The sequence below is a fragment of the Entelurus aequoreus genome, linkage group LG09 (genome assembly GCF_033978785.1).
Source record: "Entelurus aequoreus isolate RoL-2023_Sb linkage group LG09, RoL_Eaeq_v1.1, whole genome shotgun sequence".
NCBI lineage: Eukaryota > Metazoa > Chordata > Actinopteri > Syngnathiformes > Syngnathidae > Entelurus > Entelurus aequoreus.
In genome coordinates, this window is record NC_084739.1 from 57,869,966 (window position 1) to 57,938,829 (window position 68,864).

Below are 68,864 nucleotides of genomic sequence, written 5' to 3' on the forward strand. Positions count from 1 at the left end.
TTCTGAGCCAATGAGCAAACACATTGTACCATTAGAACACTGGAGTGATAGTTGCTGGAAATGGGCCTCTATACACCTATGTAGATATTGCACCAAAAACCCGACATTTGCAGCTAGAATAGTCATTTACCACATTAGCAATGTATAGAGTGTATTTCTTTAAAGTTAAGACTAGTTTAAAGTTATCTTCATTGAAAAGTACAGTGCTTTTCCTTCAAAAATAAGGACATTTCAATGTGACCCCAAACTTTTGAATGGTAGTGTATGTGATACCTAAAATAGTTTTTATTTATTATTTATTTTGTTCAATCCCAGATGGGCTGTGACTTCCATTATGTTTTGGCTAAACTAAGACCAAGTCTAAGTTCATTGTGTTCTTTGTGGTGTTTTTGCAACTGCTCCAATTTTTTTCCTCAGAGTTTTCAACTAACTTGAAGTGTTTTGTCAAGAGGGTTATTTATTTGTGATATGTACTTTTTCAGAGTGTGTTTGTTCCATTTTGGGCCAAAAGAAAACAATCTGGAGTTTTCACAGTGGTATTTTTAGGTTATTATGCCATGATTTTACCAAACCGGCCCACGCGGAAATAGATTTTCCACCATGCGACCCCTGAGCTAAAATGAGTTTGACACCTGTGCATTAGACCCTTATGGGCCAATCAGAGGACCTTCGTGTTCATTTGGGGTAACTTAACAGACTGTATGTGTGTACAGTGTATATTTATGTGTGTATGTGTGTACGAGTGTATGAATTAAGGGCAGACAGAAACTGGGAGGCCCCACACCAACAGAGTCCCGAGGAAAGAACTGAGCAAATATGAAATTAGAAACTTATGTTGACAGAATCTTCAGCTTTCACTGGATCGGTTCGCAGCTGAGTGTGAAGCGACTGGGATGAGAATCAGCACCTCCAAGTCCCAGTCCATGGTTCTCGCCCGGAAAAGGGTGGAGTGCCATCTCCGGGTTGCGGAGGAGACCCTGCCCCGAGTTCAAGTACCTCTCAGTCTTGTTCACGAGTGAGGGAAGAGTGGATCGTGAGATCGACAGGCGGATCGGTGCGGCGTCTTCAGTAATGCGGACGCTGTATCGATCCGTTGTGGTGAAGAAGGAGCTGAGCCGGAAGGCAAAGCTCTCAATTTACGGGTCGATCTACGTTCCCATCCTCACCTATGGTCATGAGCTTTGGGTTATGACCGAAAGGACAAGATCACGGGTACAAGCGGCCGAAATTAGTTTCCTCCGCCGGGTGGCGGAGCTCTCCCTTAGAGATAGGGTGAGAAGCTCTGTCATCCGGGAGGAGCTCAAAGTAAAGCCGCTGCTCCTCCACATCGAGAGGAGCCAGATGAGGTGGTTCGGGCATCTGGTCAGGATGCCACCCAAACGCCTCCCTAGGGAGGTGTTTAGTGCACGTCCGACCGGTAGGAGGCCACGGGGAAGACCCAGGACACGTTGGGAAGACTATGTCTCCCGGCTGGCCTGGGAACGCCTCGGGATCCCCCGGGAAGAGCTGGACGAAGTGGCTGGGGAGAGGAAAGTCTGGGCTTCCCTGCTTAGGCTGCTGCCCCCGCGACCCGACCTCAGATAAGTGGAAGAAGATAGATGGATAGATGGATGTTGAGGGTGCATTATTTTATTATTTGATGATACATTCGTTTTAGGGTGACGTTGTGATAAAGTAGAATAATTATATATATATATATATATATATATATATATATATATATATATATATATATATATATATATATATATATATATATATATATATATATATATATATATATATATATATTTTTTTTTTTTAATTGTATGTAAGGTTATACAATGTAACATGTCTACCCTCTTATCCTTGTATTTTTTTAATTTATTTTTTTACAAAAAATAAACACATTTTATTGATATTCTGATTGTCCTTGTTGTTATTAACACTGTTCAAACGAAGGAGCTGGTTACAAACTTGGGAAAGTCCAGACCAAGGAGAAAAAATATATTTTAAAAATTATTTTATGATATGATTAAAGTTGGTTGACAATTTCATTATTAAACGTTTTTTGCGTTGCACTGTTGATAATAACCCGCCAGGTAAACTCTGATACAATACAGATGAAGAGACACAAATTCAATAATTAGACTTAGACAAACTATACATGGTATTACAAGAGCATGAATCGAATATTAAGCTAAGTAACAGTCCTGTATACCAAAAGAGTGCTGATATTGGTAGTATATTTCTACTTTTAGATGTTTTCGATTAACGACATACGCAAAGTTGGAAACTGTTTTGTCACTGACGGCTTACCGTAGTGTCTCAAATGACGGCTAAAGCGCGCATGCGCACTATGTGTTGCCATGCGTTTTTATTTGGTTCCGGTGCCGATTTGATTGCTGCACAGACTGTAGTTATGGCGACTTTTAGGAAAAACGTGGAAGAAATTCGAAATCGAGTTGTTTTAAGTGAATTCGTCGTGAGAAATGTGAGTAACAATCATTTTGTATATTTTGCTGCATTCATAAAAACATACGCAAGGGACAAGTTGACACCTCGATGCCAAAAGATGTTGTTTCTTAGGAAGAACAGCCACACTACTCCTGTAGTTGACCAAATTCCACTCTTTTTTTTCTTTTAAACATGTGGATCTTATTATACTTGTAAACAAACCCACATTTTAATGACTTGTACTTACATAAAATAACACGGATAAAACATATGTACATATCAGCATTCATTGTAAGTTAAACGCACTTGGCCAATAACCATACAACATAGTCAAAGACAACAAATATTTGTTAAAGGGATTGGGTTGATAATAATACACAAATACAAACACATGAAAGAAAGAAAATAAATTTTTTTGGGTGTAATAATAGATGATAAAATTAAGTGGAAATCTCATATAAAAATATACATATTTAAAGTTAGTATTATTTGCGGACGATACAACTGCGTTTTGTTCAGGAGAGAACACACAGAAGATAATACAAATAATAACAGAAGAAATGAACAAATTAAAAAGATTAAAAAGACTATCTCTGAATATCAGTAAAACTAAAATAATGCTATTTGGTAACAGTAGAAGACAAAGTCAAACACAAATACAAATAGATGGAATAGAAATTGAAAGAGTAAATGAAACCAAATTTCTAGGTATAATGATTGATGATGAATTGAACTGGAAATCTCATGTAAAAAAATATACAACCTTTTTTTTTTTTTTAATGTCGTGTCCAGCTTCTCAGGCAAATCATATAGTAGATGTAGATGCCCATATCGGCTGTTCAGATTTACTTTACACAAGAGAAGTGTAGGATACTTCTCTTGTTGCCTTATTTGTATTTGACTTTATTAAATGTATTTATATTATCATTTGGTGCAGGAGGGGATAGAAAGGGAAAAAAAGGAAGACAGAGGGGGGAATTGTGGGGACAAGAGGGGGATTAGACAGTGAGACAAAAACAACAACAGCAAACTCAACAACAACAACAACAACAGAGCAACATCAGCAAATACGACATGTACAAATATGATGGTAAAAGTAATAGCAAATAAGCAGTTAGCGAAAATAAAAAATAATACAGAAATGACAATGAGCATTATTACACTAAAAATGGAGCAATATGAATACCAATAGAAATAGCGCTAATATAACAAATAAAAAAATATACAACCTAAAGTAGCAAGAAACACGTCAATAATGAATAAAGCAGAACATGTTCTAGACCAAAAATCACTTCATGTTCTCTACTGCTCACTAGTGTTACCATATCTGAGTTATTGTGTAGAAATATGGGGAAATAATTACAAAAGTACACTTCATTCATTAACGGTGTTACAAAAAAGATCAGTTAGAATAATACATAATGTTGGATATAGAGAACATACAAACCCTTTATTTATTGAATCAAAAATACTGAAATTCAACGACATAGTGAATTTGCAAACAGCTAAAATAATACACAAAGCAAACTATATCCTGCTACCCAAGAATATACAACAATTCTTCTCAAAAAAAGAGGAGAAATATAATCTTAGAGAAAAATGTAATTTAAAATATTTGTATGCACGTACAACACTTAAGACCTTCAGTATATCAGTATGTGGAATTAAATTATGGAATGGATTAAGCAAAGCAATCAAACAATGTACTAATATGTTCCACTTCAAGAAACTCTTCAAACTTAAAGTGTTTACAAAGTACAAAGAAGAAGAACCATGATAAACATTCTGAATTTATTTCATCCATCCATCCGTTCATTTTCAAAATAATCTTTCTCATCTCACCATATGAAATGTAACTTACTTCACCGAGTATTATTTATTTATTTTTATTGTGATTACTTTTGGAGTATATTGTGAATCAATTGCGAACAGGAAGTTAACAAATGTTTTAGCAACTGTTATGTAAAAGAAAAGGGGAAGAATTAAATAAACTCTGCTTCTTCCTACTCCTTTTCGAACATGTTGAAAAGAGAAACTGGAAATTGTGATGTATCATGTTGTATGCATGCATGTTCGAAATAAACTCAAACTCAACTCAACAACATAAGGTGGCAAGAGATATTTCAATAATGAATAAAGCAAAATATGTTCTACTCCAAAATTCACTTCATATTTTCTACTGCTCGCAAGTGTTACCATATCTGAGTTATTGTGCAGAAATATGGGGAAAATAACTACAAATGTACACTTCATTCACTTAATTGTGTTCTCAGTGGCCTAGTGGTTAGAGTGTCCGCCCTGAGATCGGTAGGTTGGAGTTCAAATCCCAGCCGAGTCATACCAAAGACTACAAAAATGGGACCCATTACCTCCCTGCTTGGCACTCAGCATCAAGGGTTGGAATTGGGGGTTAAATCACCAAAATGATTCCCGGGCGCGGCGCCGCTGCTGCCCACTGCTCCCCAAGGGGATGGGTCAAATGCAGAGGACAAATTTCACCACACCTAGTGTGTGTGTGACAATCATTGGTACTTTAACTTTAACTTACAAAAAAGATAAATTAGAATAATACATAATGTTGGATATAGAGAACATACAAACCCTTTTATTTATTAAATCCAAAATATTGAAATTCAATGATTTGGTGCATTTGCAAACAGCTGAAAGGATGCACAAAGCAAAGTATAACTTAATTCTTCTCAAAAAAAGAGGAGAAATATAACCTTAGATAAAAATCTAATTTAAAACATCTGCATGCACATACAACAGTTAAAACCTTTAGCATATCAGTATGTGGAATAAAATTATGTAATGGATTACGTAAAAAAAACAAAAAACTAATATGATCCAGTTTAAGAAGCTGCTCACACTAAAAGTGTTTACAAAGTACAAAGAAGAAGAATTACGGTAAGTCGTGAATTTATTGAAAATGAAACATTATCTATCTAATCAAGCGAATTATACCGGTAACTGATTTAACTACTTATGAGAAGAACTGATGTATTTAGAACACATTGATATAAATTGAGTACAAATTGAAAACAGGATGTAATTGCTGTGAAGAATAAAAGGGAAGGATTACATAAGCCTTGCTTCTTCCTATTCCTTTTTAGTTTCAGTTTATTTTGAACATGCATACGATACAATGTAATGCATCACATATTTCCGGTTGTTTCATTACAGCACGTCTGAAAAAGGAGTAGGAAGAAGCAGAGTTTATTTAATCCTACCCCTTTTCATATCTTAGCTATTTTATTTCCTTGTTCTCTGTTTTTAACAGAACAGTGAATAGATAAATAATATACCATAAGTAAGTAAACTAATATTAAATACATAAATAATCATTATCTAAAAAAAAAAAAAGGTTGAATGTTCATTATAATTGTTCTTCTTTGTACTTTGTAACACTTGTCATTTGAACAGTCTCTTAAACTGAATCATATTGGTGTTTTGTTTGATATCTTTGCTTAATCCATTCCAAAATTTAATTCCACATTCAGATATGCTAAATGTTTTAAGTGATGTACGAGCATACTAAAGTTTTAAATGAGATTTTTGGACATATTGTCAATCAATCAATCAATCAATCAATCAATGTTTATTTATATAGCCCTAAATCACAAGTGTCTCAAAGGGCTGTACAAGCCACAACGACATCCTCGGTACAGAGCCCACATACGGGCAAGGAAAACTATATTGTAAAGAAAATATGTAAAATATGTGATGTATCATATTGATACTGTATACACTACCGTTCAAAAGTTTGGGGTCACCCAAACAATTTTGTGGAATAGCCTTCATTTCTAAGAACAAGAATAGACTGTCGAGTTTCAGATGAAAGTTCTCTTTTTCTGGCCATTTTGAGCATTTAATTGACCCCACAAATGTGATGCTCTAGAAACTCAATCTGCTCAAAGGAAGGTCAGTTTTGTAGCTTCTGTAACGAGCTAAACTGTTTTCAGATGTGTGAACATGATTGCACAAGGGTTTTCTAATCATAAATTAGCCTTCTGAGCCAATGAGCAAACACATTGTACCATTAGAACACTGGAGTGATAGTTGCTGGAAATGGGCCTCTATACACCTATGTAGATATTGCAGCAAAAACCAGACATTTGCAGCTAGAATAGTCATTTACCACATTAGCAATGTATAGTGTATTTCTTTAAAGTTAAGACTAGTTTAAAGTTATCTTCATTGAAAAGTACAGTGCTTTTCCTTCAAAAATAAGGACATTTCAATGTGACCCCAAACTTTTGAATGGTAGTGTACATGTTCGAAATACATTTCAACCAACATGCTTGTCTGTTACAGTTTCACAATTAGTTTCACAATTTTACCAACTTTAATAAGATAAATCAATAGATTCTAAAATAATAATCCACAAAATGTAACTAAAAATGTGTCATTAAATTAATGCAGTCGCTGATTAACTTTTTTTTCAGGCTCATACAACTGATTTCCCTGGAAACTATCCTGGCTATGATGATACTTGGAATATGCAGAAATTTCAAAAGGTATTTTTTTCAAGAATATGTGTAATGGCTAAAGGATTCCCAGTGGTTGAAACACAAAGTTTCCTGTTGAGTATGATGAGTAAGCCTTACGATGTTTTTATGAGGCGTTCCTCAGATGTTTTAAGCAAGGCTTACTTACGTCTTCCTTTGTCTGTTGTCAAACAGAAGTTTTACAAATACATGTGGATTGCATTACAATTATATTCTTTATATGATTTTCAGAGTTTCAAAATTGATGTTGTGCAGCTGAATGAGAACTTTATGGAGTTTGACATGGTGGGGATCGATGCAGCCATTGCCAATGCCTTCAGAAGGATCTTAATAGCGGAGGTTTGTGTTATGTCTGTCTGTGTTTTAATGTTGACGAAAATCTCATAATGGTGTACAGTTAAGGGAGAACTGCACTTTTTTCTATCATTTACAATCACTATGTGATTTTTCGTCTATTCAAAATTGCAAAAAAAGGTTTGCAAGATGTGGCTAACAATACTGCTAATAGGAGATATCCAATCTATTTCGCTTATAAGGCTCTCCTAAAAACATCCAAAAACCCTCACCAATACTCCATTTACATTCCGTGACTTTTTTTTTTTTTTCCCATTTATTTATTAATTTCAGGCAATGACATAAAGAAGTACAAGTTGACAACACATAATAATATAAATTAATATAGTGCATGATTGTCCAGTGATTATTCACATGAGTTTCACTCTTATTTTGTTCAAGGATTATGATACAGATGTTGTGTCATAGTGGCATTACCATAGGTAACAGTCATTATTACACTGTAACAATAATTTGTACCAACATTGTAGTAATAATGAATATACCAACAATGGTAATAGACAACATAGCAATAATGGTAAGGAAGCATTGAGCACATGTTAACACTTTGAGACAGAGTATAGCAGCAGGTCAAATTAAAGACTTGCATATTAACCAAGTAGTAGCGACATTATTATAGGTGCTAATGCTGAGGAACTGCTTTTAGTGACGCCGCACATTGATCACAGAGACATAACTTATGCAGCTATGCACAGTGAGCAAATGTAATGCTCGATCGTCCATTTTGTGGTCAAAAGACAAAACAAACTGAAACATATTTAAGCAAGATGTCTTTTAATGACACGCAAACGTGCCACGATGGAGTGACGTCAGACAGCAACCAGAGACTTTTCAGTCACAGTGGACGCTATCTTGCTTCTAAGCAACTTTATGGATTATTATGTTACCTAAATGTTAAATTTTTTTAAGTGGATTAATATTAGCCTGTGGATTAATGGATCGCTAGGAGGATGGTTGACAACAAAATAGTGCGTTCACTTTAAACTGACACAGAGTGCATGACTTTGAGGACGAAATACAATGGACTCCTTTTTGTAAGCAAACATTTAACCTATAAAGATATATTGAACATCTTGAAGTGCATTTTTTTCCCAGTTGGATTAATAAGGGTGGATGTTGTCTTTTCGTTTGTCATCACGTGATTACGCGGCATTTTCGCTTGTTCGTTCATGTTGATGGGCTCATATCGCCCATCCCATTTGAAGCTGAAATATTCCCACAACGGGACGTTTGGCACTGTAATCGCATTTTTTTCTTCCGAATTTGTGTTACTTTGCCGCACTTCTCACTGGCAAGTCGCGAAGCTCTCTGTACTGTGGGTGTGTTGGTGTCCGCTCATGGCTCTGCCGAGACAAAGATTGTGAATGACTGAAAAGAGGAGACACTTTGTTCAGTTATTTCCGCAGTTAAATCAACGTGCTCGGCTGCTGAGAACAATGCACAGAGTGAGACATTGTTCTCCCTGTTTGAAGGGAGAAACAAACGAGAGGCTCAACAATTCTGATTGTTGTAAATGTCTGTCACTCAAATGCCAGTGAATAAATAAATAATTTAGAGATGTCCGATAATGGCTTTTTTGCCGATATCCGATATTCCGATATTGTCCAACTCTTAATTACCGATACCGGTATATATACAGTTGTAGAATTAACACATTATTATGCCTAATTTTGTTGTGATGCCCAGCTGGATGCGTTAAACAATGTAACAAGGTTTTCCAAAATAAGAGAACAACTTCAACTCAAGTTATGGAAAAAAGTGCCGACATGGCACTGCCATATTTATTATTGAAGTCACAAAGTGCTTTTTTTTTTTTTTTAACATGCCTCAAAACAGCAGCTTGGAATTTGGGACATGCTCTCCCTGCACTGTAAAAAAAAAAAAAAAGTTGAGAAAACGCAAATTTTCAAGGCAACATGATGCAACAAGATTTTTGCGTTTTCTCAACTTTTGACTACTATTGTTGACTTAACTAAGATTTACAAGTTGAGATAAGAGTTATGTCAACTCGGATCTTCTTGTCAGTAATATCACATATGATCACAAGTTAACATCACATATGATCACAAGTTAATATTCCATGATTTGTGGATTTATTCTTTTGTAAAAGTCAATATCTAAATTCCATTTAAAGCAGCACAAGTTAATATCACATATGAGCACAAGTTAATACCACATACAAGTTAATATCACATATGATCACAAGTTAATATCACATCCAAGTTAATATTCCATATGATTTGTGGATTTATTCTTTTGTAAAGTCAAAATCTAAATTCCATTTAAAGCAGCACAAGTGAATATCACATATGATCACAAGTTAATATCACATATGATCACAAGTTAATAATATCACATATGATCACAAGTTAATATTCCATATGATTTGTGGCTTTATTCTTTTGTAAAACGGACCAAACTCGCCACAAAATTAACTACAACAAGATAGATTTTTCAAAAAAGATTTGAAAGATTGAAAGATCTGAGTTGACATAACTCTTATCTCAACTTGTAAATCTTAGTTAAGTCAACAATAGTAGTCAAAAGTTGAGAAAACGCAAAAATCTTGTTGCATCATGTTGCCTTGAAAAATTTTTTTTACAGTGTGGGAGAGCATTAGGAGGTTGAGGTGGGCGGGGGTAGGGGTTAGCGGGGGGTGTATATTGTAGCGTCCCGGAAGAGTTAGTGCTGCAAGGGGTTCTGGGTATTTGTTCTGTTGTGTTTATGTTGTGTTACGGTGCGGATGTTCTCCCGAAATGTGTTTGTCATTCTTGTTTGGTGTGGGTTCACAGTGTGGCGCATATTTGTAACAGTGTTAAAGTTGTTCATACGGCCACCCTCAGTGTGACCTGTATGGCTGTTGATCAAGATTCACTTGTGAGTGTGTTAAAAGCCATAGATATTATATGACTGGGCCGGCATGCAAAGGCAGTGCCTTCAAGGTTTATTGGCGCTCTGTACTTCTCCCTACGTCCGTGTACACAGCGGCGTTTTAAAAAGTCATACATTTTACTTTTTGAAACCGATACCGATAATTTTGAAACCGATACCGATAATTCCGATATTACATTTTAAAGCATTTATCGGCCGAAAATATCGGCAGTCCGATATTATCTGACATCCCTAAAATAATTATTTAGTTATTTACTGCACTAATAAATCCTTGGTGTCGATTTGATTAAACGTACAGCCCTAGTGATGATAAACCAAGAAGTTGGTCAACTTTGGCATTCAACTTTCACCCAGAATGCATCACGAAGAAGATGAGACAATATCATAATCAATCAATCAAAATGTATTTATATAGCCCTTAATCACAATTACCCTCTGGATGACCGGTCTAATGGATGCTGAGTGGGTACGGTTCATAATGTGAGAGTCCAGTCCATAGAGAGGCCACCAGGTGGATCCTCTTGCATGTAAACAAGTCGGCAGCACAGAGACTCCACCAACTGATGCATAGAGGGGTGGTCCGCCTCGGTTTCTGACTTGAAACTGGAAACTGATCCGTGGCCACCTTATAACCTCTCCATTAATGAGAGGGGGGCAAAGCAGAAAAGAGAAGAGGCAGATCAACTGTTCTAAAAAGGGGTCTATTTTAAGGGTAGGGTGTAAAAATGAGTTTTAAGATGCTTCTACTGAGGTAGCATCTTTAATTGTTACTGGTAGGGCATTCCAGAGTACTGCAGCCTGAATAGAAAACGCTCCAAAGGCCGAAGACTCTGGGAATCACTAATAAGCCGAAGTTCTTAAAACGCAAATTTCAGCCGGAGACAGCAAGATAGGATGGAGCTAGACCGTTTAGTATTTTATATGAAGTAATAAAACCTTAAAACCTTAGGGCGGCGTGGCTCGGTTGGTAGAGCGGCCTTGCCATCAACTTGATGGTTCCAGGTCGATACCCGCTTTTGCCATCCTCGTCACTGCCGTTGTGTTCTTGGGCAAGACACTTTATCCACCTGCTCCCACACTGATTTAAGTGCAGCTTAAAAGGTGTAGATAATGGGTTTTACTATGTAAAGCGCTATATAAATATAATTGACTTCACTTAAAGTTGCATCTTAAGTGCACAGGAAGCCAGTGCAGGTGAGCCAGTATAGGTGTAATATGATCAAACTTTCTTGTTCTTGTCAAAAGTCTAGCAGCCGCATTTTGTACCAACTGTAATCTTTTAATGCTAGACATAGGAAGACTCGAACATAATCCGTTACAGTATTTGAGACGAGACCTAAAGAACGCATGAATAATGATCTCAGCGTTGCTAGTGGATAAAATGGGATGGATTTTAGCGATATTTCGGAGATTTAAAAAAAGCTGTTTTGGTAATATTCTTAATGTGCGACTCAAATGAGAGAGTCGGGTCGAAAATAATGGCGAGATTTTTCACCGAGTTGCTTTATATCAGCATTTCTCAAAGTGTGGGGCGCGCCCCACTTGTGGGGAATAGAGACATGACAGGTGGGCCGCGAGGAACGGGAAAAAATGTCACTTTAAAATTTAAAAAAAAAAATTATATTCTTAGATTTTTTTTTTTACTATGCTTTCATTTTCTATACACACTGTAAATCACTTTGTGATTATGTCTGTGAAATCCGCTATATAAATAAATGTAAATTACTTATTTTTCCTGTAGGCTTTAAATTTCTAGGTAGGAGCGAAAGTTGGACAGACAATAGCAACAGTAACTAATGGGGGAGGGGCGAAGCGGAAGCTTTGTGAATGGCGAGTCACTGTGCGAGGATTTGCTGTTTTGCAAATACATAAAAAATAGAGCCTCTGCTGATGAGCTGTTCAAGATAATGGACAGTTTCCTCAAAGAACACGACCTTAAATGGGAAAACTGTGTGGGCTTTTGCTCTGATGGCGCACAGACCATGGCAGGGTCAAGAAACGGGCTGCAGGCTCTAATAAAGAGGTTGCGCCAAATGCGCATTGGACACTGTGTCATTCACCGGGAAGCACTCGCGTCAAGGCAGCTCAGCCCCAAACTCAATGAGGTTTTAACAGTGGCAGTGTCAAGCCTGCAACCCCGATTTGAAAAGCTGTGCAGTGCAAAACAGGCTCATTGCAGCTGTCACGCCAAATTTCTTCCCCCTACAAAAATCCCCCCCCCCCCCCCCCCCCCCCCATTTACTTCCGTGGTCATGTTTCCTATTACGTCATTGACAGCGATCGATAGCACTTCGGCTCTGACTGCCCGTCTCTGGAAGGATACTTCGTCTTTGACAGCTGCTGGAATCTGAAGAAATCGATTATTGTTTTTTTTTGTACAGGCGCGAAACAGGACAGTCGCGTGCCGGTTAAGGACCCCCGGCAACTTTGTGATTTTATTGGACGCAGCCCCGGAAGTAAATGGGGGCGGGGGGAGGTTTTTGTAGGGGGAAGAAATTTGGCGTGACAGCTCCTCCTTTTTTTTGCAAAGATTGCAAAGGGGCACTTTTATTTTTTATTTTTTTTAACTTGATGCAAGTTATTTGATTTATTATTGAACTTGATGCAAGTTATAACACTTTTATTTGATTTATTATTGAACTTGATGCAAGTTATAACACTTTTTTTGATTTATTATTGAACTTAATGCAAGTTATAACACTTTTTTTGATTTATTATTGAACTTGATGCAAGTTATAACACTTTTGTTTTATTTATTATTGAACTTGATGCAAGTTATTTTATTTATTATTGAACTTGATGCAAGTTATACCACAGCTGCACAGTTATTTCATTTATTATTGAACTTGATGTTATTTTATGTTATTGAGTTTGAATGTATACAACTTGATGTTACTTGATCCATCCATCCATCCATTTTCTACCGCTTAGTCCCTTCGGGGTGATGTTTCTTGATGTTCAATAAATTTGAAAATGTTAAGCTTGGCATTAGCGTTCTGTTGGGGCGATGGGGACAGGTGGGGCTTGAAAACTCCCCCTTGTCCAAAGTGGGGGATGACAAAAAAAGTTTGAGAACCATTGCTTTATATAATTGTTTTGTTGGCAAATTTTAGTGTGGTATCCTTAAATAAGTGCCTGTGTGTAGGAGGACCGATTATCAACATTTTCGTTTTTTAGCGTTAAAATGCAAAATTTAGACACACGTCCAGGTGACTACAATCTGGTGTGTTGGTCAGCTTTCGGGTCATTTAGAGTTGGGTGTCATCCGCATAACAGTGTAAGCTAACACCAAATTTGCTTACAATGTCCCCTCGCGGCGTCATGTAAGTACTGAGGAGAGCAGGGCCAAGAACCGAACCATGTGGAACTCCGCACGTTACCTTAATATACTCCAAGGTCACATTGTTATGGGAGACGCATTGCATCCTGTCAGTAAGATAGGAGTTAAACCAAGACAAGGCTAATAAGTCTGACATACCAATACATGTTTTGATACGTTCTATTCAGGGCTGGGCGATTATATGATTGTTGATTGCGATTCATTTTAGTTCGACCACGGTAATCAGCTGTCAGCATATTTCCTCGATCAAACATGGCGAAACTGTCTGTTAAAAGTTACCGCAGTAGTAAACCGTAGGGAAGCAACAATACTTGGTATAATCCTGCACGGAACAATCCACCTTTATTGACCGAGATACAATGTGTGTCTGTGAATGTGTGTTTGTGTACGTTTGCATGTGTTTTTTAAAAAAGTGTTTGTGTCCGTGTACCGGTATGTGCATGACCTCCCGTTTCACCGTGTGAAAATGAAGCTCGTCTCGACGTAATTAATGTTGAATCATTGTTGTGCCTCTTCCCCTTACACAGCTTGGAAGAGCAGCCCAGAATAACAAAATAAAGAAATACGACTAACACTAGCATAAAAATTGATACAACATTTAAAAGAGCAGCGGCTTTTGTGACAGGCTTTAGTTTCACTGTCTGCTGCAGCGCACCAGTAATCTTGCCCTGAATGCGGACTTGCAGGCACTCACAGGAATCTTTATTAGTCCCGACTGGGAGAATAAACACACCCACTAATTTAATCAGAAAATAAGATTTTTATATAAAAATATTTTTAATCAGGCTTTTATGTGTCTGCAAAGATTAAACTTATCTGATATAACATGTACTAAAAAACTCTGCATACAGACACTTTGTGTTAAAATAATTTTGGAGTTTGTGGATAAAAGAAACATTTTGTTCCTGAAATAATCGTTAAACTGGTTTTGTGTTGGTACACATTATTTTATCGTACCTCAAATTCAAACTGAACTTTAATGTACATTAATTCATGGAGACCCTGACACTCTCCTTTCGCTCTGTTAAAGACGGTTTGGTTGAAGAAATGTTATTTGCTCTTAGTAAGTTTGAACAGTGAATAATATAAGTTGTTCGTTATTGCTTTATATATAATTGTGCTTCTAGGTACCCACCATGGCTATTGAAAAGGTTTTTATTCATAACAACACGTCTATTGTCCAAGATGAAGTGCTGGCACAGAGACTAGGCCTCATCCCCATCAAAGCTGACCCCTGCCTGTTTGAATACAGAAGCACCGGTAAGCCCTTATACTGAAAATAAATATATACACAATGTTTTCTTTGATGTTTATTAATAACAACTAATATTTTTTTGGACTTCGTTATAAATGTTGCCAAGTGCACTGTGATATTTATGACATGACATGTTTATTATAACTAATTTTGGCCCCAAATTATTTTCTCCTATTAATCAAAGCAGAGGCTACGCTAAGAACATTTTAATAAAATGTATGTTTAAGTTTCAGAAACAGCTAATTTAATCTTAAGTACCGACACAAAAATTTAGGATGTGTAACTTCAATTTTAAAAAAAATTACGTAAATGTACCTGTAATTCTTACAATGTAAATAGGAAACAGCTGATGTAAGTGAAACATTATTCAAGGTTTATAAACTTCCAGTAGTTTGCAGTAAGCCAACAAAACATAATTTCTTTTATATTGAAAATCTATTGATATTTTGTAAATTGTTTAAACAAATATAGTTTACAATAGGATTAAATAATTTAGAGTGTAACTGTTGCTCCACCCACTTTTCCCCCGCAGGAATTTTTTGTATGTGTTAAGCACTACATGTTCCTGTTCGTTTGGTGGGAAAAAGGCTTTGAACTCAGTACTTGGTCTAGGATAGACTGTTTTTAAGGTTCTTTCAAATATACACATTAGTAATTAGGGCTGCAACTAACGATTATTTTGATAGTCGATTAGTCAGAGATTATCTTAACGATTAGTCGACTAATCTAATAATAAAGCGTACACATATTTAATGGCTCTAATTTTTCCATCAATTTCTAAATGCAGCTTAAGTTATTTTAGGCATTTGCTTACTAACTAGGGCTGCAACGATTAGTCGACATTGTCAACAAATGTCGACAATAAAAGTTGTTGTCGACAATTTTATTTGTCGACAATAGTCTTGACGTCATCGCTTGTTTTTTTCTGGCCGGAAGTGGGTCACTTGCAAAAATAACGCCAGTGATAACATGTCAAGTTTGAGGATATTTCCTCTTATTCTTGTGAAAAACATGAATACCTTGCTCAGTTTGCAAAGTGGACCTTGTTTTTATGGCAGTAGATCTGTGATACGCGAGCATTCACAGCGAAGGCATGATGTCGAACGTTTGGAGGGAGGATGCGGTCTCAACCTCGGTAAGAGTGTTAGCTTCTACCTTGCTAGCTAGCTAACAAGAATAAGATGAAGTTGTGTGAAAAAAAACCCTATAATTTAAGCCAAAGTCACACAAAATGCTTTTCTTATTAAGGACGTTAGATTTTGTATTTTATTTGTTTTCATTGCTGTTATTTTAACTGTTTAAAAAATAAATAAATACATAATGATAAATGATAAATGGGTTATACTTGTATAGCGCTTTTCTACCTTCAAGGTACTCAAAGCGCTTTGACAGTATTTCCACATTTACCCATTCACACACACATTCACACACTGATGGCGGGAGCTGCCATGCAAGGCGCTACCAGCAGCCATCAGAGGCAAAGGGTGAAGTGTCTTGCCCAAGGACACAACGGACGTGACTAGGAAGGTAGAAGGTGGGAATTGAACCCCAGTAACCAGCAACACTCCGATTGCTGGCACAGCCACTCTACCAACTTCGCCACGCCGTCCACAATGTTAATATTTTTTTAGCAATTTGCCTCTAATTTCTTTTAAATGGACATTTTATTAGTAATTCTATTTTTTGTAACAGCAGAGTTACAGTAAAAATCAATATTTATGAATTAATTAGTCATCTTTGTTGTTTTTAAGCACATGCCTAAAATAACTAAAGCTGCATTTATAAGTCGATGGAAAAATGAGAGCCATTATATATATATATGTGTATGCTTTATCTGATTAGTCGACTAATCGTTAAGATAATCGTTGACTAACCGACTATCAAAATAATCGTTAGTTGCAGCCCTACTACTAATAACAAAGATGAAAAATTCATTCATAAATATGTATTTTTACTGTAACTGCTGCTCATTGAGCTGTTACAAAAATTAAAATGACTATTAAAATGTTGTCAATTTAAAAGAAAGGAAAGGCGAAGTGCTAAAAAAAACAAAAAACCTTGTTTATGTAAAAAAAAAAAGAAAACTGTTAAAATAGCAGCAATGAAAACAAACCAAACACAAAATCTAACTTCCTCAAAAAGAAAATCATTTTGTGTTGATTAAAAACCTGCACACTGGTATATTGACTATTGATTAACTCTTGACCGTTTTAGCTCTGTAATAGACTCATTGTGTAGAATTCTATATTTGATTATTCTTAAAATGTTGGCTATGTAATAGATTGTATCTTTAATGTTATGATACCTCCGCATTGGTGCCTGCCTGTCTGCGCGCGGTTCATGTTTAAGTGCCTTTTTTTACGGCATTGCAAATTGACGCTGCTTTAAAACGCATTTGAATTGACAATATTTGGTTGGCTGACTTTGGCTAAAATTGTAGTAAATTTTCACACAACTTCGTCTCACTCTTGTTAACTAGCTAGCAAGGTAGAAGCTAACAGTAGTCTTACCGAGGCTGTGTCCGCATCCTCCTTCCAAATGTCCGAAGTCATGTCTCCGCTTTAAATGCTCGCGTATCACAGATGTACTGCCTTAAAGGCCTACTGAAACCCACTACTACCGACCACGCAGTCTGATAGTTTATATATCAATGATGAAATCTTAACATTGAAACACATGCCAATACAGCCGGGTTAACTTATAAAGTGCAATTTTAAAATTCCCGCCCCACTTCCGGTTGAAAAACTCCTTTGGATATGATTTATGCGCGTGACGTCACAAAATCCACGGAAGTGGTTGGACCCCATCGAACCCGATACAGAAACCTCTTGTTTTCTTCCACAAAATTCCACAGTATTCTGGACATCTGTGTTGGTGAATCTTTTGCAATTTGTTCAATGAACAATGGAGGCTGCAAAGAAGAACGTTGTAGGTGGGATCGATCGGTGTATTAGCGGCTAAGTACAATACTTACAGCAACACAACAAGGACTACTTACTACGCTTAGCCGATGCTTGCCGCCAAACCCACGGATGAAGTCCTTCGTCGCGCCGTTAATCGCTGGAACGCAGGTGAGCACGGCTGTTGATGGGAAAATGAGGGCTGGCTGGCGTAGGTGGAGCGCTAATGTTTTTATCATAGTTCTGTGAGGTCCGGTTGCTAAATTAGCCTTAGCGTCGTTAGCAACAGCATTGTTAAGCCTTACCAGGCTGAGAATTTTTAACCGTGTAGTTACATGTACATGGTTTAATAGTATTGTTGATCTTCTGTCTATCCTTCCAGTCAGGGGTTTATTTCTTTTGTTTCTATCTTTATTTGAGAATGATGCTATCACGTTAGCTCAGTAGCTAAGTGTGTCACCGATGTATTGTCGTGGAGATAAAAGTCACTTTAAATGTCCATTTCGCGTTCTCGACTCTCATTTTCAAGAGGATATAGTATCTGAGGTGGTTTAAAATACAAATCCGTGATCCACAACAGAAAAAGGAGAGAGTGTGGAATCCAATGAGCCAGCTTGGACCTAAGTTACGGTCAGAGCGAAAAAATATACGTCCATCACTGCCTCTTGAGTTCTTCACTCTAACGTTCCTCATCTACGAATCTTTCATCCTCGCTCAAATTAATGGGGTAATCGTCGCTTTGTCGCTCCGAATCTCTCGCTCCATTGTAAACAACGGGGAATTGTGAGGAATACTAGCTCCTGTGACGTCACGCTACTTCCGGTACAGGCAAGGCTTTTTTTATCAGCGAGCAAAAATTCCGAACTTTATCGTCGATTTTCTGTACTAAATCCTTTCAGCAAAAATATGGCAATATCGCGAAATGATCAAGTATGACACACAGAATGGATCTGCTATTCCCGTTTAAATAAAAAAAATTCATTTCAGTAGGCCTTTAAAAAGAAGGTCTGCTTTAAAAAATCAGCAAGCGATTCATGTTTTTAACAAAAATAAGAGGAAATATCTTCACATTTTACATGTTATCACTGGCGATGTTTTTTGCAATTGACCCACTTCCGGCCGGAAAACACGAGTGATATTGTCGACAAATACAATTGTTAGCGACAAATTTTATTGTCGACAATGTTTACTAATCGTCACAGCCCTATTGGTAATGGAGAGAAGTACGTTTTGGGGGGGAACAGACTTTGTTGCTGCGTGTTTTGGTCACTGCACATTTGATCCCCCAAAACACCATTAATTATTTGAATGGCTCACATTGATCTCCCTTTTCTTATATCCTGATCACAGGCAAACTTTCTGCTATATTTGTGTTTTAGATGAAGACTCTGCAAAGGAGGAAGAATCAGAAATAGACACAATCAAACTACACTTAAAGATTAAATGTAGCAGGAACCCCAGAACAAGCAAGGATTCTTCTGATCCACGGGAACTCTATGAAAACCACGTAGGTATGTTCCACACAACAAGCCTGCGTTCCAATTTTGTCATTTTAGCCGATGCCCACTGTTTACTCTAAAGTCTTCGCCTGCACAATTGTGCACTGCTCAAGTGTCCTCCGCACACAGCAAATAAAAATAAAACCAAACCTAAACTTTAAACAAAATAAACACATTATTTATTCTGCACCATTTTGCAATGCAATAAGTAACAGGTGAGAAAAGGCAGTAAAACAGTGTGATTAATGGTGATGCAGCAGCTTCTCTAACTCTCAGAACTAAGCCCTACTTTCAGACCAGTTTTAGCTCCACTTTAGTGCTAAACTCGCGTGTGAAGTATAGCCCACCAGTGTTTCCCATAAACTGCCAAGATACCTGTGGCGGTGGGGGCGTGGCTATGGGCGTGGTCACCATGACATCATCGAGTAATTTGCATAATTTACTACAATGATATGATTTTCTCTAAAAAGGCTAAAAAAATTTATACTTACTAATTAATAATAACAGTTTTGTTTTAAACGTCCGTCCATCCATCCATCCATCCATCCATCCATCCATCCATCCATTTTACAATATAATTACAACACTTTATGTACATATTTATATACAGATTTGAACAATAAGTTATTCACTGAAGTATATTTATTAATTGTGGTTCTTACAAAAAATATATCTTATAAAAATATAAAAGCTAAAATGTCTCTTAAAGCTCTGCCCCTTTAATTAGTGCATACTAAATAATTTAACTTTAGCCTACTACCACAACCATATTATTTACCAGCAACATAAAGTGAAACAGAGGCAGAGGTGTCCTGCCACAGTCAGTAACAAATAAACAGAAAATAGTAGTGGTGGTAGATAGACACAAAGCTTCATCAAACATCTGATTCACTGAACAAAGAGCTCCAAAAATCTTGATCCTACACTTCTCTTTTGTAAAGTAAATCTGAACAGCCGATATGGGCATCTACATCAACTATATGATTTGCCTGAGAAGCTTGACAGGACACAAAAAAAAAAAATATATTTTTTTTTGTGGCGGCCTTAATTCTTTTGTGGCGGGCCGCCACAAATAAATGAATGTGTGGGAAACACTGCCCACCGTCTTCGGGCCATCAAAGACAGTTCGGTCATCACAATTTCACTGAAGTTGAAATCTGTGCTGGGAAGACAGCAGCTCTTGAAGACAACAGAGTGGCGGAGCAAGATGAAGCAATGTGCTCACAAGCAAAAGAGGGGAAAACAGGCCGGCGCGCTCGCCCATCTAAAGGCCAGCAGGCCGCCGATCCTAACTCTCTTCTTGGCCAATGTCCGCTCTCTGGACAACAAAATGGACTTGTTACGTCTGAAGCTGAGTGTTTCCACAAACATGAAGAACTCCGCTATTCTTTGCCTCACGGAAACCCGGTTAAACAACAGCATGCTGGACTTAGCCTTCTCAATAGACAGACTCCGTCTTTTCCGAGGGGACCGCGACCTCCGGTCGGGTAAACCACAGGGAAGCGGACTCTGTGTGTATGTGAATGAAGTTTGGCATACAAACTGTGGACTGGTGAAAAGCTACTGCTCCGAGGAGTTAGAACTTATGACGGTGAAATGTCGACCGCACTATCTGCAAGAGGAGTTTACAGCTGTAATCGTCACTGTTGTTTACATCTCGTCGCTGGACTGTGTGTACACAAATATACAAGGAGCAAAGAGAGGACTGTCACCGTGTGGCCCAAAAATGCAGCCTCTGTGCTCCAGGACTGCTTTCATTGCAGGTCATCAGAGAGGCAGCAATGTGTGAATATGCCTGCTCTGCTCTGTCATCTCGAAATGTGTTGATAATGTCACTTGCATCAGGATGGTAACCCTCAACCCGAACCAGAAACACTGGCTGAATGCTAAAGTGAGAGCTCTGCTGAAAGGTAATCACCTGCCCTACGTTCAGGGCAGGTGAGACGTCAGCACTCAAAGTGGCGAGGAAAGAACTGATTGCAGGCATTGCAAGCGTCACATACGCCCAAAAAATCCAAGGTCAATTCAACTCGATCTCCGGAAAGTATTAAGTGCATCACAAACTACATCATCAGGGATGCACAATGCCCAGTGGACCCCTCTTTGCCAGATGTCCTCATCACATTCTACGCCCGCTTCAGGGACCTTGACACCCCCGCAACTCCCACCCCAACACCTCAAAACCGCACTAAAAGAACACCTCCAGGGAACTTCAACCGTAAACTAACAAACTTCCTTTCACATCCTGCCTCCCCGGATTGTAAATAATCAAATGTAAATAATCAAATGCAGATACTTATTCTCATTCTTATGCTCTCTGATCTCTATCTCTATGTCCACTACTTGCTGTACATATCCTACCAAGTCAGTCCTACACTGTTCCAATGTCCATTTCTCTGATGATGCAATTGTTGACTGAAGTGTTGATATCAACCAAACCTAACCCCCCCCCCCTCCACACCCGGGATTGTAAATAATGTAAATATTTCAATGTACATACTCTGATGTTTATCTTGTGTGATGACTGTATTATGATGATAGTATATATCTGATAGTATATATCTGTATCATGAATCAATTTGGACCCCGACTTAAACAAGTTGAAAAACTTATTCGGGTGTTACCATTTAGTGGTTAATTGTACGGAATATATACTGCAATGTGCAATCTACTAATAAAAGTTTCAATCAATCAATCAATCAATCAAACACCAGACTCACCTCACAACCAGGTGACACGCCCCTAAGTGTGACCACATCAGACGTGAGGAGGTCCCTTTAGAGCAGGAGTCACCAACGCGGTGCCCGCGGGCACCAGGTCGCCCGTAAGGACCAGATGAGTCGCCCGCTGGCCTGTTCTAAAAATAGCTCAAATAGCAGCACTTACCAGTGAGCTGCCTCTATTTTTTAAATTGTATTTATTTACTAGTGTGACAGTCCTAACTGTCGTGCAGGTTCTCAGGACCATCCAGCGAAGACATTGTCGTGAGACGGTTTAGACTTCTTTATTATTTCAATCAAAGAGTCTTTTGCGTGCTTTTCAGCAGCTGCCTTTTTTCTCACGTGAGCACACGAATGGTTTCCTCCCGTCCGCCGTCTGCTTTTCAGCAGCACGTCGCCGTCGTTTGCGTGGCAGCAGAGGATGGTTTCCTCCTGCCCGCCGTCTTTCTCCGTCTCCTTTCTTGATGTTCACGTCTCTCGCCCTTTTATACGGTCCGAGAGGATGATTGCACTGTCCACAGCTGCGCGCTTCACGCACCTTGTGCTGATGGCGGCGTCGCTCCCAGCGCACCCCGCCTTGCCGCTCGCTCATCCACGCCTCCTCGCCGCCATCTTGGAACGGGCGCCGTCGGTCCGCCGGCCCCGCCTCCCCACAACTAGCAAGCTGGTCTCGCTTTGCTCGACATTTTTAATTCTAAGAGAGACAAAACTCAAATAGAATTTGAAAATCCAAGAAAATATTTTAAAGACTTGGTCTTCACCTGTTTAAATAAATTCATTTATTTTTTTACTTTGCTTCTTATAACTTTCAGAAAGACAGTTTTAGAGAAATAATACAACCTTAAAAATGATTTTAGGATTTTTAAACACATATACCTTTTTACCTTTTAAATTCCTTCCTCTTCTTTCCTGACAATTTAAATCAATGTTCAAGTAAATTTATTTTTTAAAGAATAATAAATAAATTGTAATTTAATTCTTCATTTTAGCTTCTGTTTTTTCGACGAAGAATATTTGTGAAATATTTATTCAAACTTATTATGATTAAAATTCAAAAAAAATATTCTGGCAAATCTAGAAAATCTGTAGAATCAAATTAAAATCTTATTTCAAAGTCTTTTGAATTTCTTTTAAAATTTTTGTTCTGGAAAATCTAGAAGAAATAATGATTTGTCTTTGTTAGAAATATAGCTTGGTCCAATTTGTTATATATTGTAACAAAGTGCAGATTGGATTTCAACCTATTTAAAACATGTCATCAAAATTCTAAAATTAATTTTAATCAGGAAAAATTACTAATGATGTTCCATAAATTATTTTTTTTTAATTTTTATTTTATTTTACATTAGTTATTATTTGTACAAACATGGTGCAAAGTAATTCATGATTTGTTTAAAAAATGTTAGTGGCTCGCTAGTTAAAATGGGATATTGTGATTTCACAAGACTGTCTTAGAAGTGATCATTTGAAAATGTTCAATTTGAAAAATGTGCACTTAGAGAAAATATAACAATAAAGTGTTGCATATTGATATTTATTTGTTTCTATATATATTTAATGTGAGAAATCATTAAGATGATCAGTGTTTCCACAATGATAAATATCATTAATTATTAATAATAACATAGAGTTAAAGGTAAATTGAGCAAATTTGCTATTTCTGGCAATTTATTTAAGTGTGTATCAAACTGGTAGCCCTTCGCATTAATCAGTACCCAAGAAGTAGCTCTTGGTTTCAAAAAGGTTGGTGACCCCTGATCTAGAAGAAATAATGATTTGTCTTTGTTAGAAATATAGCTTGGTCCAATTTGTTATATATTGTAACAAAGTGCAGATTGGATTTTAACCTATTTAAAACATGTCATCAAAATTCTAAAATTAATCTTAATCAGGAAAAATTACTAATGATGTTCCATAAAAAAATTTTTTTTAATTTTTATTTTATTTTACATTAGTTATTATTTGTACAAACATGGTGCAAAGTCATTCATGATTTGTTAAAAAAATGTTAGTGGCTCGCTAGTTAAAATGGGATATTGTGATTTCACAAGACTGTCTTAGAAGTGATCATTTGAAAATGTTCAATTTGAAAAATGTGCACTTAGAGAAAATATAAAAATAAAGTGTTGCATATTGATATTTATCTGTTTCTATATATATTTAATGTGAGAAATCATTAAGATGATCAGTGTTTCCACAATGATAAATATCATTAATTATTAATAATAACATAGAGTTAAAGGTAAATTGAGCAAATTTGCTATTTCTGGCAATTTATTTAAGTGTGTATCAAACTGGTAGCCCTTCGCATTAATCAGTACCCAAGAAGTAGCTCTTGGTTTCAAAAAGGTTGGTGACCCCTGCTTTAGAGGATCAACCCCCGCAAAGCTGCAGGACCAGACAACAACCCGGGACGGTTACTGAGAGATTGCGTACACTAGCTGTCTGAGGTGCTGACAGGACTGGCATCCTCCCCACCTGCTTAAAGACTGCCACAATTGTCCCCGTCCCCAAGAGCTCCACAGTGACCTGTTACACTAACCCTGGTAGTCATGAAGTGCTTTGAAAGGCTCATCATGACTCACATCAAGGACACAATTGACGTCACTGTGGACTGCCATCAGTACGGCTATAGGAAAAAACGTTCCACTGACGCCATTTCGTCATTGGTCCACACAGCCCTCAACCACCTGGAGATTTCTACAGTTGCCTGCTCTTTCTGGACTTCTCATCAGCCTTCAACACCATCATCCCACAGACCCTGGTGCAGAAGCTCACCTCTCTCAGACTGAGTCCCACACTGGGTTACCCGGTCCTGGACTTCGACGATTGAAACACACCATCTATGGCCAGAAGTTTAAATACTTATTTTCCCCACTGTTATCTGTATTTGATCCGCTGCTGACTTTCTAGGTTTTTTAGATATGAACAATCCTGAATGTTATGGTCACTTTATTTTGAAAGAGGAAGACCGGAAAAAGTCTAGAAAAAATAGAGGTTGTGAATTCGTTGGAATTTCATTACATGACGTTTGATCCATAAGCAAAAAGTGACTGAGTAGTTGTAAGAGAAACACTTGTTGGCAATAGGCATGTAAAAATATAATAGAACATATAATAGAACATAACTAAAAATGGAGCAAATATATTTAAAATGAATAACAAACAATAACTAAATTATTTCTAATTAAATAATAATAAAGTGAAGTTATTAATGCAGTCTACTGTTGCTAGACCTGCAACTCAAGTCACAATATTTTCTTTTTAAATAAAAAAAAATGCTAATAATTGCGATCATTAAATGGTTTAAGAAGATAACAAAATAAATAATTGAACAAAAAACAAATTCTAAGTAACATTTAACAAATAAATAAATGCAGGCAGGAGCTTAAAAATGAATGTGAATACGTTTTAGAGACTTCTTTTACATTTTTGATTAATTTGCTGCCTCACCCAGACTCTGCCTCCAACGGCCCTCAAAACTACCCAAAGACAGGTATGCCAAGTTGTGCATCGTATTCATAATGACTTGAGGTTGTAATTGCTGCCCAAGTGGCATCAACAAAGTATTTAGTTAAGGCTGTGAATACTGGTACTTATGTACATGTGATTTCTTAGTTTAAAAAAAAAAAACATTTCAAGAAGCCCTTGAAAAACTTTTTCACATTGTCATTATGGGGTATTGTGTGTAGAATTTTGAATTAGAATTGTATTCCATTTTGGTATAAGGCTGTAACATAACAAATGTAGAAAAAGTGAAGAGCTGTGAATACTTTCCAGATGCACTGTAGTTAATGTCAAAACAGTTTTATCTTGAATGTAGTATCTACAGCTATGGTTGGGGCTCTGGTAGATGTTCATGTTCGAAGTGTTGCCTTCTCTTTCCTTGCTGCCATGTCCACAAGCACGTTTAGTACATGCAAAATGTTAAGAGATTTGAGGATAGAGTCAGTAGTGTTTCAATGTTTTGGTAAACAACATCCACATAATTTAGTATTGGAAGTAACAATTGTGAAATGATTCTTTTTCGAAACAGAAATGAAAAACTTTGGATTGATCTGTTGAAAGAACTTAAACAACTACCGGTATATATTTTCTTACAAATATAATCAATATGTGGTTTAAAGGTAAGCTCAGGGTCGATCTAAAGACCTAGATATTTAAATACATAAACTCGCCTTAGTGGATTTCCATCACTAAAATTATTATACATTTCAGGTAGAGATGCATTATATTTTGTGCGAAACACCATACAACTTGATTTTTTCATATTAAGAACAAGCAAGCTTGTTTTTATTAAACAAGTGTTGTACAATATTGAAATATTGTTGCAAATTATACTTGATGTGTGTTATCAGAATTGGAATGGTAAATAACAGTCATGTTCATTGAGATGATCATGGCAGAATGTGCGCATTTAAGGTAAATCCTTAGTAAAAAGAAGTGGGCCTAAATCGGAACCTATCGACTAACATTTGACTGGATTGACAACCATTGACAGAAACATACTGATATCTATCGTGAAGGTAGGAGTTAAATCAAAGGACTGCATTTTGACTCAGTCCAATATGATGCAGATTGTCCAGGAGAAGATAATGGTCGACCATATCATCATGAAAAACATCAACATCAAGCACAAAAACAAAGGAGACTGCTACCGGGCTATCATCCGCAGCCGTGCACCTAACAGGAAAGAGCGAAAATGACGCACATTGGGAAAATTACGTTTTCCCTGCATAAAGAGCATTGGCTGTTGCATTGGCTAAACACGATATATATATATATGTGTGTGTGTGTGTGTGTGTGTGTGTGTGTGTGTGTGTGTGTGTGTGTGTGTGTGTGTGTGTGTGTGTGTGTGTGTGTGTGTGTGTGTGTATATATGTATGTGTATATATATACTGTATATATAAAGACAAAACCAGTGAAGTTGACACGTTGTGTAAATCGTACATAAAAACAGAATACAATGATTTGCAAATCCTTTTCAACCTATATTCAACTGAATAGACTGCAAAGACAAGATACTTAACGTTCGAACTGGTAAACTTTGTTATTTTTTAAAATTATGAGCTCATTCAGAATTTATTGCTTGCAACATGTTTCAAAAAAGCGGGCACAAGTGGTAAAAAAGACTGAAAAAATTGAGGAATGCTCATTAAACACTTATTTGGAACATCTCACAGGTGAACAGTCTAATTGGGAACAGGTGGGTGCCATGATTGTGTATAAAAACAGCTTCCATGAAATGCTCAGTCATTCACAAACAAGGATGGGGCGAGGGTCACCACTGAGTGAACAAATGCGTGAGCAAATTGTCCAACAGTTGAAGAACAACATTTCTCAACAAGCTATTGCAAGGAATTTAGGGATTTCACCATCTATGGTCCGTAATATCATCAAAAGGTTCAGAGAATATGGAGAAATCACTGCACGTAAGCGGCAATGTCTGTGACCTTTGATCCCTCAGGCAGTACTGCATCAAAAAGCGACATCAGTGTGTAAAGGATATCACCACATGGGCTCAGGAACACTTCAGAAAACCACTGTCAGTAACTACAGTTGGTCGCTACATCTGTAAGTGCAAGTTAAAACTCTATGCAAAGCCAAAGCCATTTATCATCAACACCCTAGAACGCCACCGGCTTCGCTGGGCCTGAGCTCATCTAAAATGGACTGATGCAAAGTGGAAAAGGGCTCTATGGTCTGACGAGTCCACATTTCAAATTGTTTTTGGAGACTGTGGATGTCGTGTCCTCCTGACCAAAGAGGAAAAGAACCATCTGGACTGTTATAGGCGCAAAGTTCAAAAGCCGGCATCTGTGATGGTATGGGAGTGTATTAGTGCCCAAGGCATGGGTAACTTACACATCTGTGAAGGCACCATTAACGCTGAAAGGTACATACAGGTTTTGGAGCAACATATGTTGCCATCCAAGCAACGTCTTTTTCATGGACGCCCCTGCTTATTTCAGCAAGACAATGCCAAGCCACATTCTGCACGTGTTACAACAGCGTGGCTTCAAACTAAAAGAGTGCGGGTACTAGACTGGCTTATCTGTAGTACAGACCTGTCTCCCATTCAAAATGTGTGGCACATTATGAAGCATAAAATACCACAACGGAGACCCCGGACTGTTGAACATCTTGTCTTTGCAGTGTATTCAATTGAATATACCCGGTAAGTTGAAAAGGATTTGCAAATCATTATATTCTGTTCTCATTTACCAATTACGCGACGTGCCAACTTCACTGGTTTTGGGTTTTATATATATATATATATATATATATATATATATATATATATATATACATTGCACATCCCCAAAAATATATTTAATAATTTTCTTATTCAATCTTCATTTGTTTACATTTATTTTTTACACAAAATAAAGATGAAAAATAAATAAACACATTTCAGAAGATGAGAATTTTTCAACAAGGCTTTTCTTATGGAACACCTGATGCGGCCCAGCCCCACCCAGACTCCGCCTACAGCGGCCCCCAGGTAAATTGAGTTTGAGATCTCTGTTCAAGACCATTGGGCCAGCACTACAACTCTCGTTCAACTCACAAATGGCATTATGTTATTTTCCTGAAGGAAAAACTATTTAGATGAGGTGAAATAACATGTTGAGCCATAGAATAAGGGGTAGTATGCCGTGTACGAAAAACAGATAAGTGCTCATTGAAAGCATTAGAAAAAAATCAGGTTTCACATTCATTTGTTTAGTTTTACATTGGTTCCTTTAAAAGCCAATATTTTTCCCAATGGTTGGGTTGCTTGAATGAGCGATATTTGACCCATTTGACGAGGCTTATATGAGCAGAGTTTATCTATGGAAGATGTGAGCCTTTAACTCTGATGCTTCTTATGGGAGCATGTTTATTCGTTACTTCACAACAAAATAAGTAATCATCAATATAAGGAAATTATTGAAATCTGTCCCAAATAATATTGATCAGATCATGGTATAGGTTGATTGGCAACACTAAATTGGCTCTAGTGTGTGAATGTGAGTGTGAATGTTGTCTGTCTGTGTTGGCCCTGCGATGAGGTGGCGACTTGTCCAGGTTGTACCCCTCCTTTCCGTCCGAATGCAGATGGGATAGGCTACAGCACCCCAGCAACCCCGAGAGAGACAAGTGGTAGAAAATGGATGGATGGATGGATTTATGAAGAGATCAAAGTTATTTTTTTACACTGTCTAAATTGTATATATTTTGGGGAGGATCGGGGCCAAAATAAAATAGTACATTTTTGCCTTTGCATTTTACAATATGGGAAAACCCACAAGCCAAAAAAAAAAAGTGTGGGAATCCGCAGGGAAAGAAGGAAAATACAACGGGATTTCCCGACAAATACAATAAGGTTTAAGGATATGGTTTAGCACATTGGCCAATCTTCTTTTTAGGGCAGCTGACGTATTCCCCAGCTGCAGATTTAGTCATTTTAGACGGGGGAGATGGGAGCCTCCTCCATCATTCCTTAAGAATAGGAGCTTTGTGCCGTGATAGTGGTCCTGATACAGCAGCTGCACGCGACTTGAAGGACTTTTACTCAAGCATGTACCCAAGGGATGATATGAAGGAACATTTTAGTGTTATTAAAACCGTTACTTTTTTATACCGCGATGTACCTTAAAATTAGTAACAGGTCCATGCTTAGTCGTGACGATGTCACGGTAAATGCTTGCAGTAGTAAAATCTTAAGGCGGTCAACCTAAATATTAGATCGATCGCCTTTTTGTTTGGTCAGGCAGTGTGTAGACAGCTTTTGCACTGGTATAATGGTTAATATTGTACAGATCTTCAACAATTAATTGATTAGAAAAAGCTTAGATTAATATTCTGTTGCTTGGATTGTCCGTATATGTGTAACTAATAAGAATTGATCAAATACAGACTGCATGGAGTGCCTGAACTTTAGATACACAAACGTAGTCGCGCACGGCCTCTGAAATAGAGCGCACAATAGCGCGTTGGTGTGTGGATGCTGTTATCTGTGTGGCGGAAAACAGTGGAGATTTATTTTTTAATGGTTTTAATTCACGCATGTCAATTTCAATGTTGGTCAAGTGCATTTATTAGAAAAAAATAATGAAGTTACTCGATTAAATCCAACAAACTAATTGATAGATTATTAGATTTCTAGAATAATCGACAGCTGCAATCCTAATATTGTTCAAATGTTGCATTTAGAATCAGGACATTTCAAAGTGCTTCCAGCACACCTAAAGTGGTTGTGTTCCATAATCTACTGTACTGTATGATACGATTCCAAATATGTATTTAATAAAGCATTGCTTTTATTAAACTTATTGGATAAAGGACTTGATCTGAAATTTCTGGTCAAGCTTTTTTCCTATGTCTTATTAATAATTGTCACCCATCCTCATTGTAGTTTATTCCAGAGACATAAAGTGGGTTCCCATTGGTAACCAGGCTGACGTGTTTGCCGACTCCAACATTGGACCAGTCCATGATGACATCATGATAGCGCTGCTACGTCCAGGACAGGAACTTGACATTATCATGCACTGCGTCAAAGGAATTGGTGAGTCTCACTGATGCTTTAAACATTTGTTTTCTAATCTGTATAGTAATACAGTTGTCCCTCGTTTATCACGCTTATCTAAAAACTAAATGTGGAAAAACCTAAATAAGACTTTTAAATAAATAATTGAGTTTTGGGTTTATTTGTCAGCAAAGTTTAGTATTTAATCTCCCCTGACAGTTTCTCAGCTGTTTCTATTACTGTACAGTGAATTAGTACTAGAGATCGACTGATGTGTTTTTTTCAGGGCCGATACCTATTATTCGTAGGGAAAGGTGTCGATAACTGATATTTGAGGCCAATACTCATTTACAATAATAACAACATATTGGTGTCAAAATTTAGAATATTACTATTCCAAACTCCAACACTTAAAATACCAATATAATGGAAAAACAAGTTGACTTTATATGCTGAATTCTGTTTTACTGTATCCATTAAACCATATCAAATTGTATTTCCAATCCGCAAAGTATGTGAAATACCCTTTAACATCACAAAATGCCACAATTTCAGACTGCCATTTTGAATATTCCGCTCCAAATGTCTTTGGCAATTTCCATAGATTCAGGGTCAGAAGACGTCACGGTGGAAACGCTTCTGCACTCCTAACATATCAGCAGATCAGTAATACTGGAAGTATGCCGAAAATTGAATGAGATGTCCTGTCTATCATTCACAATCTTTATGCAGACATGAATACATATGTTTTTCTTCTTTTTATCTATTCTGCGTCGTAAATAAATAAAAAGTCAGCTAACAATTGAGTCAGTGGGGGCTCTCTATTTTGCCCACAAAGCCCTCTAAATAACCATCCAAAGCCCACGAACAATACTCTATATTTCGTGACCTGAATATCAACCAGATATTACCAATATTTTTATTGTAAGCGCTAATGCAAACAAACTCTTTTTAGCAGCGCATTGACTACAGAGAGCTAGTTAGCCTATGCTGCTGTACTGTGAGCCGGCCGGTGTCTTGCTGCTGCTGCATCGCGGCTAGTCAAAGTTATTCTAGATTATAAATCATGCCTCTCATCTGGATAGAGTATTTAGCCTTAAATCTAGAAGTTGTTCATCTGTGACATTCAATGGAAACAAAGACACGACATTAATTCTCGAATAACATCACATAATCGCAGTGAGGGCAGACATTGTACAGTAAGCTATTGTTTTATTATGTTTGTAGTTTGTATTTCTTTTTTAGCACTTAGCAATACTGCCACATGATGCTTAGTGTTTCACTAAAGCTGGATCTGTTTAGCACCGCTTCTAAAACTTGTAGCTCACCCTCCTTATATTCAGCAGGCATGTGATTTTTCCGTCTAAAGTCGGAATTCCGTCTTTTTTAATCTCGGGAAAAGAAAAAATTATCTCCCGTTTTTCCGTTTTTTTTCCCGACCCTAAATCAAGATTCGAGACATAGTTTATATTACGCCGTAGTTGATTGGTCGATATGTTCCTTGTGACCAATCAGGACATCTGTTATGAATGATGACGTTAATAACGTCATTATTCATAATGGTTATTACGGCCATTTTCCATATGTAAACGATGTCGGTTCTCGAGAGAAAGGACGCTTTACGAGTAAAAGAAATTGATAATCATTTCAAAAATAAGTTTCGATGGGACTGGATGGAAAGGGAAATCACTGATACTGTTGGGAAGAAGAAAGTTACGACTTTGTTCGGTGATTTTATTCGGAAAATCGATCGTCCCGGAAAGGTTTTGTGCACGTGGTGTCATGATAATATTGACTATGGATCACGAGGTTTCAAGGCTTTGGAAGTACATGCGAAACGCCAAAAACATATGAAACAACTTGAAGCAAGGAAAACCAACTTTTCACTAGCTGGTACTTTTGGATGTCAACCGAAAGTGAGCAAACCTTACGGACTTCATCTTTTGTTTACATCGACAACTGCCGTAGACATCGAGAGGAAAGATCCACCCACTTCAGTTGCAGACAGGGTTGTTAATAATGAGGTAAGCTAAAAAATATTTGCTTGCGAAATACGCATGTTTGTTTTAAATATTAACCAATTATTGCTTAGCGAAATATAAATGGGTTTTTCTAAAAATAAAAAGCCACGTGAAAATATATTATGAAATTACAGAAATTCAAAGAGTCGCATTATTGATTCCAGTTAACAATTTATTTGAAATAAATTTGCATATAATACTATTTTGTAATATTAAGTTCTTATGTAGTCTGTTGAAACTATTGTCAGTGGTGTAACAATCTTGAAGGTAAATATTTTCACACTTGTTTCATGCAATATGTCAGTGTCCTCACATTATTATTATTTCCTATTTTCAAATATGAGTAAACAATACTAAACATGTTTAATTATTTTCATAAATGTATATCCTATTTTGGCGAAAAGAATGAAATGTTTACATTACATTACATGAACTGAAGTAATGTGGTAATACTGTAAATAAACTGTAGATAATAACACTGATCAATGTGACACCTGTGGATGTGAAATGAACACAAGAGGTAAATATTAGTGACTAAATACTGTTGGGACTGAACCATATACAGTGATTCATTAGGATAATTGGGTTATGTATGTTCTATTATTGATGTTTTCATGTCTTTAAACACTAAAATGTTTTCTTCAAATGGTGCTGTCTTTGTTAATTTTAGCATGTTAAATTGGTGAAAAACCAGGAGCTTCGGGGGGCAACCTGGCTGGGGGCCTTCGTCCCCCAGACCCCCGGAAGTTTTTTCAGTCTTTTTCATTGTGGTCAAATCACATGCCTGATTCAGGCAAGTTTTTGTATTATAACATTTGCCAAAGTAATCATTGTTCTCTCACAAAGTCTGCATGTTTTGCATTGTTGTTAATGATGATGGGATCTGTGGTTTTTACTTCTACGTCATAGATTATGTGACGGGCTGCTCATTTTCTCTTTAAAATGTCTCAGGAATCTCCATGAAATTTATACTATTTGGATCATATTTATTTACTCGCAGACTGTAAGTCTTTTGGGATTACAAATCAGATATATATGATATAGAGGCAACTTTTTTTACACTCTACTTTAACTTACTTTAAATGCCTGAAGCATGTACAGCAGTGATCCTCAACAGGCGGACCGCGGTCCATGTCCGGAACCAGCGACGTGTCCGTCCGGACCCAGCACGAATTATAGTAAAAAATAAAAAAATAAAAAAACTTTTATTTTTATTTTTATAATTATTATAAAAAAATATAATAATTGTATTCATCTTTGAGTTATCGCTAGCGCAAGTCAACGTTCTTTGTTGTTTTTAGTCAAATATCTCCACGTTTCGTTTACACTTCTCCGTGTCTTACTCACTCCGTCTCTCTCTCTCTCTCAGAGAGAGAAAGAGAGAGAGACGGAGTGAGAGCGAGAGAACGCCACTCTGATTGGCTGCGGAATCAGCCAATCAGAGTATGGGTTGTCATCTCTATCACAACGACGCGCTGATAGGCTGTTACCACCTGGGTCAAACAGCGCTCATGCCACATGCATGGAACCTTTCGCTGCAGACACACAGTTGTCTCGTATCGCTACTTCGCTAACTGTTCACTCGTCAGTCACTGAATGTGAATCAAATCACAATGGCATGCTCCAAGTTGGCTCAGGCTGGTAAAAGAAAGGTGGACAGGGAAAACCGACGTTTCAATGAAGAATGGACAGAGCAATATGTTTTCATCCTACCTACTGCAAGTACCAGACAAATGTGTCTAATATGCAACAGTACTGTTGCTCTGGTGAAAAGTGAAAATCTGAAACGTCACTATCTGAAAGAGCACCGCGAATTTGAAGAGACATTTCCTCATGATTCAGAGCTAAGAAAAAAAGAAATCACGAGGCTGAAAAAGTCATATGAAACATCAAGCAAGACTTTTGTTAAATCTATGACACAACAACAAATAGCAACAGAGTGCTCACTCAGAGTGGCATGGGTTTTGGGTAAACACAAGAAGCCATTCTCTGTTGAGGTCATTTGTTTACCAGGGATAGGAGGGTTGTGTTTAAAAGTATTTATTTTTTGTTAAAATTGAAAGTTTTATTTAAGTTCTTATTTATTTTTGTTTCAAAGAAAATCTTTCATGTATTTTATTGGATATTTATTTTATTTTTGTTAATTTTAAGAAAATGTTCAACTACTACCTACCTCCTGCTACTACCGGTATATAAGTTTGACCGATAATAAACGGACCCAGCCTGTTTCAAAATAACATTTGTGGACCTTCAAGATTTGTACTTGAGGACCCCTGATGTACAGTATATTAAAAAAACAAACAAAGTGCAGGGAGTCCCTTGGCACAGTTGCATTTATCAAAGTTAAATACATTGTTTAACAAATAAATATCTCTCTAAAGTAAAACAGCAATATGATACACTATTCAACCTCACATAGTTCAGTACTGTAGGGTTATGATGCACTTCTATTATGTCTTGAACAGCTCTATACTACTTTTTTTTTTTTAAGTAACAAAGACAACATCAGTACACACTTCAAATGACAACATTTTATTTTTTGCTGCTTGGGCTTTCTTAACACAGGAAAAGGTCAAATTAAATCGGTGGAACAGGGGTTAGAGCAGGGGTCACCAACCTTTTTGAACCCAAGGGCTACTTCTTGGGTACTGGTTAATGCGAAGGGCTACCAGTTTGATACGCACTTAAATAAATTGCCAGAAATAGCCAATTTGCTCAATTTACCTTTAACTCTATGTTATTATTAATAATTAATGATATTTATCTTTGTGGAAACACTGATCATCTTAATGATTTCTCACAATAAATATATATAGAAACAGATAAATATCAATATGCAACACTTTATTTTTATATTTTCTCTAAGTGCACATTTTTCAAATTGAACATTTTCAAATGATCACTTCTTAAACAGTCTTGTGAAATCACAATATCCCATTTTAACTAGCTAGCCACTGAAATTTTTTAACAAATCATGAATTACTTTGCACCATGTTTGTACAAATAATAACTCATGTAAAATACAAAGGTCAACTCTCCAATTTTTAAATAAATCATGTCACACTTTGAACTGATACCAAATCTGTTATCTGTTTCTTTGTCAGTTAGTGGGAAGCCTGGCATTGCATGCTGTTAACTAGTGTGTTGTACTCTGGTGTGTAACTTGAGACTGCAACTCTGAGTGAGTCTTGCAGATGTGCATCAGTGAGGCATGTTCTGTGTTTGTTCTTGATAAAGTTCATGTCAGAAAAGGCTGACTCACAAAGATAAGTTGAACCAAACAGGCTTGCAACCTTCATAGCTGCTGCGCATACACCACTGTACTTTTCTGTGTCAACAAGGCACCAAAAGTTTGGTGCAGCCTGGTGGGCTTTGAGGTGCAGGTCATTTTGCAGTGTTACAATTTCCATCTCCACCTGTTCAGCATCCAGGCTGAATGTTGCACTTAACTGCTCAGCAATGCATGATATGTCCACGTTCATGAATGGATTAGAAATGAACGACACACATGGCTCAAGCTGATACAGGTCACAAAACCTGTTCTCAAACTCTTGCCCAACTCTGTTTATGACCTGAGAGTACTTTTCTGCAACTTTGTCAAAAGCCTCAGATGCAGAAGCATTGTCTTTCAGCACCATCTGCACAGAGGGAAAGTGCAGCACTTTTTTTCTCTGTAAATGTACAGAGAACAGGTTCATCTTAGCTTTAAATGCATTTAAAGCACTTATCATATCGGCGACAGTTTTACCTTTGCCTTGCAGCTCACAGTTCAAACTGTTCAGTTTTCCAGTAATGTCCGTTAAAAATGCAAGGTCAAGTATCCACTCAGTGTCCTCCAGCAGCACGGTGTCCTCACCTCTGGACTGCATGAACTCTTTGATTTCACCCAAAAGTGACAAAAAACGTTGCAAAATTCGTCCCCTGCTGAGCCATCGGATTTCTGTGTGTAGTAGCAGGTCACCATATTCAGCTGACAGCTCCTCCAAAAGTACCTTGAATGTTCTGTGCTGTTTAGCTCTGGAGCGGATGCTGTTTATGATCTTTACGACGGGAGTCATTACGTGCTCAAAGCAGATCACTTTTGCACATAAGGCCTGCTGGTGTATGATGCAGTGGTACTGCAGAAAGTTTGGGAACTCTGGGTCAGCTTTACAGTGAGCAATGAATCCTGTGTGTCGGCCGATCATAGCAGGAGCCCCATCCGTAGTCACTGATACCAGCTTTTCTAGCGGCACCTTTTTTTCCACCAAAAACTCCTTCACTGCGTTATAAATGTCAACTCCCCTCGTAGTTGTCTTCAGTGGCAGTAGTGTCAGAAGTTCTTCTTTTGTGGAGAAATCATCAAACACCATCCGGATAAAGACCATCAGCTGCGCCGTACTGCTGCGGTCCACCGACTCGTCACACTGGATGCTGAACCACCGGCACCTCGCCAGATCATGGTCCAGCTGATCGGTCAAGTTCCCAGACATCGCCGACACTCTTCTTACCATTGTAGTTGCCCCGAGTTGAACATCGGAGAGACTGGAGAGTACATCGGTTCCATACTTCTCGTCTTCAAGCACAGTTTTAGCAATTATCATCATTGCTTCTTTGACAACCTCCCCGTCTGTGAATGCCTTCTTTTTCTTCATCAAGAATTGCGCAGCTCTAAACGAGGCTTCGGTTGCTTTGTGGGAGTTTTTAACCGGTCTAGTGAAGAAAGACTGCTGTTTGCACAAAGCTGCCTTTAACTCGCGGGCTTTTTCTGCGCGCAGTGCACTGCCCGGTGGGTAGTTAGCATAGCTTGTGTGACACATAGTGAAATGTCTCTCCACATTGTGCCGCTTTGCTATTGCCACAGTTGCCCCGCAAATTAAACACACGCAGGATCCTTTCACAGTGGTAAAAAAAAACTCTACCTCCCATTCGTCGTGAAAAATATATGTTTTCTTTCTTTTTTCTGACATTTTTTGGGGTAACTCTTCTCATATTCGCTGCGTTAGCTTGTTTGTAAAAGCGCAACAAACGCTACGTTTTGGTCATGTGCACAATACTGACCTTTGAACTATACTAGGTCAGAGTTCATTTATATTAAACACAAAACACTTTACATTTTAAGTGTTTGTTTGTTTGTTTATATATATATATATATATATATATATATATATATATATATATATATATATATATATATATATATATATATATATATATATATATATATATATTGTCATTTGTAAGTTACATGTAAGTGTGATTTAAACAATAATAGCTAAATAAATAAATCTATATACGTATATATATAAAAAATGGGTATTTCTGTCTGTCATTCCGTCGTACATTTTTTTTCCTTTTACGGAAGGTTTTTTGTAGAGAATAAATGATGAAAAAAACACTTAATTGAACGGTTTAAAAGAGGAGAAAACACGAAAAAAATGAAAATTTAATTTTGAAACATAGTTTATCTTCAATTTCGACTCTTTAAAATTCAAAATTCAACCGAAAAAAAGAAGAGAAAAACTAGCTAATTCGAATCTTTTTGAAAAAATTCAAAAAAGAATTTATGGAACATCATTAGTAATTTTTCCTGATTAAGATTAATTTTAGAATTTTGATGACATGTTTTAAATAGGTTAAAATCCAATCTGCACTTTGTTAGAATAATAAGAATTAAAGTAAGAATTACAATTTATTAATTATTCTTTACAATAAAAAAAAATTACTTGAACATTGATTTAAATAGTCAGGAAAGAAGAGGAAGGAATTTAAAAGGTAAATGTATATGAGTTTAAAAATCCTAAAATCATTTTTAAGGTTGTATTTTTTTCTCTAAAATTGTCTTTCTGACAGTTATAAGAAGCAAAGTAAAAAAATAAATGGGAACGACGCCGCAATCAGCATAAGGTGCGTGGAGCGCGCAGCTGTGGACAGTGCAATCGCCCTCTCGGACCGTATAAAAGGGCGAGAGACGTGAACATCAAGTGAGGAGACGGAGAAAGACGGCGGACGGGAGGAAACCATCCTCTGCTGCCACGCAAACGACGGCGACGTGCTGCTGAAAAGCAGACGGCGGACGGGAGGAAACCATTCATGTGCTCACGTGAGAAAAAAGGCAGCTGCTGTAAAGCAGCAAAAGACTCTGTGATTGAAATAATAAAGAAGTCTAAATCATCTGACAATGTCTTCCCTGGATCGTCCTGAGAACCCGCGCGACAGTTAGGACTGTCACACTAGTAAATAAATAAAATTTAAAAAATAGAGGCAGCTCACTGGTAAGTGCTGCTATTTGAGCTATTTTTAGAACCGGCCGGCGGGCGACTCATCTGGTCCCCGCGGGCGACCTGTCGCCCGCGGGCGCCGCGTTGGTGACTCCTGGGTTAGAGCGTGTGCCTTACAATACAAGGGTCCTGGGTTTGATCCTGGGCTCGGGATCTTTCTGTGTGGAGTTTGCATGTTCTCCCCGTGACTGCGTGGGTTCCCTCCGGGTACTCCGGCTTCCTCCCACCTCCAAAGACATGCACCTGGGGATAGGTTGATTGGCAACACTAAATTGGCCCTAATGTGTGAATGTGAGTGTGAATGTTGTCTGTCTATCTGTGTTGGCCCTGCGATGAAGTGGCGACTTGTCCAGGGTGTACCCCGCTTTCCGCCCGAATGCAGCTGAGATAGGCTCCAGCACCCCCCGCATTCCCGAACGGGACAAGCTGTAGAAAATGGATGGATGGATAAATAACTTGGTAGTTAAACATCCATTATTGTCAGTTTTCTCTCAGACTGACAGGTGTCATGCCAGATTGTGTATCCCTGAAATAATATTAATCCCCACAGAGAGGTTGAAATAATATGTATCCTTTAATAATGTCAACTGTGATTGTTGAAATGATTCCAAATTCTCAAGTGTTGATATTGACAGACCGTTAGCAGTGCTGATCACCTAGCCATATTACACTTTTTGAGGAAAATGGTTACATTATTAACATTGTCTTTATCAAGGCATGATCGTAACAGTCCACATATTGTATTGTTATAATAATGTTCGTATTATTATGCATTATTCGACAGCCTACACACACGTGTATTGTAGCAGTAGGGATGTAACGGTAAATGGTATAATGATAAACCGCAGTAATATTCCACACGGTTAGTAATACCGTTTAAATTACCGAAAAAACTTCATTTATTACTGCATTTTAGGCAACACTGCTTACTTCCTGAATACTGAAGCGCAGCAGTGTCTGCGCATGCGCACTACACCCGTTTGGCTCGGGAAAAAGGGCAGCGACTTCACGGACTTTGCTCTGAAACTGTTCCCTCCGAGCTAACGGAGCCGATCGCTCTTTCACTTCATTTCACCCGCTTCTACTTCTGTGGACTCTCTGTGTGCGATTAAGAGCGTAATGCTGTTGGAGGAGAAAATTATTTCATGTATCACTCTTCTTTATTTTTGTTGCCAAACTGTTGCACTGAAGTACATGGTTGTTGTTGAAGAACAAAGCTTGTTTATTTGACTTTATCTTCATTAGCCAAACTGATTTGTGTTTTTGTTTTCAAAATATTTGTATTGAATTTTGCAGACAGTACAGTATAGTGTCTCATGGCAACAAGTTGAGGCATCTGCACATTTTAAGATATGAAACATATTAAACCAAAGATCAATTACAAACCTTCAACACCCTTTTAGTACCCACCCACTCAGTTCCCAAGGTAATTGTCCCCTAGTGCAGTGGTCCCCAACCTTTTTGTAGCTGCGGACCGGTCAACGCTTGACAATTTGTCCCACGGACCGGTTGGGGGGGGGGGGGGGGGGGGGGGGGGGGGGTGTATTTAAAAAAAAAAAAAACATTTTTTTTATTTTTATTTTTTTTATTTTTTTTATACATAAATACAATCATGTGTGCTTACAGACTGTATCCCTGCAGACTATTGATCTATATTGATATAAATGTATATATTGTGTTTTTTATGTTTATTTCATAAAAAAAAAAAGTGTTTTTTTTTTTTTTTTTAATTCTTGTGCGGCCCGGTACCAGTCGGTCCGGTGGTTGGGGACCACTGCCCTAGTGCCTATATCAGATATAAACACACAATAATATATGCAAACATAGATTCAATATAACAAAGTATATTAAAAATAAGTAAATTAATAAATAAGGTAAAATTAAATTAAATAAGGATTTTAGTTTTATATTGATATCAAACCATGTTACATTACTTGTGTTTTTTTCAATCCAGAAAGTAATTACTTTACAAACCATTCATGTGACACAGCATTTTGTTAATGTTTTATGATATATAATTAATACCTATGCGCCATATTTCTGCTCAAACTCTCAATGGATCTGTGCAGATACAGCATGTACATGTACACACATTAGTACATGTACATGTACACACATTAGTACATGTACATGTGTTCACATAACTTAAAAAATACCTCCCTTTGAAAATGTAAAAATAGAGATAAATGCCTCATGTAATAAAAAATATGCTGATTCTGTTAACGTTTATCGAGAGCATATTTATTAGATATTACAAATTACATGATGGTGTCACGTTCACACCCCAACACTGTTTTACCTAACATAATGAATAATCCTGATTAATAATCCTGATTTCAATATTGATAAAAATAATCGTAATTATTATTTTGCCCATAATCATGTAGTCCTATGTGTAAGACTAGACCTCATATATGAACACTATTTTTATCTGTATGGACAAAAAGGGCAGTTACGTCTTATGTCTTTAAGGTGCCATCTTGCGAAATGTTCGCATTTATTTTTATTTATTTATACTATTGTGAGTTCAAATCCCTGCCGAGTCATACCAAAGACTATAAAAATGGGACCCATTACCTCCCTGCTTGGCACTCAGCATCAAGGGTTGGAATTGGGGGTTAAATCACCAAAAATGATTCCCGGGCGCGGCGCCGCTGCTGCCCACTGCTCCCCAAGGGGATGGGTCAAATGCAGAGGACAAATTTCACCACACCTAGTGTGTGTGTGACAATCATTGGTACTTTAATCTTAATCTTTAATCTATTATTTTGTTTCTGCCATATCACTTTGTTTATAATGCTTGTGTTGCTTTCATATGCACATTCAACTTTCTACTTGAGGTACATATATACATTTTGAATGTGTTTGTGTTGTTTTTTTTAAAAATAAAACTTGGGTTTAAGGATTTCAGTATAAGTAGTTTTTAAACATTTTAAGCACATTTAAAATTACCGCAATAATAATAACCGTAATAATTTTGTTCACAATAACCGTGATAAGAAATTTTCATACCGTGCCCTATGTAGCAGAATATACACAATATTTCAAGGATACAAATCTCGCACAGTGTTTTGCTGTTCTGCAGCTTCTCGTGTTGCACAAACTCTATGCACTTTTTGTGTGTCCCTGCAATAAAACTAGACTATGTTAAATTAGACTTTTTTTAATCTCTCCTTTAATCACACAAACAGGCTACTCAAACAGAATGTTTCCGTTCTGATATTTTGATTCACAGACACGTCGACGTAATACGATATAGCAGAGCCGCAGCGTATGTTCATTAAGTTTTTACGGTATTCTGCTCATTGTAACATTACTAGTAATTGTGGCATGTAAAGGACTGGGATGTTTATTACAATTGTTATATGTCTACATACTTGCAACTAGAGATGTCCAATAATGGCTTTTTTGCCGATATCCGATATTGTCCAACTCTTAATTACCGATTCCGATATCAACCGATACCGATATATACAGTCGTGGAATTAACACATTATTATGCCTAATTTTGTTGTGATGCCCCGCTGGATGCATTAAACAATGTAACACGGTTTTCCAAAATAAATCAACTCAAGTTATGGAAAAAAATGCCAACATGGCACTGCCATATTTATTATTGAAGTCACAAAGTGCATTCTTTTTTTTAACATGCCTCAAAACAGCAGCTTGGAATTTGGGACATGCTCTCCCTGAAAGAGCATGAGGAGGTTGAGGTGGGCGGGGTTGGGGGGAGTGGGGTGGGGGTGGGGGGGTGGGGTAGCAGGGGGTGTATATTGTAGCGTCCCGGAAGAGTTACTGCTGCAAGGGGTTCTGTTGTGTTTATGTTGTGTTACGGTGCGGATGTTCTCCCGAAATGTGTTTGTCATTCTTGTTTGGTGTGGGTTCACAGTGTGGCGCATATTTGTAACAGTGATAAAGTTGTTTATACAGGCACCCTCAGTGTGACCTGTATGGCTGTTGACCAAGTATGCCTTGCATTCACTTGTGTGTGTGAAAAGCCGTAGATATTATGTGATTGGGCCGGCACGCAAAGGCAGTGCCTTTAAGGTTTATTGGCGCTCAGTACTTCTCCTTACGTCCGTGTACCACTACGTACAGCGGCGTTTTAAAAAGTCATAAATTTTACTTTTTGAAACCGATACCGATAATTTACGATATTACATTTTAAAGCATTTATCGGCCGATAATATCAGCAGTCCGATATTATCGGACATCTCTACTTGCGACCCATCCGTACAACCACCAAAGTTTCTCAACGCTTTTCTCTCTGTCGTGTATTTGTGAACCCTGCAAAAGACCTTGGCTTCTTATTGGCCCTGCTTCTGACCCGTGCTTGGTTTGCGTAACCAATCAGATGACGCTGTGGAGGGGACAATGCCTAAGGCAGAGAGGCGGAGCAGCATTGGAGTCAAAATAGCCAGTTTTAAATGGGCCTGTTAAATTAAAAAAAGGAATCTGTACAAGGATTGTTACATTTAAAATGATAGGAATACAAATAGAGGTAAATATTGCTATTTATTATCAATATTAAAACAATAATAAAAAAGGCTGATACTGATATACGTCAAAATGGCAAATATATAAGCTGATAATCGGCCCAGTCGATAATCGGTTGAGCCCTAATCAGTTAATAACAAATTTTTTCTGTACTCAACAGGGAAGGATCATGCAAAGTTCTCTCCAGTGGCCACCGCAAGTTATCGCCTCCTGCCAGAGATCACACTCCTGGATAGAGTTGTGGGAGAGAAGGCAGAGCGTCTTAAACAATGCTTTTCACAAGGAGTTATAGACCTGGAAGATATTCATGGTAAGAATGTTCCCCCAGTGATTACTTATTTACAAAGTGCTTTTAACTGGGGATGTTCCAATCAGGGTTTTATCTTGCCAATTCCGGTACCTATCAACCATGAGTGAGATCAGCCGATACCAATCACATGTATTAACTGATATTTTTTAAATGTATTTATGGTGGGAAAAGTTAGGTATCGTTAATGTTAATAATACTAATCATGTTTAATATTTCAGTTTGGCGTGGTGATGGAGTTTTTTGCTCATACACAAAGGCTTCTGCGTGGACTGGCGCACGCTTCACAGTTATTCTCTGCCGCTTTGGTTGTGAAACTGCTTGATTTGATATGCAGTGGAGCCTGTTTTTTTTTAAACCTAATCTCGCTGATGATCACCCTCATTTAAAGCATTGATAGCATTTATCATTCACAATCCTTATGTAAGACAAGAACACATTTTTCTGTTTTTTATGCATTCTAAATATTAAATAAATGCTATCAAAAGTCCGCTTACAAGGGAGCCTATGGGAGTCGCTCTATTCTGCCTACAAAGCCCTTAAAAACATCCAAACACCTCCATTAAGGTTTTATATACATGCTGTTAGTGTATATGTAAAGTAATAACGGGCACATTAATAATACTGTTTAATGTTTTACATAGTTGGATAATTTTAAGCATACGCAGGGCATTACCGGTAATTAAAAAACGCTGTCATTAGAAGGCCGACTGATAGAATATTGTTATATTCACATTGAGATGAAAAAGAGCTCTCAATTCTCGCGAAGAAAAGGTGGATGGAACCAAGCGTCATTTTGTGTGGTTCCCGCTATTTTTGGGTCTAAATTGGCTGTCAAAGTGTACCAACTTGTCAGATCACTTCCTCATCCTTCTACTATCCAGGTGAGAAGCATGATTTATAATCTACAATAAACTTCCATGAGCAAAGGAAGCGAGGAAACCACAGACCACTCGATGATGTAAACATTACACACACGCTAGTGATCACAACGCTCCTATAGTTTGTCTGCGTTAGCGCTTATAATAACAATATCACTAATACTTGGTTAATATTAAAGTGACAAAATGCAGCTTTTTGGATGTTTTTTTTAATTTGGTTTTATGGGCGGAATAAAGGACCTCCCATTGGCTCGGCTGTAAAGTGGACTTTTATTTACGCTTATTCACGAGTTAAAAGGGGAAAAAAAATACATCTGTCATCATGTCTTTCATAATTCCAAAAAACAAAGTGCAGTACCCCTTTAATCGTGGCAGCCAAAATCGTAATCGTGATTAAAATTATACTGTAATTATTTGATACTTGTTTATTTTGACACATGTGCTGTTTTATAAGCTATTGTGTGCTTTTAAAGAAAAGACCAACGTTGTGTACTTTTTGGAGGACATTTAGTGGTCAACTGACTGCTCTAAAGTACCAGTAGATTGGAAAAACAAGTTGTCTCTATAATGAAGCTGTTATCATATACTGTATATCTGATTTATGACACCAAAAGACTTCCAAAGTTTGCGAATAAATAGGTATGATCAAAATAAGTTAATGAGGAAGCGAGTCACGTGATCCGTGACGTAGAGGAGGAACAACAGATCTCTTCCCTATCAACAACAATGCTAATCAAGCAGACTTTGTGAGAGCCAACAATTCCTTTGGGAAATTATTATCCAGAACCTTATATTTTTGTTCCCAAAGACATAGAGAATGAACAATAAAAGAAGCCGAGTGCCAAATGCAGCTTTATTGTGACACTTTAGCATTATCAGTATTGCTAGGTGCTAAACATACAAAGTAAGGGCTAAAAAAAAAAAAGTAATCTCTGGGAATGTCAAAGTCGACCAGCCTTTCTGTTCATGGCCACATATGTCTACCTTCAGGTGAGAGATGCACAAATTATAATCTAGAATTAATTTATAGCAAGTTTGAGATGAGGCAGAAGCAGCCGCAGGCTCAGTGTGTCAACAATAACAGCGTAAGATAGCTGCTATCAATGCGCTGCTAAAGTAGGCCGTCTGCATTGGCGCTTAAAATAAGAAAATCGTTCATATTTGGTTAATTTTCATGTCACAACATGTAAATGGACTATCGTTGGCGGTTTCTGAATGTTTTTACAGTAAGTAAGAGTAAGTAATGGCCGTAATAGAGGACCCTCGATCTGTTGACTCAATTGTTAGCCATTTACGATTTTGAATTCATAAAAAAGCCAAGCATATGTGTTCTTGTCTTACATAAGGATTGTAAATGATAAACAGCACATCTATTTCCAATTTTTGCGTATTTCCAGTTTGGCTGATCTGATACCATTGTCAGATATTTGGAGAGGAATATTCAAAATGGCTGACTGAATTTGTGGCATTATGTGATGTTTAGACAATATTTTCACATACTTTGCGGAGCAAAAATACAATTGAATATGGTTTAATGGATACAGTGAAACACAAATAAGCATATAAAATCCACTTGTCAGCTCTACTTTAAAGAAATGGAAGGCTTTACCCTCAGTAGATGCAATCATAATAATATGTTTTAATATTATAATAATTATGATTAATATTACCCACTAATGGTAATTATACATGAAATATCTAATGATACTTGATAATTGAGGATTAAGATACTAAGAAATGTAGTTAATTTGTTATAATGAAGGGTTATTAACTTGTGGGAATGGCTCCAAAAATGAATAAAGTATCTGCCAGAGCTATGATTTTATTGAAATAGATACCAATATCGATACCGGTATCCATCGGTACTCTTATCAATACTGTAAGTAATTGGTGTATATAATAATGTGGGAAAAAAATGTATTACCAATTTGTGACAGTCTCTCACTGTCGGGGTTCCATGGACCACCAAGGACTGACATGACTGGAGCAGTTTTGACTTTGTTTTATTACTTCAATAAAACGTTAGTGCAGGTCAGCTCCTTCTTCTTCCCACTGCTTGCTCTTCCGGTTGCTTTTCAGCCGCCCTCTTCGTCTCTGTCTGCCTCTCACTCTCTTCCGCGCTGGCTCTCCAACTCCATCCCTCCCCTCGTTCTCGGCTGCCGCCCTTTTACACACTGAGGGGGGATTACACAATTGTGCCCAGCCGGGCGATCCATGCACCTAAGGTTCATTACGGCGTCGATCCTGGTGCGCCCCGCCTCGCCTCCGGCCACGCCTCCTCGCCGCCATCTTGGAGTCGGCCCCTGCGTGCCCTGCCTCGCTGTCGGTCTGCCGGCCACGCCTCCCCACACAATTTTATTAGCACAAGAGGTTGTACACCACCAACATGTGCAAAACACCAACCTTTTAAATTATATAAAATATATAATAAATACCAAAACAATCAATCAGCATGTTAGGTGGGTGTGCAACACAAACACGGCGCGATGGAGTGACGTTAGACTTCGACTAGAGACCTGTCTGCGGATGCTGTCTTGCCTCAGAGCAAATTTGATTATTATATTACTTAAATTGTTCTCTTTTTTAAGTGGATTAACCTTAACCTTTGCCTGTTGAATACTGGATCGCAAGGAGGACAGTTGATTGAGCACGGATATGAGTAAAGCGCGTTTACTGTAAAATTACTAACTCTTATTCCAGTGCGTGACTTTGAGGAGGAAATATTGTTACAAATTTTTGTGTGGTGTTGCCTCCTTATTTGTGATTATTCCAAGCTGAGTGTCAGATTCTACCCATGTCTTTTTTATGGAGCAGCTGCACTTGAATGTGAATGTGACAGTGTTATAATTACTATGTCAGCTGGATTAAAATAAAAATACAGATGGCGGTATTATATGTCCGACCCAATTAGAAACCGGTACCAAAAAATACCGGTACTCTGTATACATCCTTAGCCAGAGGCGATCGGCTTTTGGGATTGAAATTGAAAGGCATTTATCCGCATTTTTAACAGTCTGCGTGAGGGTTGTAATATTTCATCTCTTGTTTTCTTCAGGGGAAAAGGTTGCAAAAGTAGTGAACAGTCGCTCGGATACATGCAGCAGAGAAGTTCTACGTCATGATGACCTAAAGGATCTGGTGAAGCTTGGAAGAGTGCGAGACCATTTCATCTGTACGTTATTTTCCAATTGCACTCAGTTAAAAGTACAAACCCCGTTTCCATATGAGTTGGGAAATTGTGTTAGATGTAAATATAAACGGAATACAATGATTTGCAAATCATTTTCAACCCATGTTCAGTTGAATATGCTACAAAGACAACATACTGTATTTGATGTTCTAACGGATACCGTAATTTCCGGACTATAAGCCGCACCAGCTAAATTTAGGGGAAAATACAGATTGCTCCACATATAAGCCGCACCCGACTATAAGCCGCAGAGTTTTGATGTGTAATTACCGTAGTATATAGGGGTTCCTGTTACCACGGAGGGGATTGTCGGGACAGAGATGACTGTTTGAGAACGCAAAGCGTCACATTTATTAACAATAAATCTTTCAATCATTCAATCAAACTTTCACATCTTTGACATGGCGAACAGCATTCGTGCAGAGTACAAATAATACAACGGTGCAAAGTAATACAAAGTGCTCGCCTGTACGTTATCAAAATAACCAGCCTACCGGTATATGAAAAGTCAGTCTTTAATCATTGTGTCATCGTCTTCCTCCTGCGTACTAAAACCACCGAAATCCTCTTCGTCGGTGTCGGAGAAGAACAGGCCGTAAATAAGCCGCACCGTTGTATAAGCCGCAGGGACCAGAACGAGGGGAAAAAGTAGCGGCTTATAGTCCGGAAATTACGGTAAACTTTTTTTTTTGTGCAAATAATCATTAACTTTAGAATTTGATGCCAGCAACACATGACAAAGAAGTTGGGAAAGGTGGCAATAAATACTGATAAAGTTGAGGAATGCTCGTCAAACACTTATTTGGAACATCCCACAGGTGAACAGGCAAATTGGGAAAAGGTGGGTGCCATGATTGGGTATAAAAGTAGATTCCTTGAAATGCTCAGTCATTCACAAACAAGGATGGGGCGTGGGTCACCACTTTGTCAACAAATGCGTGAGCAAATTGTTGAACAGTTTAAGAAAAACCTTTCTCAACTAGCTATTGCAAGGAATTTAGGGATTTCACCATCTACGGCCCGTAATATCATCAAAGGGTTCAGAGAATCTGGAGAAATCACTGCACGTAAGCAGCTAAGCCCGTGACCTTCGATCCCTCAGGCTGTACTGCATCAACAAGCGACATCAGTGTGTAAAGGATATCACCACATGGGCTCAGGAACACTTCAGAAACCCACTGTCAGTAACTACAGTTGGTCGCTACATCTGTAAGTGCAAGTTAAAACTCTCCTATGCAAGGCGAAAACCGTTTATCAACAACACCCAGAAACGCAGTCGTCTTCGTTGGGCCTGAGCTCATCTAAGATGGACTGATACAAAGTGGAAAAGTGTTCTGTGGTCTGACGAGTCCACATTTCAAATTGTTTTTGGAAACTGTGGACGTTGTGTCCTCCGGATCAAAGAGGAAAAGAACCATCCGGATTGTTATAGGCGCAAAGTTGAAAAGCCAGCATCTGTGATGGTATGGGGGTGTATTAGTGCCCAAGACATGGGTAACTTACACATCTGTGAAGACGCCATTAATGCTGAAAGGTACATACAGGTTTTGGAGCAACATATGTTGCCATCCAAGCAACGTTACCATGGACACCCCTGCTTATTTCAGCAAGACAATGCCAAGCCACGTGTTACATCAACGTGGCTTCATAGTAAAAGAGTGCGGGTACTAGACTGGCTTGCCTGTAGTCCAGACCTGTCTCCCATTGAAAATGTGTGGCGCATTATGAAGCCTAAAATACCACAACGGAGACCCCGGACTGTTGAACAACTTAAGCTGTACATCAAGCAAGAATGGGAAAGAATTCCACCTGAGAAGCTTAAAAAATGTGTCTCCTCAGTTCCCAAACGTTTACTGAGTGTTGTTAAAAGGAAAGGCCATGTAACACAGTGGTGAACATGCCCTTTCCCAACTACTTTGGCACGTGTTGCAGCCATGAAATTCTAAGTTAATTATTATTTGCAAAAAAAAAAAAGTTTGAGTTTGAACATCAAATATCTTGTCTTTGTAGTGCATTCAATTGAATATGGGTTGAAAAGGATTTGCAAATCATTGTATTCCGTTTATATTTACATCTAACACAATTTCCCAACTCATATGGAAACAGGGTTTGTAATTCTAAACTACAATTCTGAGTAGTGATGTCATGCACCCCCTCCACCTTGTCTAAATCTCACCTAAGTTGTCCCAAATGTTTGTGCTGTCAAACATAGTATTGATGTTATTGATATATTAGTTTTAATCCGCACATCACTACGGGTGTGAATAATAATAATAAAATGATAACATTAAAAACCTAAATAGCACAAATATTTATTTTGGCAGCACAAACGTTTGGGACAAGTTCCGTGTCCTGTGACAAGTAATGACCAATATTAGCATCCAGTGCTATGAATTTAATTATTTTTTGGGTTCAAGGATTAGAAAACACCAGAGGTGCTTATTATTCTTACAGAATAAATATTGTATGCACTGTCTTGTTTTATCTTTACAATTCTTATGATAAATATGATTATATATTGTTTGTTTTTCCAACAGTTTCTGTGGAGTCCACCGGAATCCTGCCGCCGAATCTGCTTGTAACAGAAGCTATCAAAGTTCTTATGGCCAAGTGTCAGCGATTCCTCAGTGAAATGGACACGACTAACATAGAGTGAACGAAAGAGATCTGCTCTAACTAAATCTTACTCTACGAAATTGTTTAAACTTGCTTTTGCAATAAAACTATTAAAACTTAACATTTTAGTTTTGGCTTATCAGAATCAGATTTATCGGTTAAGTATGTTTAAGACAAGGAACCTGTGCTTTCTTGTTCAAGGTATAAAAAAAAACATTCACTCAAAATATAAGCAAGTAGTTAAAAGAGTAATATGTGCAAGGCTCATAAATAATAGGACAAAGCTGAAAGATGACATGGACCTGAGTTAGTACGTTCACAGTGACAGGTTAGTTATTTCACAGCGTTCATCAAAGTGATAGCCTGAGGGAAGAAACTGTTCTTATGATGGGTTTATTCGGCGTACAGTGATTTGTATCGCCTGCTGGAGGTGAGGAGTTTGAAAAGTTTGTGACCAGGGTGTGATGGGTCTGCAGTGATGCCCCTTGCCCGTTTCCTCACCCTGGACTGGTATAAGTCCTGAATGGGGGAAAAGTTGAACTTCTTGAGCTTACACAGGACGTACATCCTCTGTTTTTTGCCTTTTTTACGTTTGTGTCTGTGTGGGTGGTTGACTTCAGGTCCCGTAAGAATGTGGATCCCAGGAACCTGAAAGAGTCCACAGTAGAATGGTAAGGATGCTCCTGAAGCCATTTCCACGATTTAAGAATTGTGTCTTGTAGGGGATGTTAACCTGTTGCAAGGTCGAGTTCAACTTGTATTTCATGGGGCGGCGTGGCTCGGTTGGTAGAGCGGCCGTGCCAGCAACTCGAGGTTTCCAGGTTTGATTCCCGCTTCCGCCATACTTGTCACACTCGTTGTGTCCTTGGGCAAGACACTTTACCCATTTGCTCCCAGTGCCACCCACTCTGGTTTAAATGTAGATAATGGGTTTCACTATGTACAGCGTGTTGAGTCACTAGAGAAAAAGCGCTATGTAAATATTTACTTCACGTTATAAAAATTACCACTTTCATCTTTATCTGCTTGTTACTGCTGGTCTTGAGGCATTTGACACTGGTGCTGGAAGCTTTACAGTCATCGCTCTCATCATGGGACAATCACTGTTGTTAAAAAAAAAAAGGAAATATCCATGTAGAAAAGTGTCTTTATGCAACCAAACAAAATATGGATTAGCAACAAACACATTTGCAAACATTTTTTATAAAAAAAAATAAAAAAGCTTTGGCTGCAATTCTTTTGTTTGGTTACTTTCCAGGAGTATAACTCAACTTGTTGTGGGCCGGGCCTCCTCTGAACAGTCTGTAGGACTTTATATTGGTCGGTATCGCCCACCACTCATCTTTGGTATTTCCCCTCCAAATGGAGAAAGGTCTAGCTGCGGGCGCAGACACTTTAGGTTGCAGCCACTCTTAAAGGCCTACTGAAACCCACTACTACCGACCACGCAGTCTGATAGTTTATACATCAATGATGAAATCTTAACATTGCAACACATGCCAATACGGCCGGGTTAACTTATAAAGTGCAATTTTAAATTTCCCGGGAAACTTCCGGTTGAAAACGTCTATGTATGATGACGTTTGCGCGTGACGTCAATGGTTGAAGCGGAAGTATTCGGACACATTGTATCCCAATACAAACAGCGCTGTTTTCATCGCAAAATTCCACAGTATTCTGGACATCTGTGTTGGTGAATCTTTTGCAATTTGTTTAATGAACAATGGAGACTGCAAAGAAGAAAGTTGTAGGTGGGATTGGTGTATTAGTGGCTGGCTGTAGCAACACAACCAGGAGGACTTTGGTTTGGATAGCAGACGCGCTATCCGACGCTAGCCGCCGACCGCATCGATGATCGGGTGAAGTCATTCGTCGCGCCGTCGATCGCTGGAACGCAGGTGAGCACGGGTGTTGATGAGCAGATGAGGGCTGGCGTAGGTGGATAGCTAATGTTTTTAGCATAGCTCTGTCGAGGTCCCGTAGCTAAGTTAGCTTCAATGGCGTCGTTAGCAACAGCATTGCTAGGCTTCGCCAGGTTGGACAGCATTAACCGTGTGGTTACAGGTCCAGTGTTTGGTAGTATTTATTGTTGATCTTCTGTCTATCCTTCCAGTCAGGGGCTTATTTATTTTGTTTCTATCTGCATTTAAGCACGATGCTATCACGTTAGCTCCGTAGCTAAAGTGCTTCGCCGATGTATTGTCGTGGAGATAAAAGTCACTGTGAATGTCCATTTCGCGTTCTCAACTCATTTTCAAGAGGATATAGTACCCGAGGTGGTTTAAAATACAAATCTGTGATCCACAATAGAAAAAGGAGAAAGTGTGGAATCCAATGAGCCCTTGTACCTAAGTATAGAGCGTTTTCTATTCGGGCTCCAATACTATGGAATGCCCTCCCGGTAAAAGTTAGAGATGCTACCTCAGTAGAAGCATTTAAGTCTCATCTTAAAACTCATTTGTATACTCTAGCCTTTAAATAGACTCCCTTTTTAGACCAGTTGATCTGCCGTTTCTTTTCTTTTCTTTTCTACTCTGCTCCGGGGTGGACCGCTAGCCTGTCCATCAGATGGGGACATCTCTACGCTGCTGACCCGTCTCCGCTCGGGATGGTTCCCGCTGGCCCCACCATGGACTGGACTTTCGCTGATGTGTTGGACTTTCACAATATTATGTCAGACCCACTCGACACCGAGGATGTCTTTGTGGCTTGTACAGCCCTTTGAGACACTTGTGATTTAGGGCTATATAAATAAACATCGATTGATTGATTGATTGAAGTTACGGTTAGAGCGAAAAAAGATACGTCCTGCACTGCACTCTAGTCCTTCACTCTCACGTTCCTCATCCACGAATCTTTCATCCTCGCTCAAATTAATGGGGTAATCGTCGCTTTCTCGGTCCGAATCGCTCTCGCTGCTGGTGTAAACAATGGGGAAATGTGAGGAGCCCTTCAACCTGCGACGTCACGCTACTTCCGGTACAGGCAAGGCTTTTTTTATCAGCGACCAAAAGTTGCGATCTTTATCGTCGATGTTCTCTACTAAATCCGTTCAGCAAAAATATGGCAATATCGCCAAATGATCAAGTATGACACAGAATGGATCTGCTATCCCCGTTTAAATAAGAACATTTCATTTCAGTAGGCCTTTAATTTGATAACATGATAACGGAAGTGAACCGTGTCTTAAAGGGGAACTGGATGATGATGATCATGAAAGACATGGCAACGGATTTTTTTTTTTAATGCATTCTAACTCGTAAATAAAAGTCTGCTTACAACAGACCCAATAGGAGGTCCTCTATTCCACCCATAAAACCCAATAAATAAACATCTAAAAATCCCCAACAATACTCAATTTACATTTTGTGACTTGAATATTGACAGTGTTAGTGATAATGTTATAAGCGCTATTGTTTACTGTCATGAAGTCTGCAGTGAGTAATCAGTGATGTTGAAATAAATGCTTAAAATGAACAAAATAAGTAAATATTAAATGTTATGAATGTGCCTGTTACTACATTACATATATACTTACATCATGTATATAAAACCTTAATGGAGGTGTTTGGATGGTTTCAAAGGCTTTATGGGAAGTATAGAGTGACTCCCATAGGCTCCATTGTAAGCTGACATTTGATCGCATTTATTTAATATTTAGAATGTAGGCAGTGGTGCAAAGCACGTCGCCACTGGACTCTAGAGCAGTGGAGACACCTCTGGAGTGACGAATCACGCTTTTCCATCTGGCAATCTGATGGACGAGTCTGGGTTTGGAGGTTGCCAGGAGAACGGTACATTTCAGACTGCATTGTGCCGAGTGTGGAATTTGGTGGAGGAGGAATTATGGTGTGAGGTGGTTTTTCAGGAGTTGGGCTCGGCCCCTCAGTTCCAGTGAAAGGAACTTTGAATGCTCCAGGATACCAAAACATTTTGGACAATTCCATGCTCCCAACCTTGTGAGAACAGTTTGGAGCGGGCCCCTTCCTCTTCCAAAATGACTGTGCACCAGCACACAAAGCAAGACCTGACCTGAACCCGATAAAACACCTTTGGGATGAATTAGAACGGAGACTGAGAGCCAGGCCTTCTCGACCAACATCAGTGTGTGACCTCACCAATGCGCTTTTGGAAGAATGGTCGAAAATTCCTATAGACACGCTCCGCAACCTTGTGGACAGCCTTCCCAGAAGAGTTGAAGCTGTAATAGCTGAAAAAGGTGGACCGACATCATATTGAACCCTATGGGTTAGGAATGGGATGGTACTTAAAGTTCATATGTGAGTCTAGGCAGGTGGCCAAATACCTATGGCAATATTTTGTACTTTCTCACATGTATACACACAGACACCACGGTTCAACCACGTTCATGGTGGAAGTAATTTATTTTTATGCAGTTGCACAACCGAGCTCTCTTTCTCTTTCTCTCTCATACACATACACTAATACATTTAAATAAAGTTCAGTGTTCATTGTTGTTCATCATTCGCCACAAAAAAAAAAAAGCACAGAAGAGCTACATTTGAAGAAGAGAGGTAAGACAAAAGTAGTGAACAGAAGGAAAAAATTGTAAATACAGTGATAACGTCGGACAAGTAGAAATGCACTGTTTAATCAGCACCTGCAGTGTGCCAACTCGTCCAAAAGAGAGCGCCATAGCCCAAATAACACCATCTGTTTAAGTTAGCTTCTGCACATGACAAGGTAAAGAATTCTGCCATCTTGATTTTACAAGGAAAATTTCCATATATATGTGAATGTCAATTACTTACTGAACATGTTCTAAAGTATTGATTAACATACTATGTTAACCACCCAGAGGCCATAATATTGATGACCATGTCAATTAAACTACGGTGGCCTGGAAGTGTAAAACAGTAACATTTCATCTAACAAATTACAATTACAGAAAACACCAAAAACATTAGACGAAACAGTTTAAAATGTCATTAACAGGAACATGAATGTCCAAAATCACAGATTGGCAGCTAAATCAGCCAATTATTTTGTCCACTTCCACTGAATATTTACTTTCTCATCCATGCAGGCTCTGTGGACATAAACAAAATGACAAAATTTCGCTGCTGACCTGGAATTGTTTTACATTTCCTTTGCGGTTTCTGTTGTTGTTTCGGCTTTTGTTTTTTGTGTTTTATGAAATTGTGAAGTGTTTTTTTAATTTTTTTTTCTGAAAATTGTAATCTGTTTTGTCTTTTATTAATTGTGTTTTCTGAGATTGTAATTTGTTTCATGAAATGAAAGTGGTTTGCACGTCCAGGCCACAGTATGAAACACTTCCGTGTTTATATACATTTTTTTTTAAAATTGTAATACCGGAATGAACGCTATCTCAGTAGAAGATAATCTTATTTAATCCTATAATTAATATGTGTTTCATAATTACACATGTGCCCTTCAGTTTAGTGTGTAAAAATGAATGTACGTACATTAGTACCCCCTTATTTTATTGGGAACATTCTCAAAATCCGCACATTGATATAATTAATGAATAAAATGTTTTTTTCCCCGCCCATGCGTTGTTGCAAGACGGACTCATAATAGCGAGGCACAAAAGAAACAAGCTGGTGAAACATGGTCAGTATATCCATCCATCCATTTTCTACCGCTTATTCCCTTCGGGGTCGCGGGGGGCGCTGGAGCCTATCTCAGCTACAATCGGGCGGAATAGTTCTTAAAAATATTTCGTATTACATTTCATGTTTTGCAATTATAAACAAATGTACGTTTAAATAATACTTCACGTGTTCTCCCTATGTCGTGTATATACATGAAATGTCGGTATGTAATGCAATGTAGTAATTTGTGTGTCACTCCTTAACTTTGGACCATGCCTACTACTTCCTGTGGCAGTGAGAGAGAAGGAAGTGCCACAATGCTGACAAATTTTGTGTTGTTTTCATTTAAAGGTTTATTGCATTATTCTTCCTGGTTACGTTTTGCGCACTGTAGAGATAAGACCCCTTAAAAACTGTATTAAGGCCGTTTATTAAAGGCCTACTGAAATTTTTTATTTTTATTTAAACGGGAATAGCAGATCCATTCTATGTGTCATACTTGATCATTTCGCGATATTGCCATATTTTTGCTGAAAGGATTTAGTAGAGAGAATCGACGATAAAGTTCGCAACTTTTGCTCGCTGATAAAAAAAAGCCTTGCCTGTACCGGAAGTAGCGTGACGTCACAGGAGCTAGTATTCCTCACAATTCCCCGTTGTTTACAATGGAGCGAGAGAGATTCGGACCGAGAAAGTGACGATTACCCCATTGATTTGAGCGAGGATGAAAGATTCGTAGATGAGGAACGTTACAGTGAAGGACTTGAGAGGCAGTGATGGACGTATCTTTTTTCGCTCTGACCGTAACTTAGGTACAAGCTGGCTCATTGGATTCCACACTCTCTCCTTTTTCTATTGTAGATCACAGATTTGTATTTTAAACCACCTCAGATACTATATCCTCTTGAAAATGAGAGTCGAGAACGCGAAATGGACATTCACAGTGACTGAACATGTAAATACACGATTAATAATATTCAGCTTTGCGAAGCTAAAAAAAAATAGAAGCTAACCTAGCAACGTAGCCAACGTGATAGCATAGCAGTCTCAAATGCAGATAGAAACTAAATTAAAAAAAAACCCTGACTGGATGGATAGACAGAAGATCAAAAATACTATTAAACCATGTACATGTAACTACACGGTTAAAAATTCTCAGCCTGGTAAGGCTTAACTATGCTGTTGCTAACGACGCTAAGGCTAATTTAGCAACTTAGCAACCGGACCTCACAGAACTATGTACTCTCTCCTTTTTTCTATTGTGGATCACGGATTTGTATTTTAAACCACCTCGGATACTATATCCTCTTGAAAATGAGAGTCGAGCACGCGAAATGGACATTTAAAGTGACTTTTATCTCCAAGACAATACATCGGTGACACACTTAGCTACTGAGCTAACGTGATAGCATCGTTCTCAAATGAAGATAGAAACAAAATAAATAAACCCCTGACTGGAAGGATAGACAGAAGACCAACAATACTATTAAACCATGTACATGTAACTACACGGTTAAAAATTCTCAGCCTGGTAAGGCTTAAAAATGCTGTTGCTAATGACGCTAAGGCTTATTTAGCAACTTAGCAACCGGACCTCACAGAACTATGATAAAACATTAGCGCTCCACCTACGCCAGCCAGCCCTCATCTTCCCATCAACAGCCGTGCTCACCTGCATTCCAGCGATCAACGGCGCGACGAAGGACTTCATCCGTGGGTTTGGCGGCAAGCATCGGCTAGGCGTAGTAAGTAGTCCTTGTTGTGTTGCTGTAAGTATTGTACTTAGCCGCTAAGACACCGATCGATCCCACCTACAATGTTGTTCTTTGCAGCCTCCATTGTTCATTAAACAAATTGCAAAAGATTCACCAACACAGATGTCCAGAATACTGTGGAATTTTGTCGAAGAAAACAAGAGGCTTTTCTATCGGGTCCGATGGGGTCCAACCACTTCTGTTGCTTTTGTGATGTCACGCGCATAAATCATATCCAAAGGAGTTTTTCAACCGGAAGTGTGGCAGGAATTTTAAAATTGCACTTTATAAGTTAACCCGGCCGTATTGGCATGTGTTGCAATGTTAAGATTTCATCATTGATATATAAACTATCAGACTGCGTGGTCGGTAGTAGTGGGTTTCAGTAGGCCTTTAAGTCACCGCTGGTAAATACTGCCACCTGCTGGAAGTTAAACCTTGAAGTGACTAACTACTGACATACTTATCGTGACGTGGCAAGTACAGCAATTTTATTGCCGTTATTGTGTTTTATATTGTTATATTTATTTACATCTTAATCTAAGTTTAACATATTTTTGACGTGATTCAAATACACATGTATGTTAGCAACATGTTGCTGAGATAATGGTCCACAAACTCACTATCATACTTGCCAACCTTGAGACCTCCGATTTCGGGAGATGGGAGCCGTGGTCGGGGGCGTGTTTAAGGGCGGGGGGTTTGGTTTGGGGCGTGGTTAAGAGGGGAGGAGTATATTTACAGCTAGAATTCACCAAGTCAAGTATTTCATATATATATATATATATATATATATATATCCTGAAAATATGCAAACAAAACTGTGTTTAGATAATTGATACTTCAAACTTGCATAAATAAATCTTAAGGGATATAACATAACTTGGCTTCTGAGATCTTCAAAATGTAATGAATAAAATGCTAAAGTTGTTGATAAACAAGCAATTATTGTAATAATTAAATATGGTAATTTTAAATGAATTATTATGATCATTTAAAATTAATTATTTCAAATATATTTACTTTAATGTATAATTCTATGTGTTGTGTTCATTCAAGTTAATCTTAAATACTGTTCTTATACTTGAATGCCTATTGGTAATGTGTTCTACTGTCTTACTCAGGCTATTTACGTTGTGCCTTTTGATACCTTGAAGCCACCGTAGTTGGGCTGGGCCTTTTGAGGAAGTGACTGAAATAAAGGAGAGTGCTGTTGTGAAGTTGAGCGAGGCTGTTGTGTCTGTTATTTGAACATAACATTTGGCGAACGAGGATGGCTGACACACCTATATTCTCCCTGCCACCTCCGGACCCGTTTCTACCCCTCCCGGGCGATCCTGTCATTCCCTGGAATCAGTGGAAATCGTCTTTTGAGACGTATCTTTTGGCCACAGGTTTGGACAATGCCACTAGCGCGAGGAAGCGCGCCATTCTCCTACACCTGCTTGGAGCGGAGGGGAACAGAATTTTCAATTCTCTCAGCGGTACGCTGGACACTTATGATGCAGTCATAACAGCTTTGAGCGGACATTTTGTAAAATCACAGAATATCCTACTCCGCCGGTTGGAGTTCAGACGAAGATGTCAGCGCCCGGGTGAGTCTGCCAGGCAGTATGTAGCAGATTTAAGAGCCCTATCACAGAACTGTAATTTCGGCAACCTCACTGATGAACTCATTCGAGACCAGCTCATTGAGAAAACGTCTAATCCCAGAGTGCAGGAGGAGTTGTTACTCAAGGATGCAACTTTGACACTTGATGACGCACTAATAATCGCAATACAAGTGGAATCGGCTACTGAATGTGCGGCCAAAATTGCGGAAAATAAGCCTCATAGGCCTACCCCTGTTATTGAACAGTCAGTGCAACAGCTATCAACCTCAGACCCTGATGCTGCTATACAGGTAGCGCGTCCCCAGCCAACACGTCAACAGAGACGGTGTGGGAATTGTGGCTCCAACCGCCATGCAACAAGGGCCCAGGACTGCCCTGCTAGGGGCCAAACTTGTCGCCGTTGTCAGAAGCCTAACCACTTTGCCAGGTGGTGCCGGTCCGCTCTGGCCGATTACCCTGATGCACAGTCACATGACCCGGCGGTGCCTGTGCGCACTGTAGGCCCCCACTCAGCGACTTTCTCGAGGTGCCCTGTTTACCTGGATGACTGCTGTGTCCCTCTCCTCCTCGACACTGGGGCCAAAGTGTCACTACTGAATGTCGACACCTGCAACCTGCTCTTCCCGAACAGACAGCTACAGCCCCCGTCCACTGCCCTCTGTGGCTACGGCCGCAGCAAAATCGATGTCGTCGGCCTTCTCTACCTCCCGGTTCGCTACACCTCTACAGCTGTGGACCGTTTCCCGTTCCACATCACGCGCCGCGGCGAGAACATCATGGGCCTCGACCTCTTCACTAGCCTGGGTTTTACCCTGCAGGACAACAGCGGTATGCGGATTCTACACGTAGCGTCTCCGAGGCAACACGACCAGCCGGAGCTGTTTAACGGCCTGGGCTGCCTCAGCTCATTTACACACAAGCCACTCCTGGACCACAGCGTGCCTCCCGTGGTCCAGCCCCTTCGCCGTGTTCCCCTGGCTTTGCGGGACGGCGTTACGCAGGAGCTTCAACGCCTCCAGGCTGGTGGAATCATAGAGCCCATCGACGCTTCCCCATGGGTGTCCAACATTGTCATCGCCAAGAAGAAGTCGGGCGGACTGAGAGTCTGCGTCGACCTCCGCCAAGTGAACAAGGCAGTGGTGCCTGACAAATATCCTCTTCCTACGACGGAGGAACTCACTACACACTTCCACGGCTCCCGAGTTTTCAGTAAATTGGACTTGCGCCAGGGCTATTTACAAGTCCCTTTACATAAGGAGAGTAGGGACTTGACAGCGTTTATCACCCACACTGGCCTGTACCGCTACACGAGGATGCCTTTTGGGCTCAATTCAGCGCCGAGTTGTTTCCAGAAAATCATGTCCACAATCCTCGCTAGCTGCACTGGGACTGTGGCGTATCTGGATGATATTGTGGTGCATGGGCCAGATGCTGCCACACACGATGCCCGCCTGGAACAGGTTTTCACCGCACTCAAGCGCCACCATGCCACGCTGAACACAGAGAAGTGTGTTTTCGCTGCACCCGCCATAGACTTTGTTGGGTTCCGTGTCTCCGCCGACGGCATCTCGCCTCTCCAGTCGAACGTGGATGCCATCATCGACGTCCCCACTCCTGCGACGGCCTCCCAGGTGGCATCATTTTTGGGGATGACAGCCTACTACATGCGGTTCCTGCCTCAGTACTCCTCCATTACGGCCCCGCTCAGGATGCTGCTCAGGCAGGAGACACCATGGTCTTGGACTCCCAAGTGCCAGGTTGGTTTCGACGAGTTGAAGCGGCTCCTCACCACGTCTCCGATCCTGGCGCACTTCCAACTGGACAGCCCCACATTCGTGACCTGTGATGCTTCCGCAGTGGCTCTAGGTGCCGTTCTGTCACAGATCCATGATGGCGTAGAGAGACCGGTAGCGTTTGCCTCTCGGGCGCTCAACCCCACTGAGCAGAAATATTCAGTGGGCGAACGGGAGGCACTCGCCTGTATATGGGCATGTGAGCGTTGGCATCTCTACTTATACGGAAGGTCCTTTACTTTACGGACGGACCACCAGGCCCTGACGACCCTGATGTCTACCTCTGGTGTGGGGCACAGGCCCCTCCGTCTTCACAGATGGTCAGACCGTCTGCAGCAGTATGACTTTCAGCTACAATTCACCCCTGGCAGGAATAACGTGGTGGCAGACTACCTGTCCCGTCCTGCCACCACCCAGGGCCCCGCTGTCTCCCCGCAGGACGAAGAAGACGTGGTCCACCTGGTCCACTCACCATTGAAGGACACTGTCTCCCTTCGTGATTTGGAGACGGCCTCAGCAGCCGAGCCTGTCTTCACCATGCTGCGTGACTACATCAGACACGGTTGGCCTTCCCGTGTCCCACCTGAGCTAGAGCCGTATTCCCGTGTGAAGAACGAACTGTCATGCTGGGGTGAGGCCTGCATCGCCCGGGGACACTGCGCTGTTATCCCAGTAGCCCTCAGAGGGTGTGTCTTACAGATGGCACACCAGGGTCACCTTGGCATAGTCAAAGCCAAGCAAAGGTGCCGTGACACAGTGTGGTGGCCCGCCATCGATCGAGACCTGGAGGGACTCATCCGCTCCTGTGCAGCGTGCCTCACCAGTGGGAAGACTGGGCCACCCGCTTCGCCTCCACTCCAGCCCCTGGACTGGCCAACTAAACCGTGGGACCATCTCCAGCTTGATATCTGTGGTGAGCTGCATAATGTGCCACACCACCAGAGGTTTCTTGTGGTGGTCTACGACCTGCATTCCAAGTGGCCTGAGGTGGCTCCCATGGGAACGGTCACCTCTGCTGCCGTCGTCGCCTTCCTGGACCGCCTGTTTTCCCGTTGGGGTTCACCCCGAGCCATCACCACGGACAACGGTCCTCAGTTCCTGTCCTCGGAGTTCACCGCCTACCTTGCCAGCAAGGGTGTTACTCACATCAGAACCTCCGTCTACCACCCCCAGGCAAACGGGGGGGTGGAAAGGTACAACCAATCACTGAAGAATGGACTGCGTGCTCACATGTCCGAGGGATACTCGCTGGAGGCTGCACTGAATCAGACCCTCCTCCACTACAGGGCGACTGTCCACTCTACAACAGGGGTCTCTCCTGCCAGCCTCATGGTGGGTCGAGAGTTTGTGCTTCCCCTGTCGAGACTCCGCCCACCGATGGCCGCGAGCCCGCGACCATGCTCAGCAGCAGTCAAGTCTCGCGTCAAGGGACAACAAACTTCCATGAAGCAAAGGTTCGATCAGAAGCACAGGGCTAAATGGCCAGCTGTCAGAGTGTCGGACTGGGTCAGAGCGCGCCGGCCCCACCGCGCCAACAAACTGTCAACATTCTGGTCTGCTCCATACCAGGTCAGCCGCCAGCTGGGCCCAGCTTCATTTCAGTTAACCGATGGATCCCGCTGGCACGCTAGCTGCCTGCGCAAGGTACCTGCCCCTCCTCACCAGCCTCACGTCACAGGGGTGGCACCGAACATTCCCGCATTGGGGCCACGCCCTCCGGTGCCCGATCCAGTGGCAGCACCCCTCGCCCAGGCTGTGCCGGTCGCGCAGTGCCCTGCTCCAGCACCGGCCCCACTGCCGGTCCCCCTTGCTCCTGAGCCTCGGCCTGTTAGGGCCCGTGCACGCCCTGAGCGTTTTCAGGACTTTGTGGCCACCTTCCATACTTGAAGTTTTAAGAGAGGAGGGGAAATGTTGTGTTCATTCAAGTTAATCTTAAATACTGTTCTTATACTTGAATGCCTATTGGTAATGTGTTCTACTGTCTTACTCAGGCTATTTACGTTGTGCCTTTTGATACCTTGAAGCCACCGTAGTTGGGCTGGGCCTTTTGAGGAAGTGACTGAAATAAAGGAGAGTGCTGTTGTGAAGTTGAGCGAGGCTGTTGTGTCTGTTATTTGAACATAACACTATGGCCGGATGTAATAAGGAATCAGAAAAAATACAAATAAAAATACAATTAATTTGGATGTTTTTAGCAAAATATAGTAAAAATGTATTTAGTTTTTAAAAAAAAATTAATAAATATATTTATTTTTAGGTAAGATAAACATAATAATACAATTTATCTCTAGTCTGGATGATTTAGTTCTTGTCACCCTGTTGTCCTCCCGTCTCTTCCCCGAGGATGGCTCCATGAGCTGGGCAAACGCCTGGAGATGCCCTACGTCACCAACACGGTCGGCGCCCTCTACTTCACCCTCAGCAGCCTGACCAGCGTCAGCTTTGGTAACCTGTGCGCCAACACGGACGCCGAGAAGATCTTCTCCATCTGCACCAGGCTCATCGGCGGTATGCCGGACGCCTCGTTTGGAATAACGTGATTGGGCAGGAACGCTGTTTATATCGTGGGAAAGCGGACGTGAAAAAAGGCTGTCCTCACTCAGGTCCGCATGGAGCTGGAGGGAGCGTGGCCTCCAGCTCCGACTGAAAATCGGGAGATTTTCGGGAGAGGCGCTGAATTTCGGGAGTCTCCCGGAAAATTCGGGAGGGTTGGCAAGTATGCTCACTATCAAGACATACACATGTTCTCACATGTACGTTTTAATGGTCAATGTAAATTGCTTATCTAAAGCATAATCCAAACTATTTTGTGATATAACTAATTATTTCTGTCTGAATGTCTCTGCATGTTGTGTAAACCAACTTAAACACAACAGATCTTTCGAGCATCAATGTAGGCGCTTCCGACTACCCCGCTTACATTTTTCAACCCATTTCAACCATTCCATCATCAAAACATTCCTCTTAGGCCACTTCTACGCTAAGGTTATCCAGGCTATATCCCACCTAACCTTATCCTTGTTCACACACACACAATGCCATCGTTTAAGACCTCTTCCCCGCCGGCGGAATGCGTCATAGTTACCTCTGATCTGGAAGTGTATTCTTACCCTGTGTTTCAATGTAGCCTATTGCCACATTTCTCTTAACAGTAAACCCTGCTTTCCTCACCATCAGCAGCTGTTAGACTGGCCCTATTGTAGTGAACCACACCTGAGCCATCATACATGAATCATATCTTTAATGGACGTGTTAAAGTAAACAATCTGATGAATAACCTTTTACAACAATCAATCTAGGGATCTAGATATCTGGTCAGGACACTGTGCTTGGTTGAAATTGGCGGTCGTACTTGACGACCGCAACCACTTCATGGCTTCACAATAGTTATGTAGTACAAAACTAGACGTTGAGTAATCGCTCGACATACATCGCGGACAATAACTGATAGCCTACTTTGCCAGTCCAAATGTATTCGCTGTTTTCCTTAGTATTCCCTCGTCCATGGGAGCCTGCATTTTCGTTGTCTCCCTTTCGACAAATGGACGAAGTTTTTCGCTAAGTAGAATCACAGCTGACCTGGACATTCCCTTGCCACACATATCCCAAACATATCCCACCAGGCTGCCGTTCTTACAGGCCTTATCCAAAACCGTCGCTCAACATTGCTATGTTGCCGTCTGAGATGTGTTGTTTCCCAAATAGCTGCAATCGCGCCTTTCCTTCTTTTAAGGTATTCATGTGTGATTTCCACAAGTGTCTGTTATGAAGCTGGCTGTGGCGCGTTCTTTCTGACGTCACTTCCTGTATGGGGCACGTTCTTTCTGACGTCACTTCCTGTGTCTGGCGCGGTCTTTCTGGCGTCACTTCCTCTCCGAACTCAAGTTTGTAAACGATCAATGAGTCCATACAAAGCTAAGACATACTTGCCAACCTTGAGACCTCCAATATCGGGAGGTGGGGTGGGGGTGGGGTGGGGGCCTGGTTGGGGGCGTGGTTGGGGTGGGGGCTAGAATTCACCAACTCAAGTATTTCATATATATATATATATATATATATATATATATATATATATATATATATATATATATATATATATATATATATATATATATATATATATATATATATATATATATATATATATATATATATGTAACTGCTGTGTACCCGTCCCGCCAAGAACCCACACACAGGCTGGATTGGATGATGTGGTTCTTTACTGGTAGCTGCAATGAGTGATCAGAACGCACATACAAACAATATGTGGTTAGCACCTCTGCTGCTTTCGATGTCATTAGCAGAGAACAGGAAGTCTGCCAATAAGCTTCCGGTTTGCGGTCATATCTACAGACTTACAGGTACCAGCAGATGGCGCAATTGGACCTCTCATTGCATAACAAACCAATATACCTACATATTTTAGCAGGAATTTCACTCAAATAATCAATGTATTTCTTATACCCGTTACATATATAAATATATAAATACTTGACTTTCAGTGAATTCTAGCTATATATATATATATATATATATATATATATATATATATATATATATATATATATATATATATATATATATATATATATATATATATATATATATTTATTATTATTTTATTATATATATAAATAAAATAATTACTTGAATTTTAGTGTTCATTTATTTACACGCACACAACACTCATCTACTCATTGTTGTACTTGAAAGTACAATGCTTTGTTAAGGGTTGAATTGTCCATCCTCTTTCTATTCTCTGTCACTATTTTTCTAACCATGCTGAACACCCTCTCTGATGATGCATTGCTGTGTGGCACGCACAAAAGAGCTTTCATCAAATGCACGAGAGTGTGGAATCTTCCATCTCTCCCTAGCATGGCCCAAAACCGGTCAATCCTTGCTTCCTGGGGAAGATCTTCCCTGGCAAGCAATTGGTACTCCAGTACTTGTACCCGGAGGCTGGTCAGGTCCAATCGCATTTGGGGGGCGTGGCCTCCAGCTCCGGCTGAATACCTTGGAGATTGTCGGGAGAAAATCTCTGTCGGGAGGTTGTCGGGAGAAGCACTGAATATCGGGATTCTCCCGCTAAAAACGGGAGGGTTGGCAAGTATGAGCTAAGAGCCGGAGATTCAAGAAATACACGGCGCACTTACCCGTGTAAAAAATTATCCAAGGAGGCGAACCTTAAACGATGGTTTAGTGTGGCTGAAACGGGGCTTAGGCTCATTCATTATTCGTTTAAGGAGTTATCCGGCTTAATGTAGACAGGACCTTAGTCAGGACAACAAACCAAGTTGGTTTTGAAACTATAAAAATTCCCAGTTTGCCCGAAATTCCAGGAATTCCGTCACCCAGCTAACACATAACATTAAAAGAACGTTAGCTATGGGTTCTCCTACGGTTGGTTAGAACCAAATTTAGAACTAACATTGAGAGAATGTTCCCTCGTATTTACACAAAAAGCTAACAAAGCCTAACGTTACCTACATTTTGAGAGAACAAAACAACCCAAACGTTCTCCAGCGGTTGCCGATTACCTCCACACAACATTGTGTAGTTGTTTTTGATTGATCTAATTATAGGTAATAAATGCTCACATGAGCCTACAAAAATATAATCTTATGGAGACATTGTCCTTAAAGTTTCTTGTTTAAATAAAGACTAAAAAAGTAAGTATTTTTCTGACACTTTTTGCAGATTATTAATATTTTAATTTATAACTTGTAGCGTTATATTCCTATACTATTTTATAAAAGTATTTTTTACCTTCTTTGTTGTCATTCTGTTGTTTGTTGAAGAGTTGAAATAGGTTTAAAGTAAAAAAAAAAAGTATTATCTTTTTTTTTAAAAAAGTTGCAATTACATTCCAATCCAGCGGTGGTGCTAGTACATGACAAAGTTGTCAAGCGCCATTTCAATAATAGAAGAAGACTGAGAAGGAGAACAAAAAGAAGGGAATCTTGGAAAGGATATTTTGATTCTATTGGGAGCAAAATTATTATTACACTAGTATAGGGTGTGGTTAAAAATATGAGTGGGAAGAGTATAAATCGGGCCCTTCCTGTTCTCAGTGAGAAGAGTGACTGCAGTGAATGATAAAGAGAAGGCTGAATTGTTGGACTTATGTTAAAGGTGCCATATGCAATAATTTCATGTCAAGTCATCATTAAATGGCCCTAATATATCAAAAGGCATTAATAAAGCATGTTATTTTCAAATACCTCTATAACTGATAACAGTAGTTCCGCCGGGATATGCTCATTTCAAAATCAGATTTACAGCCCCAAAATCTTGTCATTGTTTTCATTTCGATGTCCTGCCCTCTACCGTTTGACAAATTAGAAAGTCTGTGAGTGTGTTACATCCAGGTTGCCAGTTACCATACTTGCCAACCCTCCCGGTTTTACAGGGAGACTCCCGGAATTCAGCGCCTCTCCCGATAACCTCCCGGAAGAAATTTTCTCCCGACAAACTCCCGGAATTCAGCCGGAGCTGGAGGCCACGCCCCCTCCAGCTCCATGCGGACCTGAGTGGGGACAGCGGCGACAGTCTGTCTTCACGTCCGCTTTCCCACGATATAAACAGCGTGCCTGCCCAATGATGTTATAACTGTAGAATGATCGAGGGCGAGTTCTTGGTTTCTTATGTGGGTTTATTGTTAGGCAGTTTCATTAACGTCCTCCCAGCGCGGTAACAACACACAACAACAGCAGTCACGTTTTCGTCAACCGTAAAGCAGTTCGTCTGCCGTAAACAGCAATGTTGTGACACTCTTAAAGGCCTACTGAAATGAATTTTTTTTATTTAAACGGGGATAGCAGATCTATTCTATGTGTCATACTTGATCATTTCGCGATATTGCCATATTTTTGCTGAAAGGATTTAGTATAGAACAACGACGATAAAGATTGCAACTTTTGGTATCTGATAAAAAAAAGGCTTGCACCTACCGGAAGTAGCGTGACGTAGTCAGTTGAACATATACGCAAAGTTCCCTATTGTTTACAATGATGGCCGCATGAAGTGAGAGAGATTCGGACCGAGAAAGCGACAATTTCCCCATTAATTTGAGCGAGGATGAAAGATTTGTGGATGAGTAAAGTGCAAGTGAAGGACTAGTGGGGAGTTGAAGCTATTCAGATAGGGAAGATGCTGTGAGAGCCGGGGGTGACCTGATATTCAGCTGGGAATGACTACAACAGTAAATAAACACAAGACATATATATACTCTATTAGCCACAACACAACCAGGCTTATATTTAATATGCCACAAATTAATCCTGCATAAAAACACCTGCGTGTTTGTTATGCTAGCTCCTAGCTCCTCTGCTAGCTCCTAGCTCCATAGAACACGCCAATACAATTCAAACACCTGATCAACACACACAATCACTCAGCCCAAAAGACCGTTTACCTAACCCAAGGTTCATAAAGCTTATATATTTTTAAAAAGTTACGTACGTGACGCGCACATACGGTCAAGTTATCGAATGTTTAGCAGCCAAGGCTGCATACTCACGGTACCTGATATTCAGCTGGGAATGACTACAACAGTAAATAAACACAAGACATATATATACTCTATTAGCCACAACACAACCAGGCTTATATTTAATATGCCACAAATTAATCCTGCATAATAACACCTGCGTGTTTGTTATGCTAGCTCCTAGCTCCTCTGCTAGCTCCTAGCTCCATAGAACACGCCAATACAATTCAAACACCCGATCAACACACACAATCACTCAGCCCAAAAGACCGTTCACCTAACCCAAGGTTCATAAAGCTTATATATTTTTAAAAAGTTACGTACGTGACGCGCACTTACGGTACGGTACGTGTTATGCTAGCTCCTAGCTCCTCTGCTAGCTCCTAGCTCCATAGAACACGCCAATACAATTCAAACACATGATCAACACACACAATCACTCAGCC

At 39.4% G+C, this 68,864-nt stretch overlaps 1 protein-coding gene across 1 annotated transcript; it reads left to right on the plus strand.

Moving 5' to 3' along the window:
- The first annotated feature begins 2,329 nt into the window (after positions 1–2,329).
- Positions 2,330–50,311, plus strand: polr1c (RNA polymerase I and III subunit C). Its single transcript, XM_062057768.1, has 9 exons — positions 2,330–2,473; positions 6,882–6,953; positions 7,176–7,283; positions 14,658–14,790; positions 19,065–19,196; positions 30,305–30,457; positions 43,357–43,506; positions 47,440–47,556; positions 50,112–50,311. Exons 1-9 carry the CDS (start codon positions 2,330–2,332, stop codon positions 50,228–50,230), a joined length of 1,128 nt encoding a protein of 375 aa, XP_061913752.1. The 3' UTR covers positions 50,231–50,311.
- Positions 50,312–68,864: the final 18,553 nt, after the last annotated feature.

What these genes read in the sequence shown, in the direction of transcription:
- polr1c (XM_062057768.1), top strand. Translation starts at nt 2,330, where the DNA reads ATGCGCACTATGTGTTGCCATGCGTTTTTATTTGGTTCCGGTGCCGAT. An exon ending in ATATGCAGAAATTTCAAAAG is followed by an intron (nt 6,954 to 7,175) that starts GTATTTTTTTCA and finishes TATGATTTTCAG; the next exon opens with AGTTTCAAAATTGATGTTGT. An exon ending in AGACCTGGAAGATATTCATG is followed by an intron (nt 43,507 to 47,439) that starts GTAAGAATGTTC and finishes TGTTTTCTTCAG; the next exon opens with GGGAAAAGGTTGCAAAAGTA.